The sequence below is a fragment of the Erpetoichthys calabaricus genome, chromosome 5 (assembly GCF_900747795.2).
Source record: "Erpetoichthys calabaricus chromosome 5, fErpCal1.3, whole genome shotgun sequence".
Taxonomy (NCBI): Eukaryota; Metazoa; Chordata; class Cladistia; order Polypteriformes; family Polypteridae; genus Erpetoichthys; species Erpetoichthys calabaricus.
Genome location: NC_041398.2, coordinates 238,115 through 310,203, shown reverse-complemented (window position 1 = coordinate 310,203; position 72,089 = coordinate 238,115). Strand labels below are relative to the sequence as shown.

General features: G+C 45.4%; 2 protein-coding genes and 1 long non-coding RNA gene across 3 annotated transcripts in view; 2 read left to right on the top strand and 1 right to left on the bottom strand.

Moving 5' to 3' along the window:
* Positions 1 to 2,950: 2,950 nt before the first annotated feature.
* Positions 2,951 to 11,062, top strand: LOC127527870 (uncharacterized). Its single transcript, XR_007935037.1, has 3 exons — positions 2,951 to 2,980; positions 6,735 to 6,775; positions 10,670 to 11,062. It is a non-coding gene; the product is annotated as an uncharacterized LOC127527870 (long non-coding RNA).
* A 15,209-nt stretch (positions 11,063 to 26,271) lies between these two features.
* LOC114651547 (NACHT, LRR and PYD domains-containing protein 3-like) lies at positions 26,272 to 52,897 on the top strand. The gene is made up of 9 exons (XM_028801347.2): positions 26,272 to 26,353; positions 30,117 to 30,262; positions 32,290 to 32,343; positions 32,428 to 34,141; positions 39,741 to 39,914; positions 43,134 to 43,307; positions 51,073 to 51,246; positions 51,852 to 52,025; positions 52,605 to 52,897. The coding sequence occupies exons 4-9, from the start codon at positions 32,436 to 32,438 to the stop codon at positions 52,702 to 52,704; spliced, it is 2,502 nt and encodes an 833-aa protein (XP_028657180.1). The 5' UTR covers positions 26,272 to 26,353; positions 30,117 to 30,262; positions 32,290 to 32,343; positions 32,428 to 32,435; the 3' UTR covers positions 52,705 to 52,897.
* A 13,376-nt stretch (positions 52,898 to 66,273) lies between these two features.
* The window catches only part of LOC114651548 (gastrula zinc finger protein XlCGF57.1-like), a 16,468-nt gene continuing 10,652 nt past the window's right edge, over positions 66,274 to 72,089 (bottom strand). The window contains exon 3 of the mRNA XM_028801349.2: positions 66,274 to 68,750. Coding sequence (XP_028657182.1) covers positions 67,225 to 68,750 — 1,526 coding nt within the window. The 3' untranslated portion in view covers positions 66,274 to 67,224. The remainder of the gene's footprint in view (positions 68,751 to 72,089) is intronic.

The window sequence follows — 72,089 nt, the reverse complement described above, 5'->3', positions numbered from 1 at the left end:
CCTGTGAGAATGTGTGTGGCTTTTTTATACATCTCAAGTGAGCGTGAGAACGGGCGTACGTAACATTTTTGTGCCTACACACTGTTTATTCGTGAGGCCCCAGGTTGCTGACACTTTGAAGTGGATGGGGCGAGTGGTGAGGCTCCAGTAGTGTTTTCCAGAAGGCCGAGGTGAAAACTGGGGATGAGCTGGATAGCTGGCATCAGAAAGGATGGATTAAGCCCTCCTTAGACATTGGATGGAGTAGATTTTGTGAAGCTGTGGAAGGTCAGCACCACTGATTTCAGAAGCTGTATGGATAGTCCTTTGGTGGAGCTTCTGACCCTGGTAAGTCAGGTTGCCAAACCACAATGTAATGCAGCTGGTAATTGTGTGCAAGGAATTTGGTTCCCATCCCAAAGCCTCCTCAAGATGGTCATGAAAGGCAATCAATGATCTGCACACCCAGGGAATTGAAGCTGCTAACTGTCTGGATAGGGAAGCCAATGATGTGGAGTGGATCATGACAGAAGATAGATAGATAGATAGATAGATAGATAGATAGATAGATAGATAGATAGATAGATAGATAGATATATAGATAGATAGATAGATAGATAGATAGATAGATAGATAGATAGATAGATAGATAGATAGATACTTTATTAATCCCAATGGGAAATTCACATTTTCCAGCAGCAGCATACTGATACAATAAATAATATTACATTAAAGAATGATAATAATGCAGGTGAAAAACAGACAATAACTATGTATAATGTTAAATGTTAACGTTTACCCCCCCGGGTGGAATTGAAGAGTCGCATAGTTTGGGGGAGGAACGATCTCCTCAATCTGTCAGTGGAGCAGGACAGTGACAGCAGTCTGTTGCTGAAGCTGCTCCTCTGTCTGGAGATGATCCTGTTCAGTGGATGCAGTGGATTCTCCATAATTGATAGGAGCCTGCTGAGTGCCCGTCGCTCTGCCACAGATGTCAGACTGTCCAGCTCCATGCCAACAATAGAGCCTGCCTTCCTCACCAGTTTGTCCAGGCATGAGACGTCTTTCCTCTTAATGCTGCCTCCCCAGCACACCACTGCGTAGAAGAGGGCACTCGCCACAACTGTCTGATAGAACATCTGCAGCATCTTATTGCAGATGTTGAAGGATGCCAGCCTTCTAAGGTAGTATAACCGGCTCTGTCCTTTCTTGCACAGCGCATCAGTATTGGCAGTCCAGTCTAATTTATCGTCCAGCTGCACTCCCAGGTATTTATAGGTGTGCACCATCTGCACATAGTCACCTTTGATGATCACTGCGTCTATGAGGGGTCTGGTCCTCCTAAAATCCACCACCAGCTCCTTGGTTTTGCTGGTGTTCAGGTGTAGGTGGTTTGAGTCGCACCATTTAACAAAGTCATTGATTAGGTTCCTATACTCCTCCTCCTGCCCATTCCTGATGCAGCCCACGATAGCAGTGTCATCAGCGAACTTTTGCACATGGCAGGACTCCGAGTTGTATTGGAAGTCCGGTGTATATAGGCTGAACAGGACCGGAGAAAGTACAGTCCCCTGTGGCGCTCCTGTGTTGCTGACCACAATGTCAGACGTGCAGTTCCCAAGACGCACATACTGAGGTCTGTCTTTAAGATAGTCCATGATCCATGCCACTAGGTGTGAATCTAATCCCATTTCTGTCAGCTTGTCCCTAAGGAGCAGAGGTTGGGTTGTGTTGAAGGCGCTAGAGAAGTCTAGAAACATAATTCTTACAGCACCGCTGCCTCTGTCCAAGTGAGAGAGGGATCGGTGTAGCATATAGATGATGGCGTCCTCCGCTCCCACCTTCTCCTGATATGCAAACTGCAGAGGGTCAAGGACGTGTTGAACCTGTGGCCTAAGGTGGTGAAGCAGCAGCCTCTCCATGGTCTTCATCACATTAGATGTCAGAGCAACAGGCCGAAAGTCAGGGCCTTGCTCAAGGGCCCAGCAGAGTAGGATCTCTTTTGGTAGTGACGGGGATTCAAACCGGCAACCTTCTGGATACCAGCGCAGATCCTTAGTCTCAGAGCCACCACTCTGCCTCTAATGGCAGCTCCTCTCATTGTTACCCAAGGAACCCAACAGGACTGCCTACCGGAACAAGATCTCCAAGGCAGACCTGTGGGGGCGCACATACAGCAGGGCAGCTGGCACACTGGAGGAGTAAACAATCCCATATGGTAGCCTCCCTTCTGTCCTTCCATTATGTGATCGTGTTTTCCCTCCATTATGAGGGTCTCTCAGCTCCAGCCCATCCTTGTGCTCCAACCCAATTTACGTGTTGCGTGTACCTTTAACACCTGCGGTTTTTTTAGTTATTTTCTAAACTATTTGGCCGACTTAAACACCTCACGTTGAGTTTTTTTTGTGTGTGTGTGTGTGTGTGTGTTGATATCTGTCAGCTTAACGTCTGTGCTCCAATTTATTTTTGTAAATCCCTTTTATATTTTATTGTTCGTTGTTTACACCCATTTCAGTTGCCTTCCTCTCCTTTTCTTTTTGTTTGCTTCCAACGCTAAGCAGGGGATCGTTTTACAGGCGACACATTCATGTGAAGAAAGCGAAATAAACGGACAGGTATGCGTTTGAAACTGAAAGTCACCAGCTGCTCATACCTTACATGTCAGCCTTCAGACACGCAGCCTTTGTTCTATAAAGGGCACACCATGCCAGTGAACGTTAGTAATACCGACCCGGTGCAGACCTTCTCACGTGCATTTTCATAATGAGGAGCGAAGTCGGGTTGAGTGTCTCACTCAGAGTCATTTGGAGTTGAAACTTAAACTGCGACAATGTTTAGGAATGATCTGGATGAGATATGGGGACAAACAGGCTTGATGGACTGAGGGGTCTCCTCTCGTTTGTCAAATTTCTTAACGTTGTTATATTCTCTGCCACTTGTGATGATTCCAACCTCTCTATATTTTGTTCTTAGGTCCAAAATGAAAAGGCAGGAAAACCTGGTGAGTACGTCCTCTCCGCTCCTCAACAAAGGCACTCGTCTCATGGATGCTCATTCACAACTCTGCTATGCATGGTGGCAGTTTTACTGCTTCACGCCTCGTTGAGTTTGGAGTTTAGGATCTGAAGGGGTGACGGGAATGCTGAGCACTGCAAAAGACCACTGGATATCTTTGGGTGGGTGTGTGTGTGTGTATGTGAGGTTACTCAGCTCCAACCAGGACTGGCACCTGCCAGATGCTTCCATCAAAGGGTGAATGGATGACATATAATACAGAAAGTTAAGACAGCATCATCCCCTCCTTTAACCATCACCTTATCGTGGTGGAGGGGTTTGCGTGTCCCAATGATCCTAGGAGCTCTGTTGTCCGGGGCTTTATGCCCCTGGTAGGGCCACCCAAGGCAAACTGGTCCTAGGTGAGGGATGAGACAAAGAGCGGTTAAACAAACCTCCTATGAAGAAAAACAATTTTGGATGGCGTTTTCCCTTGCCCGGACGCGGGTCACCGGGGCCCCACTCTGGAGCCAGGCCTGGAGGTGGGGCTCGATGGCGAGCGCCTGGTGGCCGGGCCTGCACCCATGGGACTCGGCCGGGCACAGCCCGAAGAGGCAACGTGGGTCCCCCTTCCCATGGGCTCACTACCTATGGGAGGGGCCAAGGAGGTCGGGTGCAGTGTGAGTTGGGTGGTGGCCGAAGGCGGGGACCTTGGCGGTCCGATCCTCGGCTACAGAAACTGGCTCTTGGGACGTGGAATGTCACCTCTCTGAAGGGGAAGGAGCCTGAGCTAGTGCGCGAAGTTGAGAGGTTCCGGCTAGATATAGTCGGACTCACCTCGACGCACAGCTTGGACTCTGGAACCAATCTCCTTGAGAGGGGCTGGACTCTGTACCACTCTGGAGTTGCCCCCGGTGAGAGGCGCCAAGCAGGTGTGGGTATACTTATTGCCCCCCAACTTGGAGCCTGTACATTGGGGTTTACCCCGGTGGACGAGAGGGTAGCCTCCCTTCGCCTTCGGGTGGGGGGGACGGGTCCTAACTGTTGTTTGTGCGTATGCACCGAACAGCAGTTCAGAGTACCCACCCTTTTTGGAGTCCCTGGAGGGGGTGCTAGAGGGCATACCTTCTGGGGACTCCCTCGTTCTGCTGGGAGACTTCAATGCTCACGTGGGCAATGACAGTGAGACCTGGAAGGGCGTGATTGGGAGGAATGGCCCCCCCGATCAGAACCCGAGTGGTGTTTTGTTATTGGACTTCTGTGCTCGTCACGGATTGTCCATAACGAACACCATGTTCAAGCATAGGGGTGTTCATATGTGCACTTGGCACCAGGACACCCTAGGCCTCAGTTCGATGATCGACTTTGTGCTCGTGTCGTCGGACTTGCGGCCACATGTCTTGGACACTCGGGTGAAGAGAGGGGCGGAGCTGTCAACTGATCACCACCTGGTGGTGAGTTGGCTTCGATGGTGGGGGAGGATGCCGGTCAGGCGTGGTAGGCCCAAACGTGTTGTGAGGGTATGCTGGGAACGTCTGGCAGAGCCCCCTGTCAGAAGTAGCTTCAACTCCCACCTCCGGCAGAACTTCGACCACATCCCGAGGGAGGTGGGGGACATTGAGTCCGAATGGGCCATGTTCCGTGCCTCTATTGTTGAGGCGGCTGACCGGAGCTGTGGCCGGAAGGTGGTCGGTGCCTGTCGTGGCGGCAATCCCCGAACCCGCTGGTGGACACCGGCGGTGAAGGATGCCGTCAAGCTGAAGAAGGAGTCCTACAGGACCCTTTTGTCCTGTGGGACCCCGGAGGCAGCTGATAGGTACCGTAAGGCCAAGCGGAATGCGGCTTTGGTGGTTGCTGAGGCAAAAACTCGGGCGTGGGAGGAGTTTGGGGAGGCCATGAAGAACGACTTTCGGACGGGCTTCGAGGAGATTCTGGTCCACCATCCGGCGTCTCAGGAAGGGGAAGCAGTGCAGTGTCAACACTGTATATGGTGGGGATGGTGCGCTGCTGACCTCGACTCGGGACGTTGTGGGTCGGTGGGGGGAATACTTCGAAGACCTCCTCAATCCCATTAACATGCCTTCCAATGAGGAAGCAGAGCCTGGGGGACTCAGAGGTGGGCTCCCCCATCTCTGGGACTGAGGTCACCGAGGTGGTCAAAAAACTCCTTGGTGGCAGGGCCCCAGGGGTGGATGAGATACGCCCCGGAGTTCCTCAAGGCTCTGGATGTTGTAGGACTGTCTTGGCTGACACGCCTCTGCAACATCGCATGGACATCAGGGACAGTGCCTCTGGATTGGCAGACCGGGGGTGGTGGTCCCCCTCTTTAAGAAGGGGGATCGGAGGGTGTGTTCCAACTACAGAGGGATCACACTCCTCAGCCTCCTGGAAAAGTCTATTCAGGGGTCCTGGAGAGGAGGGTCCGTCGGATAGTCGAGCCTCGGATTCAGGAGGAACAGTGTGATTTTCGTCCTGGTCGCGGAACAGTGGACCAGCTCTATACCCTTAGCAGGGTCCTGGAGGGTGCATGGGAGTTTGCCCAACCCAGTCTACATGTGTTTTGTGACTTGGAAAAGGCATTCGACCGTGTCCCTCGGGGAATCCTGTGGGGGGGTACTCCGAGAATATGGGGTTCCAGCCCCCTTATAAGGGCTGTTCAGTCCCTGTACGATCGGTGCCAGAGCTTGGTCCGCATTGCCGGCAGTAAGTCGAACCCATTTCCAGTGAGAGTTGGACTCCGCCAGGGCTGCCCTTTGTCACCGATTCTGTTCATATCTTTTATGGACAGAATTTCTAGGCGCAGCCAGGGTGTTGAGGGGGTCCAGTTTGGTGGGCTCAGGATTGGGTCACTGCTTTTTGCAGATGATGTTGTCCTGTTTGCTTCATCAGGCCGTGATCTTCAGCTCTCTATGGATCGGTTCGCAGCCGAGTGTGAAGCGGCTGGGATGAGAATCAGCACCTCCAAATCCGAGACCACGGTCCTCAGCCGGAAAAGGGTGGAGTGCCCTCTCAGGGTTGGTAGCGAGATCCTGCCCCAAGTGGAGGAGTTCAAGTATCTCGGGGTCTTGTTCACGAGTGAGGGAAGAATGGAGCGTGAGATCGACAGGCGGATCGGTGCGGCATCCGCAGTAATGCGGGCGCTGCATCGGTCTGTCGTGGTGAAAAAGGAGCTGAGCCGCAAGGCGAAGCTCTCAATTTACCAGTCGATCTATGTTCCTACCCTCACCTATGGTCATGAGCTATGGGTAGTGACCGAAAGAACGAGATCGCGAATACAAGCGGCTGAAATGAGTTTCCTCCGCAGGGTGTCTGGGCTTTCCCTTAAAGATAGGGTGAAAAGCTCAGTCATCCGGGAGGGGCTCAGAGTAGAGCCGCTGCTCCTCCGCATCGAGAGGAGTCAGATGAGGTGGCTCGGGCATCTGATCAGGATGCCTCCTGGACGCCTCCCTGGTGAGGTGTTCCGGGCATGTCTAACCGGGAGGAGGCCCCGGGGAAGACCCAGGACACGCTGGAGGGACTATGTCTCTCGACTGGTCTGGGAACGCCTTGGGATTCTCCCGGAAGAGCTAGAAGAAGTGGCCGGGGAGAGGGAAGTCTGGGCATCTCTGCTCAAGCTGCTGCCCCCCGCGACCCGACCTCGGATAAGCGGGAGACAATGGATGGATGGATGGACGACAGCATCATAAGAAAAGAAAAAGAAATGAGAACTTCAGCCTTCAATCTATAAAAGAATTGACTCTCAAGGTCTTATTTCTTTGCAGGAGAAACCGCAGCATCGAAGGACGATCAGGATGAAGAGCCGGTGAGTCATCTGAAGTGACAGGTTGTGTTGCGTGTGACAGCGTCATTAAAGCTCATTACTTCATTGGCTTTGTGTTCTTTAATGTCGCCTTCCACCAATGCTTGAAGTAGACCGGCAGTCACCAGTACTCCATACCGACATACTCTCCTCCTGAAGACGAGTAGTTAATGTTTGTGTGTACCATCACTACGCCCCACAAACCCCAGCTCACTGAAAGCATATCACCTTACTTTTATACAACACAATGTCATCAGCACACGGCCTGCACCAGGGGGTCTTTTATCCCAGGACTCAGCACATCCATAACGAGCTCAAAGAGGTAAGGTCTTCAAGAAGATCCCTGGTGCTGAGCAACTCTTACTGGGATCTTGTCTGTTACCCCAACACTGCTTTGAACCCGAGTCCTCACTTCGTCATGCATTTCCTCACACACATCTCTAGTCTTCCTTTCTCTCTCATGTACCTCCAGACCACTAGACGTGGTACTCCATCATAAGCCAACGCCATATGCAATCCTTTCCGTTTTTCTCGATGCTCCTCTAACAGTGTTCACATTTCAAAGAATGTATCAGTTGCTCCTCTTTCTGACATAAAACCACACTGCTCCTCTACTACGGTGGTCTCTTCTCTAAGCCTTCTCTCTATAACCCATCCATTATTCAACCTGTTTTATCCTAACACAGGGTCACGGGGGTCTGCTGGAGCCAATCCCAGCCAACACAGGGCGCAAGCTCTCTATAACCCTTTACCAAATTTCTATTGGGTGTGACATCGCCTTTATCCCTCTGTAGTTTCCACGGTCCTGACTATCGCCCTTCTCTTTATAAATGGATACAACCCCAGTGCATCTCCACTCCTGCTCATAGACCTTCTGCGTTACATCCCACAACACATCGGCTCCCTCTTCTCCTAAACACTTCCACACTTCTGCTGGTCTTGTTGACTTTCCACTTTTCATTCTTTTCAGTGCTTCCTTTACTTCCTCCCTCCATATTCTTGGGACTTGCCCTTCATGTGGCCAGACACTACTGATGGAGTCAACAGCTTTTCAATGTACCTCTTCCATCTCTTCTCGATCCTATCATGCTCACTCAAGACCTCACCTTGCTTATCCTTCATCTGCTTTTTATAACTCCAATCCTTTCCAGCTTTGTTCCTAACCTCTGCTATTACTTACACTTTCCTCCCACCTTCGTTGGTCTACAATTTTACCTACACCTCTGCCAAAGCCTCCAAAGCAGAATGTATCAGGAGTTTGGTGTGACAGAAGAATTAAGACCAAGGTTAAAGTTAAGGCTTTGAAGAAAGTGGTGAGACCACCAATGATGTGTGGAGCTGAGACATGAGCAGTAAAGTGGAGAATATTGAGACGGACATGTGAAGTTACCAAAAAGGACAGAATTAGAAACGAGACAATCAGAGGCACAAGTGGAAGAGAAAGTACAGGAAAGTAGATTGTAGTGGTTGGACATGTAATGTGGAGAGACCAGGAATATGTGGGAAAAAGAGTGGTGAAGATGAGGATAAGAAAGTGAGGGAGGCCAAAGCAAAGATGCATGGATAAAGTAAAGGAGATGTGAAGGATAAGGATAAGGGTCTGACTGGGAAGGAGGCACAGGACCGAAGTGTCTAGAGAAGACTGATGAGGCACAATAACTCCAGGAAGAAGAAGAAGAAGATATTAGGCCCTCAAAAGGGAAACCCAAACCACTATCTGAAATGGTTTTTGATGGATATCATCAGCCATATCTACTGTGTCGGGTTTTATCAGTTCTTTATTTTTCCTTTTCCAAGCTCTGCCACTCATTAACAGATTTCTAGGTCTCTGATAATGAGGATATCATCTGGGAGTACAGGTGATCGACCTTTAGGAAAACGAGATCACAGTGTATTAAGGTCCAGGGCTTGTTTGACAAGTGCATATACAAAAAAATGTAGAATTTAATTTGAGTAAGGACTTGTTGGGATGTTGAGTATATCATGTGAAATGCTGGCCATGAGGACTTAGATGCTGGAATCAAAATCCCAGGAAGAAAAATCAGCAACATCTTCCACTAAAGATATTGTGCAACAAGAACGGAGGTGATAAGAGGGTCCTAAACGAAAGGGTGCCCCTTACTCAGTCATGACGCCAGTGTATTCTGACAAACGTGCACCTCGTGTCAGGCCTGTGATACAACCAGACAGCCATTTCCAAGCAATTTGTTCTTTGTCTGATTTGTTGGACGGTGTTAAATACCGAAGTATCTTCCCCAGTTACTGTCTGCCATCATCTTTTCTGCCTTGTTGACCATAAATTATGGCAGGCAGCAAACAACAACAACATTTATTTCTATAGCACATTTTCATACAAAAAGTAGCTCAAAGTGCTTTACATAATGAAGAAAAGAAAAATAAAAGACAAAATAAGAAATTAAAATAAGGCAACATTAGTTAACATAGAAAGGAGTAAGGTCCGATGGCCAGGGGGGACAGAAAAAACAAAAAAAAACTCCAGAAAGCTGGAGAAAAAAATAAAATCAGCAGGGGGCCACGAGACCACCCAGTCACCCCCGGGCATTCTACCCAACATAAATGAAGTAGTCCTCTTTGTAGTTAGGGTTCTCACAGAGTCACTTGATGCTGATGGTCATACAGACTTCTGGCTTTTAATCCATCCATCATTTTTGGAACATCATGGTACTTAGAGTAGATGGTGGTGGCACAAGCCACCACCAAAAGGACACCGGAAAAGGAAACAGAAGAGAGAGTAGGGGTTAGTACAGATTTTAGAGCCACCATGAATGGTTATTATAATGAATTGGATATACAGAGTATCAGGATTAAATTACAGTGAAGTTATGAGAAGGCCATGTTACAGTAATGTGTTTTCAGCAGTTTTTTAAAGTGCTCCACTGTATTAGCCTGGCGAATTCCTACTGGCAGGCTATTCCAGATTTTAGGTGCATAACAGCAGAAGGCTGCCCGCCTCACCACTTCTTTTAAGTTTTGCTCTTGGAATTCTAAGGAGATACTCAGTTGAGGATCTAAGGTTGCGATTTGGAATATAAGGTGTCAGACATTCCGATATATAAGATGGAGCGAGATTATTTAAGGCTTTATAAACCATAAGCAGAATTTTAAAGTCAATCCTGAATGACACAGGTAACCAGTGTAGTGACATCAAAACTGGAGAGATGTGCTCGGATTTCCTTTTCCTGGTAAGGATTCTAGCAGCTGCATTCTGCACTCGTTGCAAACGATTTATGTCTTTTTTGGGTAGACCTGAGAGGAGTGCGTTACAGTAATCTAACCGACTGAAAACAAACACGTGAACTAATTTCTCAGCATCTTTCAATGATATAAGAGGTCTAACTTTTGCTATGTTTCTTAAGTGAAAAAATGCTGTCCTAGTGATCTGATTAATATGTGATTTAAAATTTAGATTACAGTCAACAGTTACCCCTAAGTTTTTTACCACCGTTTTGACTTTTAATCCTAATGCTTCCAGTTTATTTCTAATAGCCTCATTGTATCCATTATTGCCAATTACCAAGATTTCAGTTTTCTCTTTATTTAACTTGAGAAAGTTACTATTCATCCATTCTGAAATACAAGTCAGACATTGTGTTAGTGCATCAAGAGAATCGGGGTCATCAGGTGCTATTGATAAATACAGTTGTGTGTCATCAGCATAGCTGTGGTAGCTCACGTTGTGCCCTGAGATAATCTGACCTAATGGAAGCATGTAGATTGAGAAGAGCAGCGGACCAGGATAGAGCCTTGTGGAACACCATATAGGATATCAAAGGTAAAGGAAATGTGCTTCTACTCCAGACTCCAGGGGGATGCAGCGAGCTGTTCTTCCAATGAACTCTAAAACAAGACGATCCATGTTTCTGATTTTACCAACAGGAATCTGCCGGACTGAGCTTCGGTGACAGGTTTGCAAGGAAACTCATGGAGTTCTGCAGGAAGACCAAGAAGAAGAAATGCGATTGAAAACAGGCATGAAGGCATGAATGGGAGAACATCGTTAGAATGTACAGTCTGCCTTCAAATGATATTGGGCTTTTGGGGCTTTTAGAATTCTTCATAAATATACATCATTTCTCAAAATGCGTGTTTCTACAAGTTGCAGTTAATAATCAACATGCTTATGCAAGACAAAGCAGGAGAAAATGGCGGAGCAGAGCTTAGCATTGTGTAAATTGCAAGTCCCTAGTATTTGAAGCTAATCCCTTTGCCTTAGTGCTCCACACAGCTTCATTGTTTTTTGTGAAAAATAAATCTTGTAAATTTATTAAAACTCCACAAGGAGTGTCTCGCCAGGGTTTGTGACAGGATTTCCCCCTTTAACACGCATTTTTGGTGGTGCTTTTGGAACCCTTTGTGACTTCTGTGCTTAGGGACTCTGAGTCATAACAATCACTTCCATTTGTGCAACTCAAACCCACAACCTTACCTGCTAACAAGAAAACAGTCTGATGTTTCCATCCACTTAGGGGGAATTCTTTAATGGTCACTTTACAGATTTTCAACAACAAACTATAAATTTTAAACTCCACCAAGGACAGTCCTAAGCCCGGCTGAAAAAGGAGGAAGGTGGTCGCCCTGCTGAAGTGACCAGAACCGGGAGACCGGGGAAAACATGCACGAAACCAATGGTCAGTTCCGAATCAAATTCTTTGTTTAATGCTACCGCATCCGGGGCAGCCGATGCGCCAGTATTGGGGAACCAGGAGGCTGGTGAAAAATGGGCTACTGGCCGAAGAAACCGAAAGATCATCACGCCAAAAATGGAAATACGAATCGCTGCGTGGAACGTTCGAACTGGTCATCACGTCGGCCAAAAAGAAATCATTGCCAAAGAACTGCTGAGCTGCAAAATCGACATTGCAGCTTTATCTGAACTACGACTCATAGGATCAGGGCAGATGGTCATCGAACCACCACTCATCGACGACCAGATGGTACTCTACTACTCGGGTGGAGAAAAGCGAGAAGCAGGAGTCGGATTCATGGTTGCCCGTCGCGCAGTCAATAGCGTCGTTGCATACCAGCTGATCTCTAATCGTCTTGCAGTGCTCACTATCAAGGGCACCATCAAAACCGACCTCGTCACCATCTACGCACCAACCGAGACAAACCCAGACCCGGCCAAGGACAATTTCTACAACCAACTACAACACACGTTGGATTCGATCCCACAGACCGAATTGATTATACTGGCTGGAGATTTCAACGCCCACATTGGCGCCGATTGGACTGGGTGGGAGAGCACGATGGGTCGTTTTGGACATGGTGTAATCAATGACAACGGTTTGCGCCTCTTATCCTTCGCCAACACCAACAAATTTATCATCGGAAACACCCAATTTCAACATCCAAAGAAGCATCAACTCACATGGCGAAATCCAACGGGCGACGACTCGGCGATGTTGGACTACATCCTGATCAACTCCCGTTTCCGATCATCACTCAAAGATGTCCGTTCGATGCGTGGCCCGGACTGTGGATCAGACCACTATCCTGTGCGTGCCGTGGTCGACTGCAAAGAGCCAAATGCAAATCATGCCCATCGGCAAAGCTTGACTGGAAGTGCTTGTCAGATCCCGCTCGCAAGGCGGAATTTCAAATAGCATTATCCAACCGTTTCACAGCATTGGTGCCATCCGAAGACATCAACGTCGAAGAGCAACAATTTTCAGACGCCATCATGGAAAGCGCCAAAGAATTATGTCCTCCCACACGCCGCTGAACACAGCCGTGGATATCCGATGAATGCCTCGATATGGTAGATGAACAAAAAAGTGTAAAGCTGGTCGACTTTGAGCGATATCGTCAGCTCAACAAGGATGTCCGACGTCGAATGAAGGAAGAACGCGAGGCTTACTGGAACCAAGTAGCAGCCGACTTGGAAGAAGCGGCCTCAAAGCACGAGTACCACACGATTTATCGAACGCTCAGACGCCTGAGTGGAAAAACCAAATCAACGAACGGCAACATCCGAAAATCCGATGGCACCTTCGTACGATCATCGACTGAGCGGTTACAGCGTTGGAAGGAGTTCTTCGAGACACTGTACAACCACGACCCGCCACAAGGACCACTAGCAGAGCCGCCACTCATCGAGGCACCAGAGACCCCAATGTCCGATGATGAACCGACCCTGGCGGAGGTGAAGATGGCCATCCGGACTTTGAAAAATGGTAAAGCGCCTGGTGTGGATGCGATCACCGCGGAATCGATCAAGGCTGGCGGTGATGTTCTCCTCCAACGAGTGCACCTGCTTCTGCAAAACATTTGGCGTACTGAGACGATTCCAAGAACATGGAAGAAGGCCATCATTATCCCAATCTTCAAGAAAGGCGACAACCGAGAATGCCAAAACTACCGTGGCATCAGTCTGCTCTCGATTGTTGGAAAAGTCTTCATGAAAGTAATCCAATCACGCCTGGAGAAGCATCGTGAACAAACGAGCCGCGAGGAGCAAGCCGGCTTCAGGCCTCACCGCGGTTGCTGTGACCAGATATTCAGCCTTCGCCAGGTTATGGAGGAGCGAATTCGATGTGGGAAACGGACGGTCATCGTCTTTATTGACTTTCGATCCGCGTTCGACTGCATCGATTGGCCAGAACTTTGGATGACGCTGGAGACCGAGCACATCCCACCAAAACTCATCAAGCTACTGCGGGACAATTACAATGGGTCATCGAGCCAAATACGCATCCGAAACAAGCTGTCGACTGAACTCGCCATTCGCACTGGAGTTCGCCAGGGAGACGTCGCCTCACCGTTGCTCTTCAACATCGTACTCGACGACATTATGAGGAAAGTCTTCGGGGGCAGACGCGGAGTCCAGTTCGATGAAAATGGCACCGTGACAGATCTAATGTTTGCAGATGACAGCAGTCTGCTGGCTGAGGATAACGCCGAAGCCACAGATGCTCTCTACAAGATCGCCCGCGCCGCCCAGTCATATGGATTGAAGATAAACACTGAAAAGACGAAGGTGCTGACAACAGATGGATCGCCTGCCAATGTCCACCTCGACGGCATCCAAATACAGCAAGTTCAGCAGTTCAAATACCTTGGCTCACTGATCGAACAGAACAAAGTCGCGTCCACGGCGGAGATCCCCAGTCGAATAGGTCAAGCAACCACAACATTCTCTTCTCTAAAGTGGTGCTTGTGGAAGCGAACCAATATTTCCATTCCGAATAAAATCCGCCTTTTCCGGACGCTGATCCTGCCGATTCTACTCTATGGATCCGAAACGTGGACGGTGCTCAAGGCGGACCTCAACAAACTCGAAGTTTGCCAGATGTGTTGCCTCCGGCAGATATTACAAGTATCACTCCGAGACCGCCTTCGAAATGAGGACATCCGATGGAGATGTGACAACCAACCGCCAATCAAGGAACAAATTCAAACACGTCGACTGCGATGGTTTGGCCATGTATGTCGAATGGATGCGAGCCGACTACCACACCAACTCCTCTGGCGTGAACGACCCACCCAGTGGCGAATCCAACGAACGGCACCAAAGAAAACATGGTTAAAACAGGTCGAAGATGACATCAGAAATCGCAGAATAAATCTCGACGAGGCCAGAACAACCGCCAACGATCGTCATGCATAGAAACGAGTTGTGAAGGACATCCGACAACCATTGGCACCCACAGCAGCGTATGGGCTTAGGAGCCAATCCAGACCCAACGCCAGCTAGGGATCAAAGAAGAAGAAGAAGAAGAAATTTGACACGTCAATATAATTTTTCCAGCAATGTCCACAGACCTCTGAGTGCTTCACTTTTACAATTCCAGAGGGTCACAAGTTCACTTACACTTTCTTAATATTTGGTGCGATGCCTTTAAATTATTTAGCTTAAGCTGAACATTTTAGGTCGCCTTCCACAAGCTTCTTACAATAAGATGCTGGTCCATTCCTGCAGACAGGACTGGTGTCACTGGGACAGGTTGGTAGGCCTCCCTGCTCACAGACGTTTTTACAGTTCAAGCAGATTGAGGTCAGGGCTTTGTGATGGCCACTCCAATACCTCGACCCTAGTGTCCTTAAGCTATTTTGCCACAACTTTGGAGGTCTGCTGGGGGTCCTTGTCCATTTGGAAGACTCCTTTGCGACTGAGCTTCACCTTCCTTGCTGAGATCTTGAGATGTTGTAGCAGTGTCTCTCCATTGTTGTCCTTCCTCATGATGCCATCTATTTTGTGAAGTGCGCCAGTCCCTCCTGCAGCCCCCCACAACAATTGTGTCAAAGATATATTGTCAGATATCAACTATATATATAAAAAGATAAATCGTGCAATGTTTTCACGCAATGCTCAATTTACTTCAAAACCGTATGTCATATAATGCACATCCATATATGTTATTTTTTTTGTCTTCATTAGGAGAATACAACAATGATACTCTTGAGTCAATGCAACCAATTTAACATGCAATTATGTCAAACATAATATATTGTCTCCATCCGCTGCACTATGAACAGTAATAGCTCAGGTGTGTGGAGTTAGATAGTCAGCCTGATTAGGGGGCTCAATGGCATTGCTGCTGTCTCCAAATGAAGAGACCAGGAGTTCACGTCCTTTATCCTCCCCGTGTGGAAACCTTTTTTTTTTCTTATTTAACAAAAAAATTGCACCGTGGATCAATGTTGTGCAAAGAGAGCTATCAAGGGAGGGTTAGGCCTGGGGGGCACACACCCCTAGTTATATCATGTACAGTATGTAAAAAGTTTAACTGTAAAACGTAATAAGCTTCATATTTGAGTGTTTGGAGACCCTCATGTTGTACTGAATTTGTATTGTAGATAAAGACAAGCTACTGTCCAGTATGCCTAAATGTGTCTTTTCGTTTCTGATCGCCATACGGCACTTCCATCTTGGGACAATTCGCTCTAAACAGTTTCAGCCAATCAGCGCCTTCCAAACACGCAGCATGACAGCGTGAGCCTTCATTGTCGGTGGCGCGGCCTCTTCGTTTCATTGTCTTATATTGAGTTGTTAGACTATTTACTGTTAAGTGCTGTTTGAGCTGCCGTTTAGTACAACAGGTGGCTTACTGAGCTCTTAAATCGATATTGAAATGAACACACAGGCCTCCTAAATGAGTTATTGAAATGCTTACATTTACAGTGTCCTTTTTAGGAAGTCGTAGTTTTTACTTGTTCCCGTTATTATGAATTATAATTTCTCAGTGTCACTTATTATTCATTATACTCACAAGTCCCACTTCATTGAGATTCTGTTTTATATTCTGTACTAGGGGGCTCCACCCCCTGCTCACTTCGCTCGCCAACCCCTGGCGTTGGGGCATGACAAAGAGTGAGATGTATGAATTAGATATGGAATAGTGTGCAGGTGTGGATGATGCATATAGAAAGCCAAAAATACAGTGTTTGGCACAGAGTAATGGTTTAGTGGAATATTTCTTTGTACACAACATTAGTAGTAAAGATGGTGTCCTGTCCTTGAATGAGTCTTCCTTGGCATGGAGCATTTATAACTTTAACTTTAACGTCAGATGAACGTCGAACACGTGAGAAGGCAACATAAAGTTGTCCATGTCCAAAAACTGGCTCAGAGAGGTAGATGCCAACCTTGTCCATGGTTTGTCCTTGTGATTTGTTGATGGTCATGGCAAATGCAGGTTTAATGGGGAACCGTCTGCATTTCAATGTAAAAGGTAATTCTAGGTCAGAACTCGTAAGGTCAATTCTAGGAATGAGAACAGTATTGTTAGCATGTGATCTTGTAAGAACTGTTGCTTGAATAACATTGCGTGTCATGGTGTTGACGACTAAACGTGTGCCATTGGATAAACCCTGTTTTTTTTTGGACATAATATAGTGCGTTGTGTTCAAAGGGGCATTTTGTCTAATGAGACCGCTGTTCCAAATATCTCCGTAAGTAAGTCGTCGCAGATTTTGGGTTGAGGAATTGTAATAATATCTGGGTGAAGTCCATCTGTATTAGTGAGGGTATAATGTTCTAGTTGTAATAACCAATTGTTATATTCGTGATCTGGAAATCGCATGTTTTGTACCAAGTGTATCTTTAGAAAGCCAAGCTAATTGTTCGCGTAACATTTTTTGTTCCGCGGTTTTAGAAGCGCGCCGAGGTGATTTTTTTTGTTTGATGCGGGTTCGTGTTTGTGGTCCCGTTACTCGAGCCGTCTAGTTTTGTATCCGTGATCGTGAATTGATGACTTGTTTGATCTTTATCGTGAGGAATATGGATAAGTAATAAGTAGGATCGAACTCACTGTTACTATGCGGACTGTTCGTTTCTTCGTATTATCACCAATCAGGTCTCGCGCCTGTATATGTATTGTAGTTCGGTCTCGTGTTGTTTATATGACGTCGTCGCGTATTTTAAGGTGGACTGAATAATAGCTGAGCTCATGGTATGTGGAGCAATAGCTAAGCACTGTCTAAAATCTACTCCTAATAAAAGTACCTTCACTCCAAAGGGAATATTATTTTTCATCAACGCAATGCCAATTGTCCGCGTATTTTAAGGTGGACTGAACAATAGCTGAGCGGATTGTAAGTGGAGTAATAGTTAAGCATTGTCTAAAATCTTCTCCTAATAAAAGTACCTTTCTCGCAAAGGGAATATTCTTATTCATCAACGTTTGTAGAAGTTTATCAATGGTGTTGAGTAAGTGACTGGATGCCATTGTACATTCATCTATAATTAATAGTGTGGCAAGACGGATGTCACGTGCATTGTTACTGTGAATTGTCATAGTGGATACCGATGTTTCTGTGATTGTGACCGGTATTTGGAATAAGGAGTGACATGTGTTTTTGGAGCCGAGACATTTTTTCTTTCGCGGTTTCAGAATAGCTTTGTAGGTGCCGACGTGATTTGTGAATATTTGCGTTCTTGATTTGTTTCAGGGTGCACTGTTCCAATGCGATGTAATATTTGTCCACATACGCGAAAGCAGTATGGGTCATTGCCTTTTGGTGACCTGATATTTACTCCGGTAGATGCAAAATCAAATGAAGTATTGTAGGATGTAATGCAGATGAGCCGCTGTGTATTTTTTTTTTTCATGCGGGTTTGTGTGTTTGGTCCCGTTATCCGAGCCGAATCGTTTTGTACCCGTGATCGTGTATTCATGACTTGTTTGTTCCTCAGCATGCGAAATATGGATAAGTAATAAGGAGGATCGCACTCACTGTTAATATGGAGCCTTTTCTGCAGTTGAACGGTTAATAGTGCTTTATTGTAAGGAGATCCACCTATGCTGCCTAGTGTGAAGGTGTTGAGATGACGTATGTTTAATATGGACGGTTCCTTTACAAATGGGGTTTTGGGTGTCACTTCTTATTGATGTTATTGTGTTTGTGGGTCTGATTCGTCGTTGTTGTGAACGTTTCTTGTGCCATGTCTCGTCTGTAATGGGCCTGGCGTGGCGGTCACGCCTTCTTTTTTTTGTTGCGTTAGGAGCTTGTTAAATCCTCCTGTTTGTGTGGATCCCGTTTCGTGTGCATTGTGATTCGTGCGGCGCCGTGTGCTTTTTCAGTGTCTGAGCGGGAGGGGGGGGATTGGTGGTGCGCGAGCTTCTTCTTTCTTTTTGTGTGCCAGGGGCTTGTTGAATCCTCCTCTTTGTGTGTGTCCCGTCCGTTGCTTGTAGGGTGGGTGGGGTGGTTTTGGGTTCTTTGTTTTGTGTCCCAGGGGCTTGTTGAATTGTCCTCTTTGTGTGTGTTCCGTCCGGTGCCTGTGGGGGGGGGGGGGGGGGGGTGTGTGTGTCTTGCAGGTGGGCGCGAGCGGCTTCTTTTTTTTGTGTGCTAGTTTCGTGTGCAATGGGTTTTGTGCGGAGCTGTGCGTCGCCTGCGTTTGACTCCTTTTTTCTGTGGTCGCGTCCGCCTCTCGCGGAGCCTCATTTCTTGGTGCGCCTGCGCAGTACGTCTTTTTGCGGCTACGGCCCATGGCCGGATGTCCCTGCGTCCATCCGGTTTAGCATTCTCGGTTAGTAATATGGATATGCAAACATTTTAAACGGAGCATTTATTGAACTGACTATAGCAGACTTGTCATCTTCTTAAAATTACTTTACTTATATGATATTGACAATTAATAATAAGGTCAGAAACCAAGGAGGCTGTGAGTTTCATGGGCTGTGCTGAAGTGCGCAATGATACCTTCCGTTTCGGGGGGGCGCTGTTCTGCACTTTTCGCCAATCTGCCTGCCTGCCCACTCGCACCGCAGCGTCTGCATTCATAGGCAGGCTGGAGTGTTTTTCTTCTTTTTTTCTTAAGTAAATCATTAAGTTTAAAATGTAGAATGACATGATTTCATTAATTATTGCCAATACTGTTATCTACTGCCTTCTCTGACTGCCTATTATATAGTGCTGTCCTTGTCTGTCAGTCCACCGCGCTGCACTCTGCCCTCCCTCAATCGGACTCAACAGTCACTCCCATGGGCCTCAGTCTGGCCGGGACGACACAATACACTGACTTCCCTATTTAATTACCAATCTATCTAGCGCCTTTCACATCTATATTTACTCTCACTGCCTGCTTGACTTTCTGCAGAGTCTGATGATTACTACATGGTTTTATGTATTTTTACTTAATTTAATTACTTAAATTGATGAGTTAAAAAAAAAATCTGTCTATGTAGTGGCTTCTCTGTCTATCTGTTATATAGTGCCTTTCACCTCTATGTATCTACTGACTACTCTGTCTGTATATTATACACTTTCATCCCTGCTTTTTTCTGTCAGTTTTATATCTATTATACAGTGCCTTTCACATCTGCATGATCTCTCGCTACCTGCTTGCCTTGCTGCAGTGTCTGTTGATTAATAAACTGGCTGAAGCATTTTTCATTTATTTGTTGATATAAATCTCAGAGATAATATATATATTATATTGGCTGTCTGGTTGTATCACAGGCCTGAGACGAGGTGCACGTTTGTCAGAATACACTGGCGTCACGACTGAGTAAGGGGCACCCTTTCATATCTATCTATCTATCTATCTATCTATCTATCTATCTATCTATCTATCTATCTATCTATCTATCTATCTATCTATCTATCTATCTATCTATCTATCTATCTATCTATCTATCTATCTATCTATCTATCTATCTATCTATCTATCTATCTATCTATCTATCTATCTGTTTGTCTTCTCTGTCTTTTTCCTAACAGTTTTATAACATATCTATTACGCAGTGTCTTCCCTGTTTATTTATCCAGTGACTTCCCTGCTTGTCTATTATGCTGTGCTCTGTCTGTCTTTATATCTCTTACAGACATTAGAATTAAGAACACTTATAAGGACACTTGCTCATGTTCATTGCAGACTCAATTTTTAAAAATATTTTTAAAAGAGCGACCCTCAAAGTTTGTGAAACTCAAAACTAAGAAATATCTCACATCTTGCCTGAAGAAGGGGCCTGAGTTGCCTCGAAAGCTTGCATATTGTAATCTTTTTAGTTAGCCAATCAAAGGTGTCATTTTGCTTGACTTTTCACCACATTCATATGGCTAACGCGGTATAACACATAGACATAGAATTACTAGACGGCGCATGACCAGCAGCATCATACGTCAACGTCGCCGCCATATTGCGAGTGCACTGCTGTGGAGTTTAGTAATGGATAAAGATGCCTCACACATGTGCTGCTTGGGATTGTACAAACTGCTGTACGCTCCAAACCAGATCATAGGGATTACATTTCATACGTAAGGCTGAACAATTGTTTTGGTTATATTTGGCCATTAGAAAATCCCGTTTTATAATCTTAACTTTAGCTACGTCAGGCTAAGCTAGAAAAGTTATGCATTTATGTACTCAAGTGAGCCTCCAAACAACGTTTGGGCTAAACGTATTTAGTCACTAACTATGTAGATTGTTGTTAGCTGTTAACATTTCTCAAACTTTGAAGGTTTCCCAAAGAAAGCCACCTCAGGAAGCAGTGGGAGGTCAGGTAGCCCTTATACTGGATTTTGAGAAAGCTGTGCTGTGATGTGTGCCGTGTTGGTTTGGTAACAGATGCTGTACCGGCATCATATGATCAACTACCACTCGCTCACATTAAAAAACAAAGGAGGTTTGATGATTCCTCCTGAGGGTCCAGTCAAGGTGGTCAAAGTAGCTGAGCGTGTTATCTGACAGTCGACATTAGGACAAGCTGTCAGTGGATCTTTGATCAGTCAGTGTGTTCAGGCTGAGATTGGTTCAGATGATGTGTTTTTTCTCAAGGAGCACATCGAGGAAACACAGTTTGAAATTGACAACCATCATTTTATGTTCATGTCTTTAGTTGTGTTTGTCTTCTACAAACTAAGGCTGCACCATATTGCCAGACTGAATACTCGCAAATTATAGAGTGGCAACACACGGAAAAAGCTATGGAAGACAGTTATGTGTCATGGATTTGAGATCCTATCCTGTATATATTTAAGTTACAACATTGTGTGTGTGTGTGTGAGAGAGAGAGAGAGAGAGACTGAGAGAGGAATGAGTGAAATGTTTTCATAAATTATTAAGCCAATTTGTATACAATAAAATTGTTTATTTTTGTCCTCGAGTGGATCATTTCACAGTTAAAAGAAAGACAAAGATAACTGGCAGTAAAAAGTGAAAAGAGAAGTTTTGAGTGCAGTTTTAAACTGTGTTATTGAATCGAGCTGACGTATATGAGAGAGAAGAAAATTCCCGAGTTGAGGAGCACAATGAGAGACGCTCGAGCTCCCATAGCACTGAGTCTGATGTGCGGTACAGAAAGTCGAGCTGCAGATGAGGATCTGAGTGAGCGAGAGGAGTGTAAGTCTGGAGGAGATCAGTGAGGTTGTGGAGAGCTTTAAATGTTAAGAGCGATATTTAGTATTGTATTCGGTAGTGAACAGGGAGCCAGTGAAGTTGAGAGAGAATCGGTGTAATATGTTCAGTGGATTTAGAACAGCAGGTTATTATCATGGCAGCAGAATTTTGAAGAAATTGTAAACGATGGATATATTTTTGTGGAATGCCAGATGGAATAGCATTACAGTAATCTATACGTGAGGTGACTCGGGCATTAACCAATACTTTAGTACTGTGTTGGGTAAGAACAGGACAAAGTCTAGAAATGTTTCGGAGATGGAAGAAGGCAGTCTGAGAAATGTTACTTATATGGGAGGAATTATTTAATAATAACAATCATTATTGTTAATTGTCATTATTAGTGTATAAATGGATATAAATAATTGCATTTAAACGATTCGCCAAAATCTGTTGTATGTAAACGATACTGTTTTAAACGTTATTGTTTTTTCATCAGAAAACCTGGTTTCCACGTCTACCTGTATTAATTTAAATGGCACTTTTGCCACTCTCAATATGGCGGATGTGCTGACGTATCGTGTCGACTATACAACACAGTGAATGCGGCATCTATCTATATACAGGTGCTGGTCATAAAATTAGAATATAATGACAAAGTTGATTTATTTCAGTAATTCCATTCAAAAAGTGAAACTTGTATATTAGATTCATTCATTACACACAGACTGATGTATTTCAAATGTTTATTTCTTTTAATGTTGATGATTATAATTGACAACTAATGAAAGTCCCAAATTCAGTATCTCGAAAAATTAGAATATCAATTACGACCAATGCAAAAAAAGGATTTTTAGAAATGTTGGCCAACTGAAAGGTATTTACATGAAAAGTATGAGCATGTACAGCACTCAATATTTAGTTGGGGCTCCTTTGGCCTGGATTACTGCAGCAATGCGGCGTGGCATGGAGTCGATCAGTCTGTGGTACTGCTCAGGTGTTGCTCTGATAGTGGCCTTCAGCTCTTCTGAATTGTTGGGTCTGGCGTATTGCATCTTCCTCTTCACAATACCCCATAGATTTTCTATGGGGTTAAGGTCAGGCGAGTTTGCTGGCCAATTAAGAACAGGGATACCATAATCCTTAAACCAGGTACTGGTAGCTTTGGCACTGTGTGCAGGTGCCAGGTCCTGTTGGAAAATGAAATCTGCATCTCCATAAAGTTCGTCAGCAGCAGGAAGCATGAAGTGCTCTAAAACTTCCTGGTAGATGGCTGCGTTGACCTTGGACCTCAGAAAACACAATGGACCAACACCAGCAGATGACATGGCACCCCAAACCATCATTGACTGTGGAAACTTTACACTGGACCTCACGCAACGTGGATTCTGTGCCTCTCCTCTCTTCCTCCAGACTCTGGGACCTTGATTTCCAAAGGAAATGCAAAATTTACTTTCATCAGAGAACATAACTTTGGACCACTCAGCAGCAGTCCAAAGGCGAGACGCTTCTGACACTGTCTCTTCTTCAAGAGTGGCTTGACACAAGGAATGCGACAGCTGAAACCCATGTCTTGCATACGTGGTCTGTGCGTGGTGGTTCTTGAAGCACTGACTCCAGCTGCAGTCCACTCTTTGTGAATCTCCCCCACATTTTTGAATGGGTTTTGTTTCACAATCCTCTCCAGGGTGCGGTTATCCCTATTGCTTGTACATTTTTTTCTACCACATCTTGTCATTCCCTTCGCCTCTCTATTAATGTGCTTGGACACAGAGCTCTGTGAACAGCCAGCCTCTTTAGCAATGACCTTTTGTGTCTTGCCCTCCTTGTGCAAGGTGTCAATGGCCATCTTTTGGACAACTGTCAAGTCAGCAGTCTTCCCCATGATTGTGTAGCTTACAGAACTCGACTGAGAGACCATTTAAAGGCTTTTGCTGGTGTTTTGAGTTAATTAGCTGATTAGAGTGTGGCACCAGGTGTCTTCAATATTGAACCTTTTCACAATATTCTAATTTTCCGAGATACTGAATTTGGGACTTTCATTAGTTGTCGGCACGGTGGCACAGTGGGTAGCGCTGCTGCCTCGCAGTTGGGGGACCCAGGTTCGCTTCCCGGGTCCTCCCTGCGTGGAGTTTGCATGTTCTCCCCGTGTCTGCGTGGGTTTCCTCCCACAGTCCAAAGACATGCAGGTTAGGTGGATTGGCGATTCTAAATTGGCCCTAGTGTGTGCTTGGTGTGTGGGTGTGTTTGTGTGTGTCCTGCGGTGGGTTGGCACTCTGCCCGGGATTGGTTCCCTGCCTTGTGCCCTGTGTTGGCTGGGATTGGCTCCAGCAGACCCCCGTGACCCTGTGTTCGGATTCAGCGGGTTGGACAATGGATGGATGGATTAGTTGTCAGTTATAATTATCAACATTAAAAGAAATAAACATTTGAAATACATCAGTCTGTGTGTAATGAATGAATCTAATATACAAGTTTCACTTTTTGAATGGAATTACTGAAATAAATCAACTTTGTCATGATATTCTAATTTTATGACCAGCACTTGTATGTCTATGTCTACAACACCCTAGTACTACAAATATCTCACATGTAATTTAAATCCAGGCTTAAGTCCTTAAAAGAATAAAACATGAAAATGCAACGATCCGATTGACTGACAGTGACTTATGAGCCATCATCAATGATTCTATTAGTTCGGGTGTTCTGCCTTCATTTTTTAAACATGCTGCAGTCTGTCCCTGTCTAAAGAAGGCAGAATTAGATCCTGGAGTTTTAGCCAATTTTCGCCCAATTTCCCAATTGCCATTTCTGGCTAAAATTCTAGAAAGAATTATTTATAATCAATTGGTTGATCACCTTAACTCCAATAATTTATTTGAGATCTACCAATCTGGCTTTAGGCATTATCATAGTGTTGAAACGGCACTCCTGAAAGTGTTCAATGACATCTCTCTTATTACTGACTCAGATGATGCGGCAGTCCTTCTCCTCCTTGACCTGTCCGCTGCCTTTGACACCTTTGACCACGAGATTTTGCTGTTGCAGCTTGAACATCTTGTTGGGCTCAAAGGGGCTGCTCTTAACTGGTTCAGGTCATATTTAACTAGTAGACACTTTTCAGTGATTTTAAATTCCTCTTTTTCGTCTACTGCTCCTCTTAAATATGGTGTTCCTCAGGGATCCATTTTGGGTCCTATTTTATTCTCTATATACCTTCACCCTATTGGAGCGATTTTCAGGAAATTTAACATTTCTTTTCACTGCTATGCTGATGATACTCGGGTTTATATTCCTGTCTGCAACTCTACAACAAATCAACTCCACAACTGTCTGTCTGAACTAAGATCCTGGATGGCTAATAATTTTCTTGATCTAAATCAAAATAAAACAGAGGTGCTTATAGTGGGTCGATCAGCTAAAGCCCAAATTGGTCTTGGACTTCTCGGCTCTTTCTCTGTCTTTTCCAAACCTCAAGTCCACAATCTTGGTGTTACCATTGACAGTAACCTCTCTTTTGAGAAACAAGTAAATTCTGTAGTCAAGAGTTGCTTTTTCCAACTTCGTCTATTAGGTAAGATCAAGCCTTTTTTTATCTTCTAGGGATCTTGAGATAGCTACTCATGCGTTTATTTTTTCTCGCCTCGATTACTGCAACTCGCTGTATTCTGGGATTAACAAATCTCTGATACGCAGGTTACAGTTGGTCCAAAATGCTGCCGCTTGCTTTCTGGTTGGGGCAAAAAAGTCTGACTCTGTTTCTCCTGTTTTAGCTTCTTTACACTGGCTGCCTGTCAGTTTTCGAATTGATTTTAAAATCTTCCTGCTAGTTTTTATATCTTTACATGGGCTTGCTCCTGCCTATTTATCTGAACTGTGTGTTTTACACCAGCCATCCAGAGTGCTTAGATCTTCTGGTCAGTTGTCTCTGGTTGTCCCTCATACCAAGTGTAAAACCAAGGGGGACAGACAGGGCTTTGGCAGCTGCTGCTCCTCGCCTGTGGAACTCTTTACCTCCTCACATAAAGGAGTCCTCTAGAATTGAACTGTTTAAAACGAGATTAAAGACTCATTTCTATTCACTTGCATTCCGTGACCTTCAGTAGTACTGATGGTTTCCTCTTTGTGATTATATAAGATTACTTCTATTTTTTATGTATATCACATTACTTCTTATTATTATGTATTTTATTTTATATTCATATATTTTATTTCTATTTATGTTTTATGTTAATTATTTTGTTTTTCTTTTATTCTATTATTGTAAAACACTTTGGCCACAGCATTACTATGTTGTTTTAAATGTGCTATATAAATAAATTGACATTGACATTGACAGTGCATACCGATTTGCAAACTTTTACGTCTCTTTGGTTTAAAAAGAAAAAAGCTCTCTCCCCAGGGTGGGGAATCGAACCCCCGTCTTCAAGTCGAATCAGTCCTGCTGCGTGCTCGCGTGTGAATCTTTAACGATGTCTCTTAAACGTATTTGTTAACTTACAGACCGATAACCCTTTTTACGCTTTGATCGTGGGAGAATCGCTGGACCAGAACTCCCGTCAGAACACCTCAGCTTGTAAATTGTGAACCAAACAGATCCGTCCGCGGCTTCTGACTGCGCAGCTGTCAGTGACGTCATGGCGCTAGCGTGTCTCGAGATCACGTGACGGGCGTATTTGCCTCCACCTTCGAAGCGCTGTGCTTGGAAAGCTCGACGCAATGTTGACGCGTTAGTATCGAGCAGCCTCTCACTAGTTTGTCGTGTCCGCCGGTGAGAGAAGGTAATAATATTATTATTATTATTAATATGTTATTTTTGTGCGGTTAGGTCATCGTAAGCGGTTTAACAGAGTAGTTTCTTTCTTTCTTAAATCGTTCTTTTAAATACAGAGCGCCGTTCGTATTTATTTCGAACAACTGACGCCAGAAGAGAGGCGAGCGACCTAAAGAGACGGGGATCCCCGCCGAGGCGCTCGCCCTGTTGTCGGGTCAAGGCTGGTGCCCTCTGCACTGGGGGCATTTTGTTTTAATGTTTGGCGCTTAGTAAACGTGTGCCTAGCATGTCTGATTCATACGATACCATTTTGTCACTATGTGACTTTCTGTCTTTAAGTGGAGTGCAGGTGGGTTAAGTGACCGTGCAGGGAGTCCTTGAGTAGAAAGTCTGCAGCTCCCCGGTTCTGCGTGTCGCTTCGTCGCATTCGCTGGAATGTGGAAGAGCCGCCTGGGAGCTGCCAGACCGGTCGGTACAGAAGCGGCGCCAGCGGCAGGTCTGCGGGTTGGCATTGGAGCCTCATTTTCACTTCCGCGTGTGCAGAGTTGGCCTAACACGCTTTTAGAAAATGTCCGCATGGCCTAACCGTCAGGTGCAATTGAGTGTTCTGAGCAATGCCCAAATCTTTATTTACAGTACTTCATCCAAGAATCTGTTATCACAACATTTATTAAATACTCTGAAACACAATAAGTCACATTCAAATATAAATGTCAAGAATTATTATTAAAAATAAAAGAAATCGTAGGCTCCTTTAAATCGGTGCTTTTTAACACCACTTTGCAGACCAGGGGCTTGCACTCGAGGTTGTCCGGTCCCCCCCAACCCCAAAAAAAAGATCGCACAAGAAAAGCTTAAAACTATTAACTTTGACGACGCACCTGAAAGCGAGAGTGTTCGGTGCAATGGGGTGACCCCTCTGAGAGATTTTGAAGTGACAGAGCGGGTAAATACCATCATAAGAGCAGGGGAAGGGGTGACAGATGGGTAAAAAACGTGGTAAAAACCTCTTTCGATTGGGGGGGGGTAAAAATAGCCCAAAATACTATATTGTTTTTTAAAAAAAGTAAACCAAAACCCCCCCGAATTGTGAAAGTAATTTCTTTTCCCACGACCTGGCAGCACTGCTTGTGGTGGCTCAGTGGCTTGTATTGTCAGCAGATTCCAATTCCGGTGATGTAGAATGGCACGGGCTGATGTGTGTCCGTACCAGAACGTTCAGTTTCCTTAAACGTAACATTTGTGAAGGTATAGCCAGTGGTGTAGTACCTAATAATTATCAAATGACACATACCTATGAAAACAAAATGACAAGCACTAGCATACAAAAAGTATCAATATCACCGTGTAAATGGAATAAAGCACCTAATAGAATTCCTCTATTGAGCTATCGATTTTAGTTAAAACACAGTAATTCAGTAAAATGATATAAGTAAGGGGCGGCACGGTGACGCAGTGGGTAGCACTGCTGCCTTGCAGTTCGGAGACCTGAGGTTCGCTTCTGTGTCCTCCCTGCGTGGAGTTTGCATGTTCTCCCCATGTCTGCATGGGTTTCCTCCCACAGTCCAAAGACATGCAGGTTTAGGTGCATTGTCGATCCTAAATTGTCCCTAGTGTGTGCTTGGTGTGTGTGTGTGTGTGCCCTGCGGTGGGCTGGCGTCCTGCCCAAGGTTTGTTTCCTGTCTTGTGCCCTGTGTTGGCTGGGATTGGCTCCAGCAGAACCCCGTGACCCTGTAGTTAGGATATAGCGGGTTGGATGATGGATGGATAGAAGGAAGATCCAGGTAAAGAACTGATTTGTCATATAACTGGAATAGAAAGTGACACAGATTTTCATATCCGTCTGAAGATACACTGAAGCAAAATCATCTCTTTGTGTGTGGCTAAACCGTAACATATAATAATAATAATGCATTTTATTTATAGGGCACTTTACATTAGCAGTAAATCTCAAAGTGCCACATAAGTTTAAACAAAGGCAAAGCAAGATAAAAACAGAACAACAATAATTATAGCATTCTTGTTAATAAGCTTTCCTAAATAGAAAAGTCTTTAGCTGTTTTTTACAATCTTCTGTGTTTTTAGGCTATCTGTTAGGACATTCCAGAGCTGTGGAGCAGCGGCCGCAAAGGCTCGGTCACCCATTGTATGAAGTTTGGTCACAGGGGGTGAAGGCGGTGGGTATTTGTAAAACGGAGGTTTCTTGTAGTAGATTGTAATGTAAGGAGTTCCTTGAGATATTGCGGAGCATTTCCATGGATACACTGGTGAGTGACCAAACAGTTTGTATTCGATACGGAGGTGGATATGGAGCCAATGAAATGACTGAAGGATTGGTGAAATGTGTTCATATTTCTGCACCCTCATCAGGATTCTTGTAGCACTATTTTGAATTTGTTGGAGCTTTTGAAGGCTCTTGTTGGGTATCCCGATGAGGAGTGAATTACAATAGTCCAGTCTGGAGGAGACAAAGGCATGAACCAGCTATTCAGCATCACAGAGGGAGAGGTAGGGACAGAGTTTGGCTATGTTTCGGAGATGAAGGAATGCAATTTTACAAAGGTGACGGACATGTCTATCAAATGACAGATGAGAGTCTAACTTGACACCCAGATTTGTAACAGAAGGGGAGAGAGTAATGGTACGGTCAGAAAAGGAAATTCAATTTACAGAGGAACGAAGTTGATGGAGGTGCCAATTAAAAGAGCTTCAGTTTTAGTGCTGTTCAGCTTGAGGACGTTCTTGGACATCCAGTCCTCAATCTCATAAATTGGACTGGACTGCCAATACTGATGCTCTGTGCAAGAGAGGACAGAGCCAGCTATACTTCCTTAGAAGGCTGGTGTCCTTCAACATCTGCAATAAGATGCTGCATATGTTCTATCAGACGGTTGTGACGAGCGCCCTCTTCTACGCGGTGGTGTGCTGGGGTGGCAGCATTAAGAAGGACGCCTCACGCCTGGACAAACTGGTGAGGAAGGCAGGCTCTATTGTAGGCATGGAGCTGGACATTTTGACATCTGTGGCAGAGCGATGGACGCTGAGCAGACTCCTGTCAATCATGGAGAATCCATTGCATCCACTGAACAGGATCATCTCCAGACAGAAGAGCAGCTTCAGCGACAGACTGCTGTCACCGTCCTGCTCCACTGACAGACTGAGGAGATCGTTCCTCCACCACACTATGTGACTTTTCAATTCCACTTGGGGGGTGTAAACGTTAACATTATACAGAGTTATTGTCTGTCTGTATACCTGCATTGTTATCACTCTTTAATTTAATATTGTTTTTGTATCAGTATGCTGCTGCTGGAGTATGTGAATTTCCCCTTGGGATTAATAAAGTATCCATCCATCCATCAATCCAAGCAAGAGGAAAGAGTTGATGGAGATGATGCAGTCAGACTATTGCGTGTTCAGTTGCTCAGTTGTCAGCATGGCACAGACTCTGATGCCGCTCCGTTCTGTCATTTTGTTGCATGCCCAGCGGCTCCTGTCTTCTTCTGACAGATCAACTGCGGTCCCCTTTTTGAAGCCCATCCTGTGTTTCTATCAGTCGGGGCAGCTGCACTTTTTACTGTGTAATTAATTAGTTCAAATAGTTTAGATTGATAACATTGGTTCGTTCTTTATAATAATAATCCACAGAGCCTATTGGTTCAGTTAGTTCTCTTTAATGTATGCTTATGTAAATGATTTCTCCATCAAATTATTTCCAGAGAAGTAACTTTTTCTTTTCTTCTCCTCTTCTTCCTTTTTTTTTTAAACAGTTAACTAAAGCAGCAAGAGATGGGTGCTACTCTGTGAGCTGTTTGTGCCCACTGTCCTTGGCATCTAACTCCCTGATGTTGGCATCCAACTGCTGATCAGATGAGCAAAAGAGGAAAATATACAAATTGAAGCAACCACTATCAAGGTAAAGTTGAAACAGTAAACTAATTCATAGTTGAAGCAGCACAGAGTGCTTCTTTGTTTTTAGGACAGACAAGTTTGCAATATCCGCCAATGCTTTTCAATGAGAAATTTTGAAATTGGAAACATTTGCCCCACTAGCGCGATCAGTTTGAGACACCTGATTGAAAACTGAACTGACCTGACAAATTTCCTTGAAGTGTAACGTGTGCCACATTTCAATACGATTTGCCCCCAAGGGACCGGGGAGAGTCCCGCGCTGTTCCACGCAGATAGACTTGACATGGCGGTTACGATTAGTGCTTTGTACATTCTATACAAATGTAATTTATAAAAAAAATAAAAATAATGTCACTTTGAGAAGCAGTGATGTAGGCTACAATCTCAAATTCAGCCTCAGGTCCACAATCGGTGAGTCATTTTATCGGTAATTTTAATTAACTATTTATTTTTCGTATGCAGCAGAAATGTGCATTGGTGTTTGGTTTACTTTTGTAAACGAATTACAAATCTTTTTATTTTTTTGTCATGTCTTTTGATGCTTGACTTTGTAATTTTCTTTTTAATTCACGTATTGCTATATAATCATATCGCTAGCAAATTAAAAAGAACAAAACTCTAAAGAGCAAATAACACACCTAAAACAAAAACAAACCCAGAAATAACAGCTTTCTAAATTAACGTGGGAGACCATGTAAAAAGAAAGAAATTGGTTGGGATGAAAACTGCAGCCATGGGGGGCCTTCAGAACTGAAGTGTAGAACCATTGATCTAAACTGGAGCAAATGTGGTATTCATTGATCTCAGTCAAAAAGTGGACAGGAGGCAAGCAAGGCACCTCGACATAACAGAATCTGAGAAGTAGGCTTTACGGGATTGTGCTTGAGAGAGAAAGCGATACACGAGTGTCACGGTGCTGCGTAAAAAGGTACTCCATATCCCAGTGGTGTAACGTTACTCGGGGGCTACTGGGAAGACAATTGAGCCAGCAAGATTTGATTGTCAGTCTGTCTGTCTATATATTGTTCACCCATTTGGTTTACTTTTCCTGTCTGGATGTATGGTCTGTTTCGTGCCTGCCTGTTCGTGCGAGTTTGTACAGATTGCGCGCTCTCCTTCGGATGAAGACGTATCCAATCTCCTCATTTCACATTGCATCAGGAAACCAGTAGGACACACTTGGCATTGCTTACAGTGAACTGTTCACAGGATTTTTCACTTTCTAATCCATCGTCCTCTGCTCCTACTAAATTAGACTGTGTTTTGGACATTGTCATTAGTTTTCATTGTTGTTCAGCCTAGTAATAATTTATTATCGCCGTTGGGGGTCTGGGGAGGGCCTTTTTCATATGTATTTTTTTTGTTATATTGCATTTTTTTCCGCCATTTGAGTAATATATTCAGCAGTGGGTTGGCACCCTGCCCGGGATTGGTTCCTTGCCTTGTGCCCTGTGTTGGCTGGGATTGGCTCCAGCCCGTGACCCTGTGTTCGGATTCAGCGGGTTGGACAATGGATGGATGGATGGATGGATGGATGGGCTAATAACTGTGCCTCAGTGAGTGAGTGCATGTGTGCATGCTGGGTGTGTTCCTGGAGTCCACATCATAAATAAATCTTTGTCTTTCTGACAGTGTGAATCTTGATGTCACCGCTACGTGCGGATGTATAAGAAAGGTGCAAGAAGAATGCTGAGGGTGCCAGTAGGGCGTAAGATACCAAATATTTTTTTTATTTAGTATATTCCCTGTCTTGAAATGAATGGCACAAAATTGCCTTAAATCTTGGCAGGCTTTTCGGTGAGACCATGCTCCACTGAGGAGTCACTGAAACTGCTGCAAATGTGTGTGTTTACACCAATGTGTGCTGGCAGTTGTAATGTTTCCTGATGTCTTTAGGGTAAAGGAGTTTCTGTACAGCTCCTGTAGATTGTATCCCTATAGTAAGACTTCCTTTATCATACTTAACGGTTGGGTTCATCTCCTCCCTTACTGCTGTGATTGTCTAATATTTGATTCTTTCCATCTTTGCAGGATTGGATGACTTGAACAAGGCTCATGCCACCCTGTAGTTGACGCTCCTCAAAGGTAACTCGCTGCATCCTCTCATCGCGCTGCCTTCCAGTTCTGTGCCCCTTAAATACCCTCACGTTTTTTTGTTGTGACTTTCAGGGGTCAAAATGACACACAGAAGAACTCCGTCTGAATCCACAAAGACTTCTCCTGGAGGTCCCAGCACCAAAGATACTGGCTCTGAGGCTTCTGTCACAGAGGTGTTGGTCATTAAGCCATCCAGAAGAGCCCATGTTAAGCCTCAGCCTGAAAATGCAAAGACTGGGGGGACTCGCGCAGAACTGGTGGAGGAGGGGGAAAGAGCGAATTGTGAACGAATCTGGACTGAAGATCTGTTCCGGTGGGCTCCTGGAATTGAGAGCCGTCCCTACATTGTGGTAGTAAGTGGTGTGGCTGGAATTGGAAAGTCGACCATGGTACAAAAGGTCATATTTGACTGGGCCAAAGGCACACAGTACCGGAGGTTTACATTTGTGTTCCTGTTTAAATTCAGGGAGCTCAACCTGATAGAGGAGAAGGAGCCAAAAATGTCAATGACCAAGTTGATCTTGAGACATTATAAACATCTTAATGATGAGAAGCAGACGATTCGAGAAGTCCTACAGAGTCCCGAATATCTCCTTTTTATACTTGATGGGCTGGATCAGTACAAACACAAGCTGGACTTTACACGGAAGAAACTCTGCTCAAATCCAGATGACTCTTATCCAATTCATATGCTAATCACAAGTCTGATCAATCGGACGTTGCTCAATGGCTGTTCAATTCTGATCACAAGCAGGCCAACGGCCCTGGAGCCCTTGGAGATGGCTAAAGTGGATCGGTATACAGAGGTCCTGGGCTTTTCCCCTCAGCAAAGGCTGACCTACTTCAAGAAGTTCTTTGGTGATGCAAATCTGGGCGCCGAAGCTTTCCAGTACGTGGAGGAGAGTGCCACCCTGTACACCATGAGCTTTAACCCCTCATACTGTTGGATTATCTGCAGTGTACTGAGGAACTACTTCACTTCGGCTGAAAAAGACAGAGGAGCAGCCCCCAGGACGGTCACTGAGCTCTTTGTGATGTTTCTTTACAGCATCCTTACCCATAACAAGACCGAATCTGAGGACCTGCGGGAAATTTTGATGAATCTTGGAAAGATGGCATATTCTGGGGTGGACAAAGGGGTTCTTGTGTTTTCTGAAAAGCAGGAAATCATTAACTTTGGTCTCCAGCCAGTCCTATCCACCCCATCCCCTTCTGGATTTCTTAAAATGATCTTGCAGAAAGAAAGCACTTTGGAGAACACAACATACACATTCATCCACCTCAACATGCAAGACTTCATGGCCGCCTGCTACTTCTTCCTTGATCCATCAGGGAACATTGAAGAGTTGCTTGGCAAGCTGAATTCCTGTAAAGATGACCGATTTGAGATTCTCATTCGATTCCTAGTTGGACTGTCTAGGACTTCAGTAACGCAGACTCTGGAGGGAATCTTGGGAGATTTTGAGAGGAAGCCAGGTGTGCGTATCATGGAGTGGGTGAAACAAAAAGCTGAGCGGGCTCTGCGGGGCAGAGATAAAAGTGAATCTCTGCGGGTGTGTCAGTGGCTCTATGAGACGCGAAACAAGAAATTAATCAGAGATGCCATTGGTAAGGATCTAAAGATGAACTTTAGTAACACAACCTTATCATCTCTGGACTGTGCTGTGCTGGGCTCTGTCATCAACTACTGCGGAGAACTTGAGGATCTCAATCTGTCACACACGAGTCTCACCCGGGAGTGCATCCGGAGGCTGGCGCCAGGCCTCAGCTGCTGTCGACGTGTTGAGTAAGTCATGAGGTTCTTTGTTTGTGTGTGACCTCATAGTTATGCGAGGTGTTGTTAAAACGCAGGCAACGATGATGCCTTTTTTTTTTTTTTTTTGTACTAGGAAATTGTGTTTGTAGCAAGAAAAGCTCATTATGTAAATTGTAATTTTTCACATTTCACACTTAACGATGGTAAACCTTGAAGCAAATAATAATTTATTAAGATATCCAACAATGTGTTACTAAGACAAACATTGTGTTGATGAAAGAAACAACCAAATACACAAAACCTAAAATGAACAGAGTATGAAAGCCAGAATCGTATGTGCTCATGTATAAGTTGGGTCTTGAAACCCGAAAAATCGGTCATAAAATCAGACCCCGAGTCACATCAGTTTCTTAGGCGTATCGAATTTTGTTGCAGCAGCGCAGTTAACAATTTATTTCACTACTTCGACGTTTAATTCAAAACCAGCTTCATATTTTCTTCTGATCAAATGCTCCATCGTAGATAAGGGATGTTCTTAAGATAAAGGTGTATGAGGGTGTGAGATACAAAAAACACAAATCGGTGCAAACGTTGCTTCGGAATAGTTTGGGTATTACCGTGTGGTCATGTAGGCACAATAGAGAGAGACAGAGAGGTTAGGAGCACCCGCTGATACAGCGCAGTCCTGCGTCCACATAGGAAAAAAAAGGGCATGTGCTCCATGGTTACTTTCTCAGGTGGGCGTTAGCATATCATAATCCCTTGTACCAATAGCTTGAATTTTCCGCATTCGATGTATACGACTGACATTATAAAATACCAGAAATTATATAATAAAATCAAGTCGCGACTTATCCGCGAATATATACGGTACATCAAATTACAAAATGTAGAGGCTTATACGAGTCCACATTTCTTTAAAATGCTTCATAGTGTGAACATGAAAGTTGAAGCTGATGGACACAGTGAAGATTCCAGTGTCCCAAATAATAAGGTAGAAGGAACATGTCCTTTTGACAAGTTGGGAATGGGTGGTAGTGCCAAAACTTCCTATCATGGCATAATTAAAAAGGAGAAAAGGTGAGAGGAGATGAGAAAAAGACGCCATTAGAGAAGATAAATAGAGGTAAAGAGACCTGAAGGAAAAGGTGGTCCCAGGCTGCTCAGCTGCTTCTGTTTTTCTGTGAAGTGTCTTTGACACCCTATTAAAGAACACAAATGGAGGGATCAGAGTAGCTCTGATCAAGGGGTGTGAGACTTGTGAGGTCTTTGATTTTAATGGCTCAGACGTGCTCCCTGAAACAGTAGCGGTCTCCCTGTTTCACCTCTGTAGATATCTGGACACTTCCTAGATTAAATGCAATAGATACGATTTTTAGACTGGCAAGAGGCCAGTTGTTTAATATTAAATCAGATACAAGGGGCTTGTTGCTGACATGTTTGCATGTGATACAGTGGCTCCTGTGACAGCTCAAAGTGCTTGCTTTGTGAACTGAGCTGTGAACAAGTAGTGTGTGTGAACTTGGTGGTCAACGGAAGGACATCGAGGGCATCCCATGGAAGGAGCAGTTTACAAAATGGGGGGATTTCATTTGTTGACCTGTGGGAGTGTTAGGATAGAGTGGGAGGACCAGCAGGATGTGGGTTTCATTATTGGGGTTCCTCTTTGAGTGGATGTTGCAATGTCTACTGCTGGCTTGATAGAAGGTGCTGTCCACAACAAGAGAAGGGTATCATATATCAGTGAAGAAACTACTCGTTCTGAGAGCTTCATTGCAGACGTTCACCTGTGTTTCTGTTACTTTTTAGACTCAAGCCAAAGTTTTTTATTTTAAAAAAGTGCATTAATAGGTTTGCCTCTTTTTACATCAGAAGTGCTTGTGAAATCTTTGCCACCTGGATGGATTCGATAGCAGATGTTTACCTCACCGTCTTCCTCACTCCATCCTGGTGCTGCCAAGCAAATACAGGACAATGCTTGACTTTTACCCAGTCGTCTCTCTCAATTCGAAATCTCCTGGCTTTAAGCCTCCATATATTGTCAAACCCTCTTAATTCAACACAGAGGTGGGGGGTGTGGCAGGGGTGGAGCCAGCACTGCCTCTCCAATCAGGTTGAACCACACCTCATATTTTAGAAAGGTCTGCTACGTCATTACACACCGGTCTAATGCTAGGCTGTACACTAAGACGTTCCCATTAAGACCAATACTCGCACTTTCCATTTAATTTTGTGTGGACACATGTCCACTTTGTGTGATAGGATGAGTTTTGGATTTAAAAGTGCTCAGACTTTTCTTCTCAACCTGAGAACACACCTCTTCATTCAGGCCCTGGGACTTCTTTGCGCTCATGAGTTTCATCAGAAGTGAGCCTTTTTAAACAAAAGTCTATCATGTCTGAGGAGGGTGTAACTATTCAAAGTCCAGAATTTTGCTGGATTAAATTTCTCCTGTGCTTTGTTTGCAGCGTGCCCTCCCTGTTGCCTTCCTCATCCTTTATAAATGAAGGCCTATGACGGTGTTGAGCTAAGCTTCTTCCTTGTGCTCACACAAGTTCATGGTAGGGCTGGGCCAATTGTGTCAGTGATATCGGCTATTGCTGATTGGCCGGGCACATCGCTGATGTAAATAAACCTCGCCGATTGGCACTAAACATTTCCTTAAAGTGCCAAACTGCAGCCCTCCGTTTTTACTTTTTTTCTTTAATGTGTGCATCTCAAGACAAAAAACCGTTGGGCACTCTTATTTGCAGCAGGTGCATGAGATTCCTTTGCTCGGCTAGTTTAGCAGGAGTGTGCTGTAGTTGAATGATGACAGTCGTCAGGGAAGAGCACAGCCAGGGCCCTGTAATTTTCAGACAATTCCAAGGGCCCGTGATTGACAGGGGGCCTCGGAGATACTGCAGTTATTGAAATGACATTTGAAAGAACACGAGTATTCAGACTCTTTACTCAGTAATTTGTTGAAGCCCCTTTGGGCGCCATTTCAGCCTGGAGTCTTGGGTGTGACTTCACAAGTATCATACACCAGGATTTGGGGATTTTGTGCTATTGTTCTCTTTCACACACCCTGCCCGCCTGGTTGATTGGAGACTGTCAGTGGGGGGCTAATTGAGGTTTTCAGCTGGGTTCAAGTTTAAGCCACACAAGGACATTCACACAGTCGCTCTAAAACCATCCTGTGTTGTCTTTGCTTTGTCTTGTTGAGACGTGGAACTTTGGCCCAGAGTAATCTGTGCAGGTTTTCTTTAAGTGTATCTTTGTCCTTTCTTCTGTTCAGCTTTCCATCAACCCTGACTAGATTCTCGGTCTCTGTCACTGGACAAACAACCACGCAGTATGATACTGCCGCCCCCACCACTAGCATGTTTCACCATTGCACAGATTAATGGAGTGTTTCAGTGGTGGTTGGCCTTCTGGAAGTTTCTCCCATCTCCACACAGGTTCCCTGCAGCTCCACCAGAGAGTGACCATTGGGTTCTTGGTCTCCTTTTACCAAGGATGATTGGTCAGTATGGCCTGGTTTTTCGAAACATCTTCCATTTAAGATTTATGAAAAACATTGTGCTCTGGGGAACCATCAATGTTGCATATATTATGTAGGCTTCATCAGATCTGTGCCTCGACTCAGTCTTGTCTCTAAGCTCTGATGGCAATTCTTTCAACTTCATATCTTGGTTTTTACTCCGCTTTGGGACCTTCTGTAGACAGGTGTGGGCCTTTCCAGCAAGCTTAATATGCATTGCAGATAAATGAACACAAGGAATTATTAAGAAAAAGATTGAGTAACACATGGCAGAAACAGGAATTTTAATGAACGGTCAGCATGGGTTCAAATGAGAGAGGTCCTGTTTTACCAATATTCTGGAATTCTTAGGAGAAACAACAAAAAGGATAAGACCAAAGTGGAGCATATAATATTGTTTATCTTTTGATAAAGTGCCACATGAGAGGGTGGGCATCAAATGAAAAAAGTTCAGGGTGTGGTGTGTAGATGGGTGCAAAATTGGCTCAGACACAGGAAGCAGAGGATGATGGTGCGAGGAACCTCCTCAGAATTGACGAATGTTCAGAGTGGTGTCCTGCAGGGGTCAGTGTAGGGGCCTCTGCTGTTTTTAATATTTCTACGTGATTTGGTTAGGAGTATAGGTAACAAGCTGGTTAAGTCTGCATTTAATACCAAGCCAAGTGGGCTGGCAGATTATTAAGAAACTGTTGACTCCTTAGCCTCCTTAGCATTACATTTTTTCGTGATGAAACTTGTAAAAAGCATTGAATTTTTTGGCTTGAAAAAAAAATGACGTTTATTAAATCTCATCATTCAACTGTAAAACGTGCAAAACAATAAAAGTACAAAGTCAGAAGTGTAGAAAGCATAATAATGATACAAATAATAATATTAATAAAAACAATGCTAATACCATATACTGTCAAAATGTGTTTGTGGTATATGTTGATCTACGGGTGCAATACACAATTCAACATCACAGTTGGGACAATACTGTAGTAGCGGATTCCTTGCAGATTTCCTTTGCAGACTTTTGATCAGCACACTACACAAGTGCGACTGAAACAAGCGTTGACTTTCAGATTCATCAGAATCGCTTTTGATTTCACTGCCTGAAGACCGATTCACTTCATCATCACTGCTGGTATCGGTGTCAAGAGCGGGCAACACCTCGGCGGCTGAGAAACATTTCTTACGAGACATCGTTATTGGGCCAGGAGATGATGTCTGCACCACTGCCTGTGTCGCTTACACAAGATGCACCTATACTGTTTTGCGAGCGATGCTCTGCACTTAACGCTGTTGCCACTCTTACAGTCCGTGTAATCCTCGAGTCTTACGTGAGACGCGTCTTACAGTTGCCCAAGTGACACTCGGGATCAATGCTTTTTGCAATGTTTTTACAGCCCGAGTGATGCTTGGGTCTAATGCTAAGGACGTTAATGAGGGACTTGGGCAGATTTTTGGCAGATGGTTGCATCTAGAAATTCCGTCCATAAACATAATCAGTTACACGCTGACCGGGAATGGGTCTGACTTTCTGCTGACAATGTAAACCAGGCCATTTTCCTGAAGCGCAATCCCAACCCCCCTAGGTCACCCCACGTGATGCAGTCGTATACCTTTACCAAGGCCACAAAACACGCGTAGACTTGTTTGACATACTCCCATGAACTCTGCACATTCTTGTAACAGTCATTATAATAATTGCAGATACATTTGTTATTTGTTAGGATAAGTTTCAGTATGACAATATACACCAATACATGATACTAGCATGTGCACTCGGATCTCAATCCAGGTGGTGCGACAACGTGATGTAATCGGCTCGTGCTCCCAACCTCCTCCTCCTACTACAGAAGCCATCAAATGTTTTGTTACATCATAATAGTTTCTTTAGGACTTACCTACACCTACTACCACGGAGGACGGCCTATCATCATCATCATAATTGACACGCTAAGTGTGAACCATGTCCCCTGACAGTAAATTGGGCGTCATATCTGTGTTTCAACATCTGCTCCTGCAGTTTCAAGCCGAGAATACTCTCTTACCTGAAGTTGTTTGAACGTTTGACTCTGTCACTTCATTGTTTCATTTCTTCTCTTTTCCTTTCTGCAGACTGGACTCCTGTGAACTCACGTCTGCATGCTGTGAATCTCTCTCCACGTCTCTGTCTGCTGAGCACTCACACCTGACTGTGCTGCGGCTGGAAGGCAATAAACTGGAGGATTCAGGAGTGCGTCTGCTGTGTGAGGGGCTGAGGAGCCCACACTGTAAACTGGAGACGCTAAGGTAATGACGACTAATGGAGGGGTTTAGGGACCGACCACTGGCGGCTCTGTGGCGATGACAGAAGAACAACCGTCTGTTTGTTATAGTTGACCTGTATGAACTTGGAGTAGAGTGAATCAAAAGTGAAAGGTGGCATTGCTTAAATTTGTTTTTGTAAGGCTACTTCATTTGTTATTGGTTAAATTGTGGAGCACATGCAGGTTTTTATTGGGCCTCTCCTGTACCTAATCACTTGTTCCCATCCAGGTATAGTTAAATGATATAGTAAAGTGCCATTTAAAGACTGTGTTAAAACCACAGAAAAGTGGAAAAGGGAGAAGAGAGAGCACCCAAATAGGTTTTTGTGTAACAAGTGGAATCCTCATTTAATAGCCGGTATTTTGATCTACTTTAATTCTCAAGGGGACTCTTCTTTGTTGTGGTAGATAAACTAAAGAAATCCTCTTCTTTGGCTGCCCTGGTGTGCCTGTGAGTGCCGTTTGATTCCAATTGAATAGTGGCTTCCTGGTAGAGTCGCTTTTTAGTGGAGAGGCCCATGGGTGTAGCCACAGTTCTTCTTCCTGGTCGTTTCCTTCAGATCTTCGTGCAGAAGAGTAAGACAGATAAGTGATTGTGCAACAGCTAAATTCCTTTCCTGGTGTACCTTTAAAAGCCCCACTGAGCCATCACATGTGACAATAAACAATTAATGCAATTTGTTGCTGTGTCAAAATTTAAATACAAATAAATAGGAGTGGGAAATCTTTTAGGAGTCAGAAAAATGAGTTTCTAGGAACACCAATGCACGCAGTTATCAAGCGTCGCCAAGTAGGAAAACTGGCCTAACTGGCTCATGAATCTGAGGGACACAAATTTGGTCCTCCTTTTAGGAGTTGGAGTAACGGCAGTTTATCAGTTTTCCTGATTTAGGCAGCAGTTCCTAGCTTCAGCAGGATTTTGGAGAGCCTGTGAGCTGTCCTAACTTGTTAAGAACTGCCAGAAGATGGCAGTCAGGCAGAGATTGGCACACATTCCAGGAAAGGTTTTGGAAACTCAGGGGGGAAAACAAAGTTCTTGTAAGGTGACATTGATCTGAAAGAGATGGAGTAATATTCATAAGTAGTCTTATGTGTTACGTGATCACTCCATCTACGTGGAAAAGTCTGCCGAAGTGAATGTGTTGGTATCATCACAAATTTTGGCAAGCGGGTAAATGCAGCTTTGCAATAGCAATGACTTTCTCCCGTCACAACCAAGCACTTCTGAACTTCTGCCCCAAACTTTACCACAGATTTTAGTGAAACTTGGCCTGCTGCTTTGGTCATACGAGTAACCCATGGATCTGAAATCGCATGTGCCTTGGATCAACAATAGTAAGGGAGATTTAAGCTTCCATCCATTGTCTCCTGCTTATCCGAGGTCGGGTCGCGGGGGCAGCAGCTTGAGCAGAGATGCCCAGACTTACCTCTCCCCGGCCACTTCTTCTAGCTCTTCCGGGAGAATCCCAAGGCGTTCCCAGGCCAGTCGAGAGACATAGTCCCTCCAACGTGTCCTGGGTCTTCCCTGGGGCCTCCTCCCGGTTGGACGTGCCCGGAACACCTCACCAGGGAGGCGTCCAGGAGGCATCCTGATCAGATGCCCGAGCCACCTCATCTGACTCCTCTCGATGCGGAGGAGCAGCGGCTCTACTCTGAGCCCCTCCCGGATGACTGAGCTTCTCACCCTATCTTTAAGGGAGAGCCCAGACACCCTGCGGAGGAAACTCATTTCAGCCGCTTGTATTCGCGATCTCGTTCTTTCGGTCACTACCCATAGTTCATGACCATAGGTGAGGGTAGGAAAATAGATCGACTGGTAAATTGAGAGCTTCGCCTTGCGGCTCAGCTCCTTTTTCACCACGACAGACCGATGCAGCGCCCGCATTACTGCGGATGCCGCACCGATCCGCCTGTCGATCTCACGCTCCATTCTTCCCTCACTCGTGAACAAGATCCCGAGATACTTGAACTCCTCCACTTGAGGCAGGATCTCGCTACCAACCCTGAGAGGGCACTCCACCCTTTTCCGGCTGAGGACCATGGTCTCGGATTTGGAGGTGCTGATTCTCATCCCAGCCGCTTCACACTCGGCTGCGAACCGATCCAGAGAGAGCTGAAGATCACGGCCTGATGAAGCAAACAGGACAACATCATCTGCAAAAAGCAGTGACCCAATCCTGAGCCCACCAAACCGGACCCCCTCAACGCCCTGGCTGCGCCTAGAAATTCTGTCCATAAAAGTTATGAACAGAATCGGTGACAAAGGACAGCCTTGGCGGAGTCCAACTCTCACTGGAAACGGGTTCGACTTACTGCCGGCAATGCGGACCAAGCTCTGGCACCGATCGTACAGGGACTGAACAGCCCTTATCAGGGGGGCCGGTACCCCATACTCTCGGAGTACCCCCCACAGGATTCCCCGAGGGACACGGTCGAATGCCTTTTCCAAGTCCACAAAAGAGATTTAAGCTTGAGTTTGAATTTATATTCGAGGGGTTATGACTTTGATTGGCTATTTCTCCCCAAATAAGTTGCACAAAAATGGTTCTATCGCTTTAAAGCTCTTTTCCAGCTCCATATTTTATGTAAATACTATGCTATTCCCAAAATGAAAAATTGCTATATTGAGTGATTACGAGTATTAAAAGTTGAATAACACATAAACCTACATTTTGAAATTGGTCATTTTCATTTTTTTTTTTATTTACTAAAGCTAGCTTATAATGTCATGAATGCTTGCTGAGCTATCACTACTTATCTGAGCTGGAATTCCTTACAGTGCTGTTGAGTGGCAGTTAGTGATAAGTGAGGGTTATTAGGGTTCATGAAAACCAAGCCAGTCAAAGTCCTAATCCCCCACCAAATAAGTTCACATGCTGTTTTGTGGCTCAGGGTACTGTTAAATCATGACGTCCTTCATTCCCAAACCTGAACTCCTCCTCCTCGGTGAGAGTGTGTGTGTAGGACGCACCATTACTACTTCTCATGTGCTACTCCGGGGTAGGAGAAATTCTTATCCTAGTCAGACTTTAAGTTCAATTCCTTGGAGTAATTCTGTGACACCTGGTAAGTATGGGCACAGATCTCTGATTTGTCTCTAGCCTGGGCTCATCCAATGGGATGATTTTGATGGATACTGGTGTGTGTGTGTGAGACTCCTTAACGTAGTGTGTGTTCATTGCCTCTCTTCCCATGTGTCCAGGCTGCAGTCGTGTGGTCTTACATCTCGATGCTGTGCGGCTCTCTCCTCAGTGATCCGCACCGAACACTCGCTCCTATCAGAACTGTGGCTGGGAGAGAATATCCTGCAGGATACTGGAGTTCGTCTGTTGTTTGAGGGGCTGAAAAACCCCAACTGTAAATTAAAAACACTGAGGTGAGTAAACACTGAAAGTTTATCTCTAACAGATTCAGAGCTGGAATAAAGGTCAGGGAGTAAATGACAAGGGACAAGTCGAGGCCAAATGGTAATGTCACATGAGAAATCAAGCAGATCTGAGCAGGTGGTGGAGAGTGTTTTATGATATCTTTATTAAAAGGTTAGAGTTTTTATTACTATTTGTCTCAATCACAAATGCCCGTTCACAGATTTTTAGAATATTTTCATTAGAACACTCTAGATGAGAACAGGCCATTCAGCCCAACAAAGCTCGCCAGTCCTTCCATCCATCCATCCATTGTCTCCCGCTTATCCGAGGTCGGGTCGCGGGGGCAGCAGCTTGAGCAGAGATGCCTAGACTTCCCTCTCCCCGGCCACTTCTTCTAGCTCTTCCGGGAGAATCCCAAGGCGTTCCCAGGCCAGTCGAGAGACATAGTCCCTCCAGCGTGTCCTGGGTCTTCCCCGGGGCCTCCTCCCGGTTGGACGTGCCTGGAACACCTCACCAGGGAGGCGTCCAGGAGGCATCCTGATCAGATGCCCGAGCCACCTCATCTGACTCCTCTCGATGCGGAGGAGCAGCGGCTCTACTCTGAGCCCCTCCCGGATGACTGAGCTTCTCACCCTATCTTTAAGGGAAAGCCCAGACACCCTGCGGAGGAAACTCATTTCAGCCGCTTGTATTCGCGATCTCGTTCTTTCGGTCACTACCCATAGCTCATGACCATAGGTGAGGGTAGGAACATAGATCGACTGGTAAATTGAGAGCTTCGCCTTGTGGCTCAGCTCCTTTTTCACCACGACAGACCGATGCAACGCCCGCATTACTGCGGATGCCGCACCGATCCGCCTGTCGATCTCACGCTCCATTCTTCCCTCACTCGTGAACAAGACCCCGAGATACTTGAACTCCTCCACTTGGGGCAGGATCTCGCTACCAACCCTGAGAGGGCACTCCACCCTTTTCCGGTTGAGGACCATGGTCTCGGATTTGGAGGTGCTGATTCTCATCCCAGCCGCTTCACACTCGGCTGCGAACCGATCCAGAGAGAGCTGAAGATCACGGCCTGATGAAGCAAACAGGACAACATCATCTGCAAAAAGCAGTGACCCAATCCTGAGCCCACCAAACCGGACCCCCTCAACACCCTGGCTGCGCCTAGAAATTCTGTCCATAAAAGTTATGAACAGAATCGGTGACAAAGGGCAGCCCTGGCGGAGTCCAACTCTCACTGGAAACGGGTTCGACTTACTGCCGGCAATGCGGACCAAGCTCTGGCACTGATCGTACAGGGACTGAACAGCCCTTATCAGGGGGGCCGGTACCCCATACTCTCGGAGTATCCCCCACAGGATTCCCCGAGGGACACGGTCGAATGCCTTTTCTAAGTCCACAAAACACATGTAGACTTGTTGGGCAAACTCCCATGCACCCTCCAGGACCCTGCTAAGGGTATAGAGCTGGTCCACTGTTCCGCGACCAGGACGAAAACCACACTGTTCCTCCTGAATCCGAGGCTCGACTATCCGACGGACCCTCCTCTCCAGGACCCCTGAATAGACTTTTCCAGGGAGGCTGAGGAGTGTGATCCCTCTGTAGTTGGAACACACCCTCCGATCCCCCTTCTTAAAGAGGGGGACCACCACCCCGGTCTGCCAATCCAGAGGCACTGTCCCTGATGTCCATGCAATGTTGCAGAGGCGTGTCAGCCAAGACAGTCCTACAACATCCAGAGCCTTGAGGAACTCCGGGCGTATCTCATCCACCCCCGGGGCGCTGCCACCAAGGAGTTTTTTGACCACCTCGGTGACCTCAGTCCCAGAGATGGGGGAGCCCACCTCTGAGTCCCCAGGCTCTGCTTCCTCATTGGAAGGCATGTTAATGGGATTGAGGAGGTCTTCGAAGTATTCCCCCCACCGACCCACAACGTCCCGAGTCGAGGTCAGCAGCGCACCATCCCCACCATATACAGTGTTGACACTGCACTGCTTCCCCTTCCTGAGACGCCGGATGGCGGACCAGAATCTCCTCGAAGCCGTCCGAAAGTCATTCTCCATGGCCTCCCCAAACTCCTCCCACGCCCGAGTTTTTGCCTCAGCAACCACCAAAGCCGCATTCCGCTTGGCCTGCCGGTACCTATCAGCTGCCTCCGGGGTCCCACAGGACAAAAGGGTCCTGTAGGACTCCTTCTTCAGCTTGACGGCATCCTTCACCGCCGGTGTCCACCAGCGGGTTCGGGGATTGCCGCCACGACAGGCACCGACCACCTTACGGCCACAGCTCCGGTCAGCTGCCTCAACAATAGAGGCACGGAACATGGCCCATTCGGACTCAATGTCCCCCACCTCCCTCGGGATGTGGTCGAAGTTCTGCCGGAGGTGGGAGTTGAAGCTACTTCTGACAGGGGGCTCTGCCAGACGTTCCCAGCAGACCCTCACAACACGTTTGGGCCTACCACGCCTGACCGGCATCCTCCCCCACCATCGAAGCCAACTCACCACCAGGTGGTGATCAGTTGACAGCTCCGCCCCTCTCTTCACCCGAGTGTCCAAGACATGTGGCCGCAAGTCCGACGACACGAGCACAAAGTCGATCATCGAACTGAGGCCTAGGGTGTCCTGGTGCCAAGTGCACATATGAACACCCCTATGCTTGAACATGGTGTTCGTTATGGACAATCCGTGACGAGCACAGAAGTCCAATAACAAAACACCGCTCGGGTTCAGATCAGGGGGGCCATTCCTCCCAATCACGCCCTTCCAGGTCTCACTGTCATTGCCCACGTGAGCATTGAAGTCTCCCAGCAGAACGAGGGAGTCCCCAGAAGGTATGCCCTCTAGCACCCCCTCCAGGGACTCCAAAAAGGGTGGGTACTCTGAACTGCTGTTCGGTGCATACGCACAAACAACAGTTAGGACCCGTCCCCCCACCCGAAGGCGAAGGGAGGCTACCCTCTCGTCCACCGGGGTAAACCCCAATGTACAGGCTCCAAGTTGGGGGGCAATAAGTATACCCACACCTGCTCGGCGCCTCTCACCGGGGGCAACTCCAGAGTGGTAGAGAGTCCAGCCCCTCTCAAGGAGATTGGTTCCAGAGTCCAAGCTGTGCGTCGAGGTGAGCCCGACTATATCTAGCCGGAACCTCTCAACTTCGCGCACTAGCTCAGGCTCCTTCCCCTTCAGAGAGGTGACATTCCACGTCCCAAGAGCCAGTTTCTGTAGCCGAGGATCGGACCGCCAAGGTCCCCGCCTTCGGCCACCACCCAACTCACACTGCACCCGACCTCCTTGGCCCCTCCCATAGGTGGTGAGCCCATGGGAAGGGGGACCCACGTTGCCTCTTCGGGCTGTGCCCGGCCGAGCCCCATGGGTGCAGGCCCGGCCACCAGGCGCTCGCCATCGAGCCCCACCTCCAGGCCTGGCTCCAGAGTGGGGCCCCGGTGACCCGCGTCCGGGCAAGGGAAAACGCCGTCCAAAATGGTTGTTCTTCATAGGAGGTTTGTTTAACCGCTCTTTGTCTCATCCCTCACCTAGGACCAGTTTGCCTTGGGTGGCCCTACCAGGGGTATAAAGCCCCGGACAACAGAGCTCCTGGGATCATTGGGACACGCAAACCCCTCCACCACGATAAGGTGACGGTTAAAGGAGGGGTTAGGGTTAGGGTTAGGGTTAGCCAGTCCTATCCACTTATTTCTTCCAAATAAACATCAAGTTGAGTTTTGAAAGTCCCTAATGTCTTACTGTCTACCACACTACTTGGTTGCTTATTCAAAGTGTCTATGGTTCTCTGTGTAAAGAAAAACTTCCTAATGTTTGTGCGAAATTTACCCTTAACAAGTTTCCAACTGTGTCCCCGTGTTCTCAATGAACTCATTTTAAAATAAGTTTCGATCCACTGGACCAATTCCCTTCATAATTTTAAACACGTCACTCATGTCACCTCTTAATCTTCTTTTGCTTAAACTGTAAAGGCTCGGCTCTTTTAATCTTTCCTTATAATTCATCCCCTGTAGCCCTGAATCAGCCTAGTCGCTCTTCTCTGGACCTTTTCTAGTGCTGCTGTGTCCTTTTAGTAGCCTGGAGACCCAAACTGCCCACCATACTCCAGATGATGCCTCACCAGTGTGTTATAAAGCAGAACCTCCAGTGACTTGTACTCCTCACATCAAGGCGCTATATAACCTGACATTCTGTTAGCCTTCTTCATGGTCTCTAAACACTGTCTGGAAGTCGATAGCTTAGAGTCCACTACGACTCCTAAATCCTTCAAATAAGGTGGACTCTCGACATCTCACCTTTGTGATCAAAGTGCTCGTAGGTGTACGACTTGATTTCCCCTTATGAATGAGGCTCAGTATTTTGAGTGACCCGTCTGTCTTGTTTATGTTCTTTTGAGTTTTCCTTTCAGTATTACATTTTTTGGGGATTGTGGCCATTGAGCCATTGCATCAGTGTGGCATGCATTGACTATTAGTACATAACAAATTTGACAAATGAGAGGAGACCATTCAGTCCATCAGGCTTGTTTGTTAAGCTAATGGCTAAGCTGTCCCAAGATCTCCTCCAGATCCTTCTTAAAGGTTGTCAAGTTGTCTCCTTGAACTCCATGTCTCGGTAGTTTGCTCCAGATTCCCACAACTCTTAAACTAAAGAAGTGCTTTCTGGCTTGAACCCCTTAATTTCCAATGGTAAATAAGCATAAAACTTGGTTCTGTTGCCTTCATTGGTCTTTGGTCCAGGGTGGTCTCACTGCCGAGGGTATGAAAGATCAGTATGAGAGGATGTGTCAGGTGTGGACCAGATTACAAAGTCAGATGTGTCACAGTTCTGTAATGCCACGGCCCGTTACTAAATGTGCACAATGTGCTGGTCCTTACCTTCTCCATCTAGTGCTGCTGGAAGGTGGGCAACCTAGTGAGGGTACAGGGTTTGAGTCAACCTACAACGGAGAATCTCGTCTTTTTGTAGGTTTTCTCTGGTCTGCTGCTGGAGTGGCAGAATTAAAAAGTATGTTCTTATTATGCAGATTTGAAGTTCATGAAGACCTCCCTACCTCGCCTTTTCTCTGCTGCTCACTACTAGTGAGGTCGTGTGCTACCACAGCATTTTAGATGAATTTGTTGTAAAGCTCACATACAAACCCCAGGCAGGTGATAAACGGAGGAGTCTGGGCATATTCTAGGGCTTTCCAGTGACCCTTGGAACAGTTGGCTTTCCCTCTTAGTTCGTAAAATTTTCTAAGAGACAGGTGACAAACCTCGGAAGTTCAAGCAGGTCATGAATTGGCCTTGGACTGGGTGACTATTAGGGGAAGGGGATATTGTTTCTTTTTTTCCAGCAAGTCCAGCCTTGTAAAATGTCCCCTGCTCTTCTCTGGTCATGTGAAGTAAACACTGGAAGGCCAGAGACCAACCCTTGGCACTATGGGATCAACCTGAGAAGAACAGGTAGAGGCCATCCTCACCCTGGTCCCTCAGGGGGCCGAAATCTCACAATTTTATCTTAATATCAGTATTCATGAACGTGCCAAAGAGCTGAGCTCACTCTACGGTGGTCAACTATCATACTGTAACCTCAGAGCAGTGAACCAAATGACCCTATTCTGAAAGTCATTTTTTTGTGGAAATTCCAGGGCCCAAGGACTCACCATCAGGAGCTAACCCATACTCCTTTATCTGTGGGTGAAACCAGCTAGGGTTTCTTCTACTGTGGTATGAAGTGCAGATGTTACCGAAATTGAGTGTCTTCTGAGCTGGAGGAGACCCCACCTCAATAAGATGGCCCTTGCTTTATCCCAGGTGGTCGGGGTGATCATCAGCTGCAGAGGTAGTCCTAGCAGAACGTTACCAAATAGATTTATGTCAGTAAGTTAAAGTCCTGTGCTTGGATTTCAGCAACTAAATCCCAAAATCTCTGAGCAGTTCCACTCTTTGAAAATACTTCAAAGTCAGACAAGGAGTTGTTGGCTTCAACCATTCAGAGCCCAAGCAGGCCAAGTAAGTGGAAGATGGAAGCTTTCGTCTGGGCGGACAGCCATCAAAAGCCCAACAGAAGAATGGTACAGGGAGTAGTGCTTAAAAGTGAGACTCCCCATTAATGGAAAATGTATTTTTGATGAGGATGGCCTCCAGGTGAGACAGACCTGATGGTTCCACCCACCCTAGCAGAATAGTGCGCCATTGCTATTTTATTCATGAACCAGAGCCAAGAGGGATTTCCGGGAACAATTTTTATTGTGCCGCTAGAGATGAAATTCTTGGACTGGTGCAAGATAAGCATTCGCTACAAATCTTTTCATTAATCATTACAGAGGGATAAGGTGCACGTGTATATATTGTGGAAGGTGGGGGGCACTTATGAGTCGTCCCAGATTATGACTAGAAAATCCAAAGTAATGAACAGGGCTTTTATTAACAAAACAAGTGAACAATAGGAGATGCATGGACGGGACTTTTGGCCTTGGGAAACACACACTCACACACACACACACAAGGACGGACATCTGCTTGCCTGCATGGTGGCTGGTCTCATTTGTCCACTATCTCCTTCCCTTCATGGTTTTATCCCTCTCTCTGTCCACATAACTGACTTGCCTTACTTCCACCTGTTAGCTACCACCCAACCCCAGTTGGCTGATTGAAAGATGTTTGTAAGCCGAGTCCATTCCATCTGAAGTAGTGTGCTGAGATGTCACCCGTTGCATGGTTGCACTCGGGTCCTAACCTGGGATCCTGAGTTGGTTTGTCATGTGGTGGGTGCGGCAATGCGCTGTATCAGCGCAGGCTCCTAACCTCCTCCTCCTCCAGAAAAACTTGTAGGTAACCTTTTAATAGTCCTCACGAGTTACCCAGACTCCATTCAAAGGCCTGTTAGTGCAACTGTGGAACTCTCTCTAACTGTACACCATAAAATGTGACTGGGGTGTGCCAGGCTGGTGGTTCTTCCTGATACTTCTGTGAATCTCGCCCACTGTGTCCTCTAGTAGTCTGGGGAGCACCTATAAGAATAACAAATCTGTTGTTTCCCTTCCAAGAACTTAAGAACATAAGGAATTTGACAAACGGGAGGTTGCCGTTCTGTCCATCAGGCTCATTTGTTTAGGTGATAGCAAAGTTCTCCCCATATCTCATTCAGATCCTTCTTAAAGGCTGTGAAGGTTTCTGCTTCAATTCCATGTCTTGGTACTTTGTTCCAGAGTTCCACAACCTTTTGTGTAATGAAGCGCATCCTGGCTTCAGTCCTAAATGCAGTTCCCCTTAATTTCTACTCATTTCCTTCAGTCCATGAAGTTCTGCTGGATCTCCTTCATCAGTGCCTTTGAAGATTTTGAAGACCTAAATGAGGTCCTCACGCAGTCTCCTCTGCTCAGAAAGAACAGGTTTAATTCTCGGAGTCTCTCACAGTACATCAAGTCCTGGGATGTGCCTGCTTGCTGCTGTTTTTCTTGTAGCATGGTGACCAGAACTGCACACCGTTCTCCAGATGTGGACTCACTAGTGTGTTATAAAACAGCTGAAGTGTGTTTTTTAAATGATTAATATCCTTTTGGGGTGATTTGTGCACATTTACTCATGAATGTACTTTCATTGATTTCATTTTGTGTGAGGTTGAATATGGATGGTCTCTTTGTTGTTTGATACTGAATTTCTGACCTCACTAAAAGTAATCAAATCCCAGTTGCCTGAACTTCTTGGGAGGGTCACAGTGTCACTTTTTCATCGTCCATTTTCCTCCTGACTCACATATAGACATGTCCTCTCTACAGGCTCGAGTCTTGTGGCCTCACTTCTGAATGCTGTGCTGTTCTCTGCTCGGCTCTCTGCTTGGAACACTCGTGTCTGACTGAGCTTTGGCTCAGGGGTAATGACCTGGAAGATTCAGGCATCCATCTGCTCTGCGAGGGCCTGAGAAACCCAAACTGCAAATTGGAGAGGCTGAGGTGAGTATAGAAGGTTTTTAAGATGACAATGGTGGCTTTATGAGGACCGAGTAAATGCAGAGGGCACGGCTGGGCTGGGAATCGGATGGCGCAAGTCATCTCCGTGAGGTGGAACTTCTTTCTATATGTCTACAAGTCTGCTTTTTTATTTCTTTCTGACTTTATACACATTTTTCATGACGTTGATATTTTCCATCTCTTACATCTTCAGTTCCTTTTCAGCAAATTTCTGTCGGCTTTCTTTCGCTTGTGGCAGAACAAGTAAATGGGTATTTGCACTCTAGTGTAGCAGATAATGGAGCTAATTATAACGTTGTCCTATTCATGGGGGCAAATACCAGATGAGATTCTGCTGACCTTCATAAAAGTGTGACAATCCTTCAGTTCACATAGTCTGGCTTGTCCATCATCGAAGCCTTGTTAGTGTAAAATCCTCCAAATGAAACTGTAATCGCTTTCACACGACTCTCTTCCATCCACATGCCAGCTTTTACTGCCCACCATGACATTTACTCCCTCAGGACTGACTGCTAATGCACACTCACTCAAGTCGGTGGAGCCGCTTGTTCTTGTCCTACAAGTCACCTTTTCACTCCTTTCCGCAGGCTCTGGAAGTGTGGTCTTACGTCAGGATCATGTGAGGCCCTCTCCTCGGCACTCTGCAGTGAATACTCGCGTCTCACTGAGCTGTGGCTGGATGGCAATAAACTGGACGACTCGGGCATGCATGTGCTGGGCGAAGGGCTGAGGAACCCAAACTGCAAATTAGAGGAACTCCGGTGAGCAAATGGTGGGGATGATGGGAATACTAGTGGGATCAATTTATGATTGAAGAGTGCAAGTCACAAGACACAAAACCACACTAGACTGTAGTGGCATATGAGATGGCAGAGACATTTTCAGATATGCCAACAACTAAAAGGGGTGACCATCAACATAAAAAATTCTTTAACATAAGTAGATGGAGTTAAAGGGAATGGTGGTGGAGTTTTTGATTTCAAGCAGGAGAACTGCTCTGCTTGCCAGAAATAATCATGTGCCATGGCAGATTAACACAGAATAAGAAGTCCCATTAAAATAGACTTTAAGGGCATTGCCAGTGTACTGAGACCCACCAAAGGATTTACCTTATGAGTACTCTGGGCAGTGTGGTGAGCTGTGAGCATATCAGTTACACCAACATGCAGCATGTGGCCTCTCTGTTGTCCGTGTAAAAGGTCCGCTCATGTGGACTGCACTCGTTCCTTGGTATCATGCTGGGAGGAATTCTGGGAAAGTGATGTCAGAGGTTTGTGTCACAGGGCGAAATGGAAGTGGTGGCCTGACAAGTTTTGTAATTTGCACTTTTGTCTCCCCAGGCTGAGTGCTAACAGGATCAGCGAGAACGAGAAGAAGAACCTGAAATTACTGGAGGTGCAGCTGACCGGCTGTGGACGGCGGATGAAAATCACCACGTGAGGAGACTGACCGGTGAAGATGCTGCTCATGGAGTGGACGTCATGCTTGTCTTTGCACTCATTTCTACTTTTTTTTGTACTTTTAAAAGTCAAGAGACTCAGTTAAACTGCAAAGCAGATCCTTTTATCACAAACTGTGTATCACAAGCCCTAAGTACTCCATTCTTAATAAAGGAGGATGTGCCCTATTTGTATCTACAGGTCAGGTCATGATTACTAACCTGGCAGGAAGAGCCCAGTGTCCGCCATGGTATCAATAATGACACTGCCGAGGCTCCTTCGGCCTCGTTTCCCATTTCTGCTTTGTCTCAGTGTCATTTCTGGATTTTTGGCCCACCGTGTATCCCTGTTGAAGCACATTTAACATTAGAATTGACAAAGCCTACAAAAAGACTCGTAAATCCGACCCTTCACACTTCTCCGTCAGCGTCTCTTGTCCCGTAAATGTGTCGATGAGCAGCAAGCAGCCTGCTATCACATCCAACCACCACCGCACAGTTTTCTCAGCTCAAGTCTGTTTACCTGCGTGTCAGTTGCTTAGAGTTGTATAGAGTGAGAAGTAAATACTATATCGTTATTTGGAACACATGTATTTCATGTGTGTTCCGTGTCTACAACAATCTATGTAAACACATCGTTAAACGTTTTTCATGTTTTAGTAATAATTGACAAAATGTAGACATGAAGTGTATAATGTGTGAAGCATGAAGTGCAAATATCAAACACTTTCACAAAAGGTACAAATATAACAGAGCAAGTGCACTTTTATTCAAGAATATAACTGCAGAAAAAGAACCCACGTTAGAGTGCGACGTTGACACGCCTTTGCTACAATCGCTCTGGTGGCGCAACTGTAACAACTGTTGACTGGTAATCAGAACTTCACAGGTTCGAAGCCCGGACGAGTCCGTTTTGGGAAATGAGCTGCTCTTATTCTTACTATTTTAGAACAACAACATACAGTTGAGTTGAGTCTGTAACAGCCGGTGTAAATGTATGATACTTGGAAAGGTTTGCTTTGTTTTTTATTCAGTTTTATTGTCTATCACGTTCACGAGAGATCTGACACTGTTCTTTTCACATAAACATGCGCTATAACAGAGGTGAACTCAGATCATGACGACGGTTCAACATCAAAGAATGCACGTTGCACTTTTGCCATCTCTGTACTTTATATGTACATGGGAAGCTCTGCAGTCTACTTGTGACTTTTTACGCTGTAGGAAAAAAAGTAAATAAATAAAGGTAAATAAGTAAATAACATTCGATTTGGCTCAAAGTACAGCGACGGCAGCTTCCATCTGCAGCTATCGACTCTTCGGTACACAAGCGACTCTCCACGCTAGTGTTTAGAGCTGGACGGTGTATGTACCCAAAAAAGAAGTCTAACTGCATTCTCGTACCATTGTTTGCGTACTAAAGTGTCAGCAGGCACTTTTCACAGCATTACACAGTATGTTTTGAGCATGTCCGTGTTGGTCAAACACACAAAGCTCTGCAGTCTGCTTGTGACCTTACGCTGTAGGAAGTAAGTAAATAAATAACATTCAATCTGGCTTTTATGTAAGTAACATATAAATGTTAATGTTTTGGACACATGCACCGTCCAGATCTAAACACTAGAGTGGAGAGTCTATTGCTGAAGGTGGAACCTTTCCAAGTATCATACATTTACACCATGGAGTCAAATGTATGTTGTTGTTCTAAAATAGTAAGAATTACTAAGAGCAGCTCAGTTCTCAAAACGGACTCGTCCAGAGTCGAACCCGTGAAGTTTCAGTTACCAGTCAACAGTTGATACTGTTGCGCTACTGAAGCGATCGTAGCACATGCGTGTCAATGTCGCACTCTGACGCGGGTTCTTTTTCTGCAGTTACATTTTTGAATAGAAGCGCACTTGTTCTGTTATATTTGTACCTTTTGTGAAAGTGTTTTTGATATTTGGACTTCGGGCTTCACACATTATACACTTCATGTTTACATTTTGTCAATTATTACTAAAACATGAAGAATGTTTGTTTTAATGATGTGTTTACATAGATTGTTGTAGACACGGAACACACATGAAATGCATGTGTTCCAAATAACAATCTAGTATTTACTTCTCACTCTATACAACTCTAATCAACTGACACGCAAGGTAAACAGACTTGAGCTGAGAAAACTGTGTGGCAGTGGAGGATGTGATAGTAGGCTGCTTGCTGCTTATCGACACATTTACAAGACAAAAGACACTGACGGAGAGGTGAGATGGGACTTAAGATGGGACAGATCTAGGAGTTTTTTCATAGGTTTTGGTAATTCCAGTGTTAAAGTGGTGGGCCTGTTCCTCTGTAAATTGCCATCTTGCCAATTGGGGAATGTGTGCAGACGGATTTGTCTACAACAAGAGCTCAGTTCATGGACTGTATGGTGATGACTGGGCTATGTATCATTTTATTGGTGAGCTAAACTCCATTAATTTAGGCTCCTTTTGGATGTAATAACTACATTTACATCAGCATATTTATTTTTTAACATCAATTCTTAGAAAGGGGCTTCACGCTTGTCCTCATCAATAAATAAAGTGAACCCCTGGGCCTGGCTGTCCAGACCACGTTGTGTGGTCCTTAGCGAGGGGAAGCTCACACACTTATCTGCTGATCTTTTGCCGAGTTTCTGTCTCCTCCTCGTCTCTGATTCGGTTTACTGCTCTAGGGCTCTTCCCTCAGTCCCGACACGAACATTCAGTACCTTGTGGTGTTGCCCTGTCCGTTATGGGGAATAGTTACCATACAAATTACGTGGTCTGGATACTTGAAGAGCACCCATTGTACTCCGTGTACCCTGAGTGGACTTTACTCCACAAGCATGTACGATTTCTGGCCTTTCTACCTGATGTGATGCTGAAGGTTGCTTATCTGGGTGACACTCCTCACCTCTGTGAACTCTAAGGTGACGCTGAAAGGTCCTTTGGTCTTTAAACTCCTTTCCACTGTGTGACCAGCAGTGGGGCTTCTCTTAATCCTAAAATGTCTTCCCATGTAGACCTCTGGCCATGCTCTGTGCTTCAGAAAGGCCTCTCTTGGAGTGGATTTGCGGGTGGCCCTGCAGAATTGTTTGTGCGAGCCGTCCTGGTGTGTCCTTTAGTTGGGAATTCTGCCCCCTGCACGAACCACATTGGTAGGCCGAGATTTTGACCAAAAGCAATGCAGTTGTCTGCACCACCATAGCCAGAAGATCTCTCTCCCTGTGACTTTTTTTATTGTTCCTGAAATTAAAATTGAAACTGAGAAGAAAAGATTGGCTCCCATGTTCTGAGGAGACCCGCTGCCATTGTTTCACAATCTGATGCTGTTGGATTTGTCCATCGCAGTACGGTCATAGGTTAGCAAGATGAAGAGAAGTGGGCTGAGCATGCATGCCTGTTACTGGCAATGCAAACCAGCTGTGGTCTTTCCAGAAGGAAGAGATAAGAACTGGAGCCCCACTGTCAATGCCTTTCAGTTACTCAAATGGTGGAAAACAAAACTAACAGCCACGTACGCACTCTTCTACACGGTCAGCCACTGCTGCTCACAGCAAGCAACCACCTGCATGGATTGTGGAATGCCAGTTTATGTGCTGTGCCACCCAGAGACACTGGCATTGTCACCATCCAAACCATCGGCTGAAGAGCAAGTTCTCAAGCCAGCGGTTCTCAAACTCTGGGGTAGCAAAAAAGGGGGTGCAAATGTTGCCATATGTGGCGTAATTTCACTATTCGTAGGGAAATTTTAAACTTGTAGCGGTGTATCGGCAGCAAAAAATATAGGAATAAATTTTATTAGGGTTTCAAAAAAAACGTGAGGGGGGCGCGATTAAAACTTCTGAAAACTTGGGTCGCAAATCCTTAAGACAGCGTTTCTCAAGCGGCAGGTCGATGAGTGAGGGAGTAACTGAGGGCCTCTCGCAGTCTTTGCTGCCATCTAGTGGGTACAAGTAAACAGTGCCACTCCTGTTGGCATTTGAACGATGACAACCCCCTTGAAAGAGTTCGTATGTGCGTGACGGCGCCATATTTTAAATTGCCAGTAGTAAGAATTAAGGAGCCTCATGCCATTCAAAGCATTTTGCACATTGATTGGGATGAATACGTAAGGTGGTACTCTTATCACTCTTTGTTTTTTAAAATATTTGACACAGCCTGGATTATAATAATCGGAGTGGATTTGCTCAAAGTACTCACAAAACACAAAGAAGGGAGAAACACCTTAAAGAAAATACGTAGACGTCCACCAAAGTCTAAGCTGGCGTCGATGTCATGATACGGCCTGCTGCAGACGTGGGTCTCCCAGTCAGCCGGGGTCTCCCAGTGCGACTGCCGTCCAGCAGCCATCAGTGAATGTGAACCAGGTGATGCCCCACAGCCATGGGCACCAGCCCTTGGTGGGTCATCTAATAGTTCTGACCAAGAAGTGCCAGTGAAACACAACAGACAGTCGTGTATTCAGATAAGTGCAGTCTTTCACCGTGACGTCTGTGTGTGTCTCTTTCGATATTTAAATCCGCCGACGCACTTTATATTCAAAACAAGAAAGTGAATCTTAAGTTCCTGAAAATCTCCGGCCAGCCCTTCATGTTTTAAATGCCAGACTGTCCTCGAAGAGCTGCTCATCATTACTCCACCATCGCCCATCCCAAAGCGCTCCACAACGGCCTCCCCGTTACACGGTAATTTATGAGACCCTCCACGGATTCGGGGGGTCTGACGCTGCTCTGGGAGGAATGAGAACAGAAAGCCGGACTCCTACCGTACATCACAATCCATTACTTGGCACCCACGATGCCTCCCTTTTGCTGTCACTTGGGCAGGAAATGCCCTCCACGAGACGGCTCTGTGAATTCACCCGCACCGCTATCAGGAGGACTAAATGCCCATCACGCCCTTCTCACCACCATCACAGTCTCTCTCACGCGCTTGGGTGCAATCCACCGCCATCGGTCTACTGCCACCTCCACGGTGGTGCCAAGTGCCAGTCAGGCAGCTCCCCCTCTCCATCCATTTGATGCAGAGGCCCAAATACGCTGGGAGACCCCTAACCCCGTGCCACCCTTAAGTATTTACTGTAAATAATGAAGTGACGCCGATGACATGGACACGCAAACACATCTGTGACACACGGGTCACACAGTGAGGGGACGAGGCTTTGGGGCTGATTATCAAACTGGGGTTGGATATACGGCGGGGTAAACAAGTGTGGCACGTGCCAACGTCTTTGTCAGTCAATATGTTTCTAATGGGGCTTACAGCAGATGTCACTAACACACGAAGAACACAGGAGGAGCACAAAGGCCTGGCAAGCCAAGAACGCAGCTGCCATCTGTCACTCCTGGTAGCCCCCCGTCAGTGCAAATGAAAATCAGCTGCTTTAGTCCTAAATGATGGCCTGTCATGACCGAGGGGTCACACAAGAAGTGTCTCATGATGGGTGAAAGCACAAACACACTGATGGCATTGGTGACAGAAGGTGGGCATCCTGGTAAAGTCATGTGGACAGTAAAACCCGGGGCCTGCAGGCGACCCGTCCCAGTGTCTTGAAAGAGGCGACCATCAAGCAGCAGCAGCCTGTCCAGATGTGAAGGCTGCCACTCGTCTGGTTTACTGGCCACCCATACAGAAGACCCTTAGAGTCGTGGACAGAAAGAAGAAGACGACGCGCCAGTCAGTCTGGAGAAAGTAAGTGAAAGTGTGTGGAAATTGGGGTCCGGTCTGGAGATGAACCCACCAGGTGACGGGGGGTCAAATTAAGGGAAAGAAATCGGAGCCATTCAGATACCAGTCGAGCTGTGCCCTGGCAACGGGCTCGAGGGTAAAGACGGGGCTCTAAAACTCCAAGTGTCACTGAGAGGGTCGGGACACCAGGACTGTTGTGCTCATCACTTCTTAATTTGTGAAGTCCGCGTATTTTATTCAAACAGAACAGAAGTAGCCACCCCGTCCAGCGATTATTCCTGCCTTGTGCCCAGTGCTTGCAGGGTGAGGCTCCAGCTGCCCTGCTCAGGATTAGAGGTGTGCTCTGAATCTTAAAAAGCAACGCAATTAAAGTTTGTGTCGCCAACTTGGAAAAAGGATTGGGAAGCTCAGAAGGTGAAAAACGGAGTACAGAAAGCAAATGAACGAAACTGAAAGCGACACAAGACAGAATAAACACGAGTGCCCACGGGGAGGTCTGCCCATCGAGCTTTCAGAAGGTCCACAAACCTGCGAGTGTCAGAGGCGCCTTGTCATCTTTACTGCAATCAACGTGGCAACTTGACGTGGCGCTGCGTCCGGCAGTCACGAGGTAGCAATGGAGGGCCGCGTCTAACTTCAAATAGCGGAGGCTGCACTGCAGAGCCAACCGAGCCATAAACACAATGGCGGCACATGACGATCCGCTACCACCAAGGTGACCTACTGAACTCTACAATGCTATAAAGCACAAAAGGATACGACCTTAATTTACGAGGTAACAAAACCATATGAATTCAGAATTCAGATTGAATTCAAAAAGTAATGAAGGGGCGGGTGTTTATAGAAAGTGGGGGGCTCTGCACCCCCCTCGCCAACCCCCAGGCGGGCACTACCTGCTAGCCTCTTTGCGACTCTGCCACTCGCGTATGGGGAAGCGGATGTACAATTTAAACAGATTGTTATCTTCGTGGGAATTGTTGCATGTGCATAATACAACTAACTGTTTGGTTCATCACTCGCTGTAATGTCAAAGTAAAAAATAGTAACACGTAATAAATTGAAAGAAAATTCAGTTTCATGTTGCGTTAAGAGGAATTTGTTGCGTTTTACAGTTTCATTGTGTTTGGCTTTGAAAGGAACACGCAAATACTTTTTAAACTTACACTTTTACTGTAACACTTGTTTAGAATGAACTTTTCTTTAAGATCGCATTGAATTTCGATTCCGTGTTTGGATTTTCATCATGACAACGTAATGTCTAACTGCCGGTAAGTGAATTTCGTTTCTCTAATAAATAAACCGACCTTTTTGAATGTTTGTCCTTGTGATTTGTTGTCATAGTCAAAGCAATTCTAACGGGAGACTGTAAATGTTTTAATACGAATGGCATATCAAGATCTCCGTTGGTGTCTCATGTCATTAGTGAAGATGGACTACATGACCTTTCTTGTCGCCTGTTCAGATTTTCTATGTCAGAATTGTTCACCCAATTTTCAATACAACTAATCCTGTCCTATTGCACAGCCCATCACTCAGACATGAATTACGTAATAACATTACGATACGTCCTTCTGTCAACAGTAATTCGGCCGGTGGAAGACCAGACCTTTGTGATACCATAAGTTGATGTTTTCATCTTCCGCACCATCACCACCGACTGTCTCAGCAGAGTCTACTGATACACATTTAACCAATTTGCCCCCCTCAGGGCTCTCTCTCCCGTCTTCATGTCTGCTTCTCTGTCTCCCTTATTTAACCTCCGATCTTCTTTCTTTTGTGTTTTCTTTTTGTGATTCTCTTCTCGATCCTCACGCCGGCCCCCCTCATATGCCTCTGTGGGCGCAGTACGTCACTGACATGACGTAGAAACCCATTGAAGCCATTAAGTCAGACCAGACACTCGTGCGCAGGTACATCTTGCCCCGGCTACCTCACCAGCCTCACACACCCTCAGAGATCGAGGCGGCCATTCAATTATTCATTTATTTATTTACTGAGCCCCGGACCCTCAATCCCAGTGGTGTGCTAACACTAAGAGGGTGAGGACCCCTCTGTGTGAGTCCTTAAGGGACCCCAAGTGTACTCAGAGTTCACCGTGGTGTTCATGTCGTGCTGTTGACCAACTTGCACTTGAGACGACCATATTGGTGATCAATGCTCCCTCTTTCACTGCTGATTGGATGTGCTAATCAATAATGTTCCGGCAATTTCCGTTTAAGACTAATTTATTCAGTCACAGGGTCAGAGGATGGAGACCCAATCATGAAGATTCTGTATCATCTGACTGGTGCAATGTCTTTAGAGAAGATCAAGGACAGGTGTGGGGTCCCCCATGGAGTTTCGAGGGCCCTGATTCAACAATATGATTGGTGGGGTCCCCCTGCCGAGTGTGATCAGTGGGGTACACGCGCTACATAGCCCAATGACAACTGCTGTGCAGCTCAGAGGGACCATCAGGTGACGGTCAGTGGGCCGAGGCGGTCAGACCGAGCAGCTGATACGACCCTTTGAGGGGAAGAGCAAAAGCGAATCCTGAGAGTTAGAAAAATGACATAAAAAACAAAATGGTGTCTGGGGAAGGGCAGCAAGCAAAAGGAGGACAGGACAGGACAAAATAGAGAAGCAGCCGGCGTTATAAAGCAGGAACAAAGGAGGGTCCGACACGCAGACACACACAACGCTTCCAAACTCACTTCAAGTAAAGCCAGCACTGGCTGGGGTACCCGACCATCACTGTTACCAGTCAGCTAGAAAACGGACACAAAGACACGGCCTGGACATGCAGATGCCATCCATTCAGCAATCAGATGAGGCATTCATACCTGAGATGGTGAGGAGTGGACCACAAGGGGTGGACGGTGACCGCCTCGTATTCAGAAAATGTCACATCTAACAGCGCCAGGTTCTTTACTGTGTTCCACTAGAACTGACCATCTGTCACTTGAATAGAGACTTTGACGTCCCCGCGTATCAGCGTCTTATGGCAACTCCTGTCTTCTTTTAAAATGTGGGCTCTTTGCTTTAGGCAGCTTTCATGTGACGTGACTGTAATGAAGTAACAGATGTCTATGTTTCTAGGTGGACAGGAGGAGATGCCATGAGCCAAGTGACAGCTTCACCTCTTAATCTTCTGCTCCTTAAACTGTAAAGGCTCAGCTCTTTTAATCTTTCCTCATAACTCATCCCCTGTAGCCCTGAATCAGCCCAGTCGCTCTTCTCTGGACCTTCTCTAGTGCTGCTGTGTCCTTTTAGTGGCCTGGAGACCAAAACTGCCCACCATACTCCAGATGAGGACTCACCAGTGTGTTATAAAGGTTGAGCAGAACCTCCTGTGACTTGTACTCCACATATCAAGGCGCTATATAACCTGGAAGCCTTCTTAATGGCTTCTGAACACTGACTGGAAGTCGATAGCTTAGAGTCCACTATGACTCAATTTTCACACTATCCATTGTGTATTCAAACCTCACATTTTTACTTCCAATGTGTAACCAGCTTGTTACTTATATTCTTATTTAAATCATGTATATACAGTATATTAAAAATAGCTGCGGTCCCAGCACTGCCCCCTGCTGGTCACCACTCTTAACATCGGCCAGTTCTGATGAAGTTCCTCGCACCATCACCCTCTGCTTCCTGTGTCTGAGCCAATTCTGCACCCATCTACAAACATCACCCTGAACTCCCAGTTCTTTTAGTTTGATGCCCACCCTCTCGTGTGGCACCTTATCAAATGCTTTCTGAAAGTCCAGATTAATAATCTCATCTGCTCCACTTTGATCGTATCCTTTTGTTGCCTCCTCCTAGAATTCCAGCATGTTAGTCAAACACGACCTCCATCTTCTGACCCCATGCTGACTGTTCCTAATAACTCCTGTCTTTGCCAGGTGTTGCTCAATCTTATCCTTAATAATTCCTTCCATTAATTTTCCTGTGATGTTTCATGTTAAGCTTACTGGCCTATAGTTGCTCTGATCTGCCCAGTCACCCTTTTTATATAATGGGATGATATTTGCCATTTTCCAGTCCTTCAGAATCTCTCCAGTGTGCAGTGACTTCCTAAAAATATGTGTCAAGGGTTTATATCTGCACTCGCTAGCCTCCTTAAGAACTCGAGGGTGAATATTATCTGGTCCTGGTGATTTGTTTGATTTCAGCATATTTAATCTGAGCAGCTCTTCTCTCTTTACAATTCCCAAATCCCTCAGTACCTCCTTAGTAGCCCCTGTTTCTGCTCTGAGGTTAGGGTTGCTGGCTCGAATCCCCATTACAGCCAAAAGAGATGCTACTCTGCTGGGCCCTTGAGCAAGGCCCTTAATCTTCAATTGCTCCAGGGGCGCTGTACAATGGATGACCCTGTGCTCTGACCCCAAGGGGTATGCGAAAAGATGCATTTCACTGCATGTTGTCCTGTATAACTATGTATGCGACAAATAAATAAAGAAAGAATTATCCACTTGCTCACACCTCAGAAAAATGTAAGTTTAGGGCGTCTGCTATTTCACTGTCTGTATCTTTTAATTCTCCTTTACTATTCCTGATGCACTTGACCTCCTCCTTGACTGTTCTTTTACTACTAAAATACTGAAAGAATCTCTTAGGGTCGTCTTTCTCCTTATCTGCTCTATTCCTCTCCAATTGTCTTTTAGCCTCACTGATATCCTTCTTAATGGTTGTCCTCATCTGCTCATACGCTCTATGATTCACTTTGCAGTCATTAGTCTTATATGCCTTATTTGTCTGTTTTTTCCTTTGCAACTTCTTTTTTAAATCTTTATTAATCCACCATGGAGTGTTTTTTCGTTTCCTATTAATTCCAAATTTAGGTCTGTATCTGTCCTGCATTACATGTCAAACATTTTTAAACCTGTTCCACTGCTCCTCGACTGTCTCCACACTTAAAAGCTTATCCCAGTGTATCCTACTTAGACTTTGTCACTTCTGCTCAAAATCAGCCTACCAAAGTTCAACTTAACAATTTTAGTCTTTACATCTGCACTCTTACAAAATACTGAGAATTGTATTACATTATGGTCATGTGACCCTAGTGGTCCAATCACCTCAATTCTCTCCTGATTATTACTAAATACTAAATCCAGATATTTGTTTTTGACTTTTTATTTCTTTTAAATGGGTAGTTGGCCTCATCTCACTTCAGCGTTGTGTTAATCTTGACCTTAAAGTCCTAACCTTCTTCATTAAACGTATCAATTGATTCTTCAGCACAGTCCGTGTTTCTTTTTATTTTATTTTTTTACATATAAACATACTATTTGCTATTGGTCATTGGGGGTTGGTCCTCTTGTGTGTTTTGAATATTGTTTTGTTTATGAATTATTCATTTATTTTTGTGTTAATGTATTTATGTTATTTTAGGGTGCCTTCATGTTTTGTTGAAGTTTTATGGTAAAATCAATGAAGTTCATTTTTTTCTCATCAAGCAACACTGAATACTCGAGAACGACCAGGCACATACATTTTAGAAGTTTTTACAAATTTATTAAAAACAACAAAACTGAACTACCCCATCGACACGAGTATTTGCACACTTTGCTCTGATATGTGAATTACGACTCGGCTGCGTTCCATTCTCTCAGTCATCACCGAGATGTTTCTACACCTTGTTTGGGGTCCAGCTGTGGTCAATTCAGTTGACTCGACTGATTAGGGCAGGCACACCCTTGTCTATGGAGGGTCAAACAAGTTTTATAACTTAATGGTAAAATGAATGGAAACAGCTAAAGATTGTGCAGAGATGCACAGAATCAGAGCTTTTGGACAGAGCCATCCATCACTGGGACAGCTGGCCAATCGTGTGTGTGTGTGTGTATAACGTCACATGTTCCAGAGCCCAAGTGTGACTTTTGTGTTTTTTAAATAAATAATGGCCTGTCCAAGGGATTGAGGACGGTGACAAAGAAAGCAACCTCAGAGAATGAGACACAGCAGAATGACAAGACAGCGACCATTTGATCTGGCCGTCGATTAACTTAATCATCATGAAAACTGACAAATGAAAAACGACGCGTAGGACAACACCCATCCTTGACTTAGTTGATTTTCTGTAAGCTCTGCTATAACTATATACACATCCAAACTTTGCTGTCCATTTTATTTTCTAATATATCTTCTTCTGTTATAATAAATAGCACATCGCTTTTACATCGTTATACTGTGTCTTCATATTTGGAGTGATTGTAGTAATACGGTAACCTTTGGGGCACTGGGTGCAGAGGTCATCACTGCAGTGCTATCAAGACTGAGAGGTGCAGTTAAAGTACAACACCGTTAGTTGGGCTTTGACATAAAATCAAACCTTCATGTGTTTCGAGCACAGCAGCCATCACTCACATGTACTTACGTGGATGGGAGACTACATGGATTATTACAGAGAGACTGGCAGTTAGGCATCAGTCACACTCAACTGCGTGAATAGGATCACTCTGTGTGTGTAAGTCAGGGGTCCTCAATCACATTCTGGAGGTTTTTATTCCAACTAGTTTCCTAATTTGAAGACAGTCCATGCTGATACCGAGACTTGGTATTCAACTATTTAGCATTCATCAGAACTGCACTGTAGAGTTTCCTTCTGTGAGAACATTAGCCAAGTGTTTGGGGGACCAGAACAGATTTAAACTGAATGGTCCTTGCAATTCCCCACTCATTCATTTCTAAACGTTTTGTATCGCAGATACTTCGCGGTAAGCACGTTAGCTGGAGAGCTGCAGGTTTATTGGTTCTCTGCATCTCATCTCTGATTAAGAAAACAGGCAACAATTAAAACTCAAATGCAGCTGCTAAAATCTAAAATTGGCAATTAAGGCAACAGGCAAGAGAACTAAAATGAAGCCCAAAAAACATACAGTGGCACCTCTGGTCACGACCGTAATTCATTCCAAAACTCTGGACGTGACCCGATTTGGTCGTGACCTGAATGTAATTTTCCCCCATAAGATTGTATGTAAATACAATTAATCCATTCCAGACCGTATGACTGTATGCAAGCATATGTTTTTCAGTTTTTTAAGCACAAAAATAGTTAATTATACCATAGAATGCACAGTGTAATAGTAAACGAAACGTAAAAACCTTGAACAACAGAGAAACCGAACATTGTAAGAGTTGGCGCTACAGCCTTACAAACCACTCACTGCAAACACTTGGATTTTTAAGCACAGGGGGAAAAAAATTAAATGTCACTGCTCTTGTGAAACTCTTCACACTCTACTGACTTTAAATTCCTCACCTTCACCACCCAAACAAGGATTTATTTTTCAGCAAATCGCCATGAATCTTCCTGGCTTTCGCACATATGATCGCCTCACTCACGCTATCCCCTGCAAGTTGCTTCTCGTTCAACCACACTAGTAACGGTAGGTAGGTAGGTAGGTAGGTAGGTAGGTAGGTAGGTAGGTAGGTATCCACCTCTTCCAGAACTTGAGGCCTCTGCTTGCTTTAAAATTGGAACTCCTTTTGCAACATCGGCTGCTTTGTTACGCAAACAAAAGAAAATGGCAAACAGAGAATGGGAAATCATTGGCGCATATGAACCGGAAGGGAAACTGGCCGCCAGTGTTTTTGTTCGCCACCAGAGCGTGTGGTTGTGAACAGATGCAAAATTTTGGCAAACTTTTTGATCGTAACCCAATTTGTACGTGTTCGGAAACGTCCGTGACCAGAGGTTCTACTGTACTGCTTTAGTAGTAAATAAAAGGGTTCTGATTAAGAAATTGGTTAAAGTGAAAACCTGCATCCATAGCAGACCTCCGGGACTGTCACCAAGGACCCCTGATCTACAAAGGAACTCCGATTTGTCTTTGAGGAATGAAAGCACAAACAAGACACAGAGTTAAACACCAACTATCATTAAGAGCAAGGACTGAGTTCTAATGAGGACACTGGCTGGAATGAAAACCTCCAGGACCGTGATTGAGGACCCCCGGGTGTATATCATAAAGGTGCAAGAGCAGACCAATCTAGTAACGAATGTGGGGCCTGTCACTCTATGATACACATGTGATGACTCCCTGCATTCACAGAGATACAGCAATGGCAGAAGGACACAGCATGACCGCTATCTAAGAGCGGCTGGGTGGCAGTGCTCCTCCTCTGGAGAGCCTTTGGTTTGGACTCCCGCAGGGCTAACTGTTAGCTCTTGTTCTAAATGGCAGCACTACTGAATTTTTTGGCCACTGCCGGCAGGGGACTCCCTTGTTTGACAGCTGTTTACCTGGCCCAAAAGTAATCCCGAGTCCAGCATAAAATCAGCTGCTCCACGTTACTCGAAGAGTCAACGTTGGTGAACAAACACGTTGATGGAGAGGAGAAGAGGAGAGGAGAGGAGACCAGATGAATGAATGTGTGAATGCATTGAGTCTGTGGTGATGTTTTGGACTTGGGACTCATGTCTACGTGGTGGTGTCTGTGGTTTGAGTCGAAAGATGACCCCTGCAGGTCACAACTGGCAGTGACCTGGCCCACTAAAGCTCTTCTCTTATGTTTCCTCTATTTGGATTCTCTGACGTAGTAGGGTGATGTACAGTGTTAGCCATTGCAGATGCAATGAGAAGCAAAACAAAATGACGCCTTTTATTGGCTAACTGAACAGATTACAACAATGCAAGCTTTCTTCTGGCACGTTAAGAAGGGGGCCTTGAGCTGGCTTGCATATTGTAATCTCTTCAGTTAGCCAATAAAAGGGGTCATTTTGTTTTGCTTCTCAGATTCTCTGGGTAACTCCCTAACCTGAAGCGTCACAGGGTATGAATGATTGCTCACTCCTTGCCTTCTTACAAGCAGGAAGTTTCAGGAGAACCTGTGAATACTTTAAGGGTTTTCACCAGTGTAAGCACACTGTTGGCGAGGCACACGTCCTTCTTCTTTAGAATTGTTTTCCGAGTCTACGTCACAAATGGGGCTCACTGCAGAGTGATCTCTCATGTGGTTCTGAAGGTCTGTTTTCTTCTGAAATGTTTTTTCACACTCTGTGCAGGAGTAGGGCGTCTCCCCCGTGTGAATTCGGAGGTGGTATCGTAGGTACCACTTCTGCCTAAACACCTTTCCACAGACTGTGCAGCAATAAGGCTTCTGTCCCGTGTGACCAGTCACATGGTTCTGCAGAGCTTCTTTCGTTTTGAACTTCATTTCACAGTCCGAGCAACTGTACGGTTTTTCCCCAGTATGAATTCTCAGGTGCCGTGTAAGGGAGATCCTCACCCTAAACCTCTTTCCACAGTCCATACAGGAATATGGCTTTTCCCCAGTGTGAAACCGGAGATGATACTGCAGATCTGACTGCCCGGCAAATTTCTTTCCACAGTGACTACAGCAGTAGGGCTTCTCCCCAGTGTGAATTCTTAAATGGCGTTTCAGATGGGCATTCATTCTGAAGCTCTTTCCACAGTCCATGCAGTGGTAAGGCCTCTCCCCCGTGTGAGTTCTCAGGTGGCACTGAAGGTACCACACCTGTTTGAACCGCTTGCCACATTCTGTGCAGCTGTAAGCCTTCTCTCCAGTGTGCAACTGAAGATGGAATTGGAGATCGGACTTCTCTGCAAACGTCTTTCCGCAGTGTTTACAGCAGTATGGATGGTCCCTAGTGTGACTTCGCAGGTGCCACTGGAGACCTGACTGTCCTGCAAAGCTCTTTCCGCACTCTTTACAGAAGTAGGGCTTCTCGCCAGTGTGAACTCTCAAATGTCGTTTGAGATGAGCATTCATTACAAAGCTCTTTCCACAGTCCGAGCAACTGTAAGGCCTCTCACCGGTGTGAATCCGCAGATGGCACTGGAGATCCCAGATCTGCTTAAACTTCTTTCCACATTCTCTGCAGCAAAAGCGCTTTTCTCCGGTATGATACCTGAGGTGGCACTGAAGATCGGACTGTCCGCCAAACTTCTTTCCGCAGTGCTTGCAGGAGAAGGGTTTCTCTCCGGAGTGAATTCTTAAGTGGCGTTTTAGGTGGGCGTTCATGATGAAGCTCTTTCCGCACTCTAAGCAGCAGTAAGGCCGGTCTCCGGTGTGCATTCTCAAGTGACACTGAAGATACCACTTCTGTCTGAATGACTTCCCACAATGTTTGCAGCAATACGGCTTCTCTTCAGGTTGAACACTCGCATGGCTCTGCAGTGTATCGTTTATTTGAAATGCATTTTCACAGTTAATGCAGCAAAAAGAACTTCCACCAGTGTGATGCTGAAAGCCACTTTTCTGGCCAAACCTCTTCCCACATTGATCACATGTGTAAACTTCCACTTTTATCAACTCATCGTCCACTTTGGAATTAACAAGGAGATCCTCGGTGGAGTCGGTCTTCTCTGGGATTTTCTCAGGGTATTCCCAAACTTGCTTCACTAAAGATCAGGAAAAAGACGGAGAAAGAGGTTTTAAATATTTCAGTTAAACTCAAATGAAAAACACATCTCACAGCATTCCCAGTTTATGCTCCATGCACCACAACACCATAGCCCCAGCTCACCAGTACTCTCATTGAAAACTCACTGCTTTCATCCAACAGATTACACCAGAAACTACTCTCACAGACGTAATGATAAATGTTTAACAGTGAAGGAGCGCTGTACTTTAGTGTTGTGTGATACATTACTGCGAACAAAGCACCAAACTTCCAAATTCCTAAAACAGGCACGCGAAATTCAAAACTCTAACTCAGAGGTTATGAACAGGCACCTCACTCTCTATTCCCCCCCAAGGGGACATTCTGAAGCAATACCTGCACAGTCACACACTCAAAACTCCAAATGGAACACCCCCCCCCCCCCCCCCCCCCCCCGCTATAATATGCGACTATCCATGCTCTTCAAATTCTGAGGAGCACAAATTTGGCCCCCTTGTAACGTGTGAATATCAATGTACTCAAAAATCTGGAGGGGGATCCCCCATTAGTCTTTGTTATAATATGGAGTGCTCACAAGGACACTCAAATGCTTGAGGATTGGGGCAGAGTTATGTGGCACACTTGAGTGAATTGTGGGCCATTTTTGATGGCTCGTCCTCAAGCTGCCACCTTATCGTGGTGGATGGGTTTGCGTGTCCCAATGATCCTAGGAGCTCTACGCATGTGATGAACAAAAACACAATACCCTCACAAAAGCCATTGTAAGAACAGACGGTGTATAGCGCCCAGCCCGACACAGATTGGACACGGGAGGCACGTGTAAAATAAACAAAAACTATTTTACTTTATTTTCAGGCGATACACAGTCCCAAATAAAGCACACCAAGTATCACTAAGCAGTCTTCCTCACAAGCAACCTTGTCGTCCTCCTCCACCCGACTCTGGCTCCTGAGTGGTGGTCGCTGGCTCCTTTTATAGTTCACCCAGAAGTGCTCCGGGTGTTTGATCACCAAGTTCCGGCTGCACCCCCGGGCTCAGGAGTCCCAAACAGAGCACCCCCTGGCAGTGCCTGCGGGACCCAACAGGGCTGCACCCAACTCCAATTCCCAGGGAGTCCTGTGGGAAACCAAGGCACTGCTCCACCCAAGGGGGGGTGGCCATCTAGCACCCAGGGGGAGATATTGCAGTGTCCAGGGCTGCTCCCCCTAAATATAGTGTGCAGGGGCGTCCCGGCTGGGCATGGACGCCAGCCGCCTGCCACACTATATATGCCTTTATACTTTGTTACAATCACAAGGTCCGAAAGTGTGGGACACTCCCAGCTACCCTTATGTCACCGTTTGCTTGCTGTCACTTACAAGAGCTTCCACCCAACCGCTAGTGACAAATGGACAATCCTCACAACATTTCAAAATGAGGTTTGTGTAGACAAGTGCAAACTCACACAAAGACTCAAATAAATAAAAGCATCAACTTTTCAAAAGAGAGGGGCAATGGCAAACTTTACAAAGTAAACTCTAAAATGGATTTGCACTAAAACAACATTGTCACCCTCCAGTAAAAATGAAAACAGGAAATGAAATGCTGGCACAAAACCAGAGTGACTTCATGGTCAGTCAGAATGTGAGCCCAAGAGGAAATCCGCATGCAGTTCACGTCACCATGCTGTCCTACAAGGACACGTCCTGCTCTGACGGAATAAGAGAATTGCGTCTCCTTAGTCCTGGGCAGTGTGGGGACACAATGCAGACCTTCTAACGTTATAACATCATCCAACCACATGCTTTTTACTGAGGACAACAACAGTAACTAAGACCACTGCCTTAATCTCACTGCTGTTAGCAGGGGACCCGACCCCAATGGAAAAAGAACTGGTGGACTTTACTGGCTTATTTTATTGTCATGATGACTGCTCAGTTTATATGATCGTGTGTACATATGCAACATAGCAAACAGTGTGTGTGTACTTTAAATACAATTCAATACTTTTATACTAGTGGGGAGGGAAGCCGACTGAATTTGCTTTGCCTCGAGTTTGATGAAACCCCTGAAGGATTTGGGAACTTCATTGAACTCGGTTTAAAGCACTGAAATCAATGAGGAGAGAGAAACTGAATTCGTTTTGAGTGGACTATAATGGTCAATGGTGGCCACAGAAGTGTCTGACAACTATGCTGGATCAATTCTTGTGGCCAAAAATATGACAGGAGCCGTGAGGCAACTCTGCTAACCACTGGGCTGAGCAAATAAAGAACAAAGAGTTAAAAAGAAGAGTTATTATGAAACCTATTTAAATATAAGAGCCATTCTAGTGTCTGCACCACTACCATTTCTGAGTCTTGTATTGATGACTGGATAAGAAAGTCCTTCGGGACAGCGACCCGCCAAAAGGATCAGAAATTCAAACATGAAATCCATATGAGGCAGGTGTGACAGTTACCTTCAATTTGCTTTAATGAGGGGGTCTTAGCATTAAACAACAGTCAGGGATGTCAGGTTTAAGAGTGAAGGGGTCAGAATCAAATGCAAAATGAGACTTTCAGAGCGCGCTGCAGTACACTTGTAATGGCATTAAAAACCAAAATAGGACACACTACGGGAAGTTTTACTGATAAAGACAATAATCTAACAGTTCAATATTACGAAAAGGCTAATTGTGAAAGTGAAGCTCAAAAACAGACCTGGAAAATACTGCAGCCTTGCATAGCGTAGTATGGGTAAAAGAAACAAATGCTATTTCGAATTTCAAACTGTGTCTCTGTCTTCTCAATGAACTCATTTTAAAATAACAGTCCCGATGCACTGGACTAATTCCCTTCATAATTTTAATTTAAATATACTAAAAACAGCAGCGGCCCTGGCACAAAACCCTGCTGGTCACCTCTCTTAACATCGGCCAGTTCTGATGAGGTTCCTCACACCCTCACCCTTCCTGTGTCTGAGCCAATTCTGCACCCATCACCCTGAACTTCCACTTCTTTTAGTTTGGTGCCCACCCTCTCATGTGGCACCTTATCAAATGCTTTCTGAAAGTCCAGATCAATAATCTCATCTGCTCCACTTTGATCGTATCCTTTTGTTGCCTCCTCATAGAATTACAGCATGTTAGTAAAACACGTCCTCCATCTTCTGACCCCACGCTGACTGTTCCTAATAACTCCTGTCCTTGCCAGGTGTTCCTCAATTTTATCCTTAATAATTCCTTCCATTCATTTTCCTGTGATGTTTCATGTTAAGCTTACTGGCCTGTAGTTGCTCTGATCTGCCCGGTCCCCCCATTTATATAACAGGAGGATATTTGCCATTTTCCAGTCCTTCGTAACCTGTCCAGTACAAA

Excerpts from the sequence above, each read along its gene's own strand:
- LOC114651547 (XM_028801347.2), top strand. The coding sequence starts at position 32,436 with ATGACACACAGAAGAACTCCGTCTGAATCCACAAAGACTTCTCCTGGA. Across the intron at positions 34,142-39,740 it reads AGCTGCTGTCGACGTGTTGA|ACTGGACTCCTGTGAACTCA; the intron begins GTAAGTCATGAG and ends TCCTTTCTGCAG. Across the intron at positions 51,247-51,851 it reads TGCAAATTGGAGAGGCTGAG|GCTCTGGAAGTGTGGTCTTA; the intron begins GTGAGTATAGAA and ends TCCTTTCCGCAG.